Source organism: Mchenga conophoros, linkage group LG3 (assembly GCF_057382185.1).
Source record: "Mchenga conophoros isolate Kocher_MC1m ecotype Shallow Benthic linkage group LG3, M_conophoros_male_GT1.1, whole genome shotgun sequence".
NCBI lineage: Eukaryota > Metazoa > Chordata > Actinopteri > Cichliformes > Cichlidae > Mchenga > Mchenga conophoros.
Window position 1 is genome coordinate 78,526,820 of NC_140528.1, and position 72,089 is coordinate 78,598,908.

Below are 72,089 nucleotides of genomic sequence, written 5' to 3' on the forward strand. Positions count from 1 at the left end.
TGGTGAGGAAACTGAGGTATCTGTCTGCAATCTTCTTACCTTCTTAACTAAGGTTTGTGATGAAATAGTCAGGCTAATTGGACATCTGTTTAGCCACAGTCTCTTCTTCTAAACACATTTGGTGATGATCCAGAAATCATGTGTAAAAGGGTGAGTAGCATTTGAGAAAAACACCTTGCCGATGTGGAGTTAGATCCCTTTTCTCTTCAGAATGGCCTTAAATATTTATGGCATAGTTTCAACACGGTGCTGGAAACATTTCTCAGAGATTTTGGACCATATTGATGTGATAGCATAACACCGTTGCTGAAGATTTGTTGGCTGTACATCCATGATCTGATGTTCATCCGCATCCCAAAGGTGCTCTGTTGGATTCACTACCGTGAACTCATCGTCATAGTCAAGAAAGCAGTTTGAAATGATTTGAGCTCTGCCACAGGGCTGAAGCAGGCATCAGTAGATGGATACACTGTGGTCACAATGGTCAGTAACTATGCTCAGGTAGGCCAAGCAATGGTGTTTCTTTTGTTGTCCAATTTTAGTGAGCCCATGCAAAGTAGGGCCTCAGTTTCCTGTTTTTAATTGACAGCAGTGGTACCTGGGTGTGGTCTTCTGCTGCTGCAGCACATCTGCTTCAAGGTTCAATGTGGTGTCTATTCATCTATTCAGTGATTGACCTGAATTCAACCTAGGATATACAGTAGTTGGGTCTTCGAAGTCATACTTTGAGGATCTCCTCAATCCCACTGACATGCCTCGTATAGAGGAAGTAAATACAAGTATATCTTTTGTTTTTCTCTTATGTGGAAGCAAAGCCGTTTGAGGTAATGGTCAGACAAAATTTTGCCTTTTACACTTTAAATTATATCCTGGATTTGCCAAAGCAGCAGAATGTTTTATAGCCTTTTTTAAACACATCTTTTACAACACAGAAGGCTAATTACTTAAAGAGGTCATGGATAACTGTAATAGATTTCAGCACGCTGTAGCTTTCGACATTGGCCCCGACATCAGTTTCTATTCATCAAAGGAATTAATTGAGGAAACTAAATAGCAAATTGCCTTTCTTGCACTAATCTTAAGACATAGTACCAATCACTGTATACTTATGTCCAGATTGTTAGCCTGAGTCAAAGCTGCAGTTGTAAAAGGAAAAAAAGAAAAACACCAGACACGATTCCAGTGGCTGTATTTGTGTCCTGTCCGCCCTGGCTGCACACATGCCACACAGTGTTTGCACACATGCATGTGTTTGTCCACCTGTCTGTCCCTGTGTACAGCGTGTTAGCAGGGCTACCTCCATTACACTGTGACTGTTCATCAAAGCCCTGCTCCCAGGCAACCTTGTCGCTTGGCAACGCGAGTGAGGTTCACCAAGGGGAGACTTAAACCAGGCGCGAAGGGAGAGAAAACAGAAGGAAAAAGAAAGGGCAGGACACTCCGGTTCCACCTCGAGCTCTTTTACCTTTCGGTTTGTTCTCTGCGCGGCTCTACATTTACTCCCAGAAAAATTTGTCAAGTCCATTTAAAATCTACAGTTTGGCAGCGTCCTGAAAAACTGCTTGTTCTAATACAAGCCAAGCAGCTAAGGTGAGTATAAGTGTGGCTTGCAGCTCAGTATCACTGTGCCAATTATGTCACCCAGCTCCGTGTAGATATAGGACCGCGGTCACACTCTAAGCCTCTATCATCAATCACCAAATGTACATGCATCGATACTGGAGGCAAAGTGATTGAATGTGAAATGCGTCTTCATTTTAGAACTGTTACACCGTAGAGCTGCAATTACCCACTGATGCCTGCTTACCGCCAGGCAATCAACACTCCATTAGCCCCTCCACACTCAGCCCTAAGACACACATATGCACTGACACCCACAGACACACACTTGCGCTGGCAGACACAAGTACGCACAAATGCACACTACCCTCCCAGCAACTGTGATTCTGAAGGCGACACAAATCATTACTGACTGCTAAGGCTGTTTTTCTCTTTTTTGGGGGTTGATCTATCTCTTCCAGCTTTTTTCTTAATCGTTAAAATTGTGCTGCTTCCTTAGCTTCTGCTTCCTTAAGCAAGGAAGACAGAATTTTTTTTTTCATTTTTAGCATATCCTAGCAGAGGAAACTGATCATGTAGTTCTTCGCCTCAGGTACAGTTGATAGTAAATGTGTTATTCATGGCCAAAGGCATTTCTATCATGTTAAGTGGAAAATTCGCCACAGAGAGGTGACTGGGATTCAGGTGGTTCTGAAATAAACACAAGTACACACCGATTTAGTCAATCACACCCTCAGACACACACACACACAGCTGAAGCATGTTTATGAATCACAGATGAATACATTACAAACAGACACAGTCAAAAATAGGGAGGTAAACGCTTAAACCTTCCGTGGTTAAAATAGTAGCTAAGCTTCTGCAGGGAGTTGTGCATCCAAGTCCCCAGCTTTAGCCTGGTATATACTCCTATTTGCTTCTGTTTTCTTTCTCTTAGCCCGACGAGCATGCAGGCACCCTCCAAGTCTATTTTCCACCCGCAGCACACATTACTTTCCTGATCAGACCTGTGCTCTCAGCATGTATGCACTGTCGTCACCGCCGCCCTTCAAACACTCAAGGCAAGGAGCGGGCTGTCCTTCATGTTGCCTTCTTTAAATTGCAGCTCTTTTGGGGATCTGTGAACAAACATTCAGCCCAAAGCGTCATTATTCATACCGATGACTCACAGACAAGAAGATGTTTTCCTGTTGGATCGCTGACTGAGAGAAAACAGTCGACACCCCATATGGTGGTGTATCAGCGTGGTAAATCATACCATGCCTAAACCACACATGCGTGAACAGTCAAGCGTAACACGGCATTGTAACCACCACACAAATGTTTTTCTCCTCCTATATATGCTAGGTGTAAGGACAGAGGTGTAAGGCAAACATTTTATACAAGGAAAAATCTCTGAATCGGTGCTCGAGAGTGTCACACGTTTGGGTTTTTGCCATTGATTTATTGTGTTTAATTGATGCACTCTTTCACCCCTTCAGACCGGCCGCTTTCACCGCCAGCCCGCTGAATCACCTGATCCGATCACCCAACTACTTACCTGTTTCCATTCTCCCAATTAGCCCCATCAGTGTATACACTCCTAGCTTTCCACTGCTCAGTTGCCAGATATCTCTTTCCCCCTGTGCCTGAGCTTTTCAGAGTACATCTAGAATAGTCTCTGCTTGCTTTGTGAAACTTGTCTTTGGATTTTGCCTCAGCAGGGTTTCCTGGTCTTTGATTGCTAACCTGTTTTATTGTAACCTTGAACCCGCTTTTTATTGAAGTGTCACTAAAGTTGGCTTCTTTGTTGCTTTGAACTATATTTCCAATAGCCATTACTATGTGAATCAAAAGAATTAAATAATTACAAGTGCAGCGCTGTCAGGTTTCTAAGCATCAGAAAAGGTATGGCGTAGTCATAGTCGGCGGTTAAACTCTGATGCCTTTGATCTGTGACAGCAGACTGTTCAATATTTGCTCAGATGTTTATTTATAAACCATTTTATCTGAATGGTGACATAATTATGAGACTACAAAGGAATATTACATCATCTGTGAAGCCATAAAATAAGCACAAGAGGCTACAGTAAACTTACTTTGTAAAAACTTTTTTCCCCCAGCTAAGATTAGCTGAAATCCTTCTATACCAGAATAACCTTTGTGGTACAGTAAAGTAAAACAGTCCGCACATTTGCTTTTGAAAACAACCTGCTGAAGCTGAACTGTGGCATCCAGTTTGAACTCACACATTTAAGTCTCTTTTCTGCAATACAAAGTAAAAGCAGGCAAGCAGAAAAATAACCTCTGAAGTGGAACATTTATGAAAAGTCTCTCTAAAGCCCCATTGATTGTTCAGACCTGTCAACCTTACAGTGGGAGAATGTTTCAAATGTGCTTGGAAATGCAACTGCAATTTAATGATCTCCATATAGGCAGAATGCAAATATATTTATTTCCTGTGATAGACATGAATGCAGTTATTTATTTAGATATTCAGTCAACACCCACGGCAGTGCTGGACAGCGAATCCCTGTGATGCCTCCACAGTCAATTAATGCAAATAACTGAAACGTGGCCTTCAGCCTGCAGTGAAGTAATTCAGTTAGGCTATAGACTGGAGATGGAGTAGTTAGTTCATGAAGAAAAGTACACAGGTTAATATGGATTAATGCTGTAACTGCGCTCCGTGATAAATGCAGGTCAAAAGGATTCAGCCAGAGACCAAAGAGATTAACGGGGGTATTTAGAGCGGGTGTTACGCATGTTACCATGTATAACACAAACTCACACATCAAACGCATCACTGATGCTTCACAAAATAAATAAATTAAAAATCACGGCTTACACGCAACACAGCTCGAGAGCTGTGTTTGCAGTGTTTAGGTGCACAAATGAAGTCAGTTCTAACAACTCAGACATTAAGAGCAAGAGCAAATCAAAAGTTAAAAGGGGCAGTTTTCTTCCTCTTTGGCTGCACCATGGGCCTTTTGTTAGAGCTGTACAGTGAAAGTGAGGCGGAATCTAAACACTAATTATGTCACTGTAGCCATTAAATTGTGCAATAAACATTAACTTCGTGATTAAAGCAACAAATGCGCATATTGCCATTTTTTGTAAAAACGCTACATTTCATTTGCAATCTTTGCATACCCCTAAGGACAAAAACACTCTCTTGTGTAGCATTTACTCGGATGACAACTGCAGACACATGCTGGTTGCTGTGATATACAATTTAATTTCAACTAAACAGTGTATTGGCCATAAACACTTTTATGTCTCTATACTAGGGCCATAGTCGTTTTGACTCTGTATGGGGATCACAAATAGCTGCCTATTATTCTGGACTTTTCCATGGGGTTGCAGAGGGAGGTAATGCTGTGGCAGTACTGCTCTTCTTCCAATGTTTATTCTCTTTAAATAAAGTGGCAGCCACCAGAAGTATAGTTCTTGTGCGCAGTATTCAGAGTAAGACCCGGAGAATTTCCCTTTTCACTGTGAGAACAACACAAGTTTTATTTCTCATTTTTCACTTTGATTATTTTGCTATCTTGGCTCATTTGTTCTGTTTGAAAGTACAAACTATTCAGCAACTAAAGTTTTAGTTTTATATTTTATGTTCCATTGTGTGCTTTGTATATTCTTAGGCTGTTTGGGAGCAGTTTTAGAATACCACATTTGTGCATGTTCCCCCTACTGTGTGTGTTCCTACCTGAAACTGTACCTGCAGGACAGAAGAAAGTCATTTTTGTTCTCCTGGTTTCTGTGCATTGAGCTGAGGCTGCAAGACCATTCATTTCAGTTTTGGTCAGTTGCAGTCATTCTGTCATTTTTTGGTCAGGCATCTAGCTATTGCTCTGGTGGCAGTGGCTCAGGAGGTAGAGCACATCGCCTATTGATTGGAAAGTTGGTGGTGTGATCCCCGTCTGTTCAAGTCTGCATGCTAAATATCCTTGGGCAAGATGCTAACCCTGAGATGATGCTCTCTGATGCATCTGTTGGAGTGTGAAAGCACTTGTATCAGGAAAAAAGTGCTTGTCTGAATGAAGCAAGTTGTATGAAGAGTAGAAAAGTGCAAAACTTTAAGAACCAGTCCATCTACCATTCTTTCAGTCTGTGTTATGCACAGTCACCAATATTGCCAAGACTAATGGTTGATGAGCACCAACACCAAAGAACACCTAGTAAACAACAAGAAGATGCAGCAAGTGTCTGAAAAAACTGTTAGATTAGGACGTGCTCCCTTCCATCTACAGCCAAACAGTGTAATCTCTTATTAGAAAAAGCACACATTTCAGTAATAGTGTAGAGTCATGCACAAATGATAGTGTTTTCTTTAATTATGCTGTATATAGCACCTACTTCTACCTCACTAGTGATGTTATGTCACATTTATAGATAAAACACTGTCGCATGGGTAAAAACTGACCGCTCTATTAACCACATTGCATGCAGCGTAAATGCAGTTCACTCTAAGTCAGCAAGAGGAAGCATTGTCTTTTTTTTTTTTTTAAAATCACAAATCACACTCGATCCTTTTCAGTGACACTGCCAATGTACATAACTATGCATAGTACGGAGAAAGCAAAACAAAAACAGGGGGGAAAAAAGAGGGGAAAAAATCTCCTATACAAACATCTTATCAACCACCACCCTGTCAAAAATGAGCCACATTCCAGATTGCAGTTTTCGATCTGTATGTCAGTGTATTGCTGAAAGTAGTAATTAGGTTGTCAAGGAGAGAGCATGCGAGAGAAACATAATAACCACCACACACATACACGCGCACAGAGAGACACACACACAGAGTCTCTGTGGAAGGGACAGCTGGGGGACAGAAGAGCCATTATAAGTAAGCTGATGGCAGTGACAACGGTGTGCTGTATGCCTTTGCTCCACTGCTTTACTTCCAAAAGCATATTGACTATGTATTGATGTAATTCATCTTCTAAATCAAAAACATACACATTAGTGACAAGTCATTTAGAGCTAAATATGCATCTATTGTAGCAGCACTGCTCTCTGAAAGATGTACTGCACTGACATATCCAAACAACCGAAGAGGAACTTTATCATTTCACTCGACTCTTTATGCTGCATTATATGACTCAAACAGAGCATATTAAAGTGACAAGAAGCACTTAAACTAGAAGTTTACTTGTAGACTAGAGGAGTCAAACAGCTATCACTAAATATGCATCATTGTCATAAAGTTTCATTAGAGCGACATATGTTGGCCAATTTGGTAGTAAGCAGTGTTGCCCCCAGTGACTAGGCAATCTGGGGTAAGGCTTCTCTTTGCTAAGGGAAGTACAGATAAAAAGTGCGGGCACACAAGTTTGTGTTTACAGAGGTTAAAATTCCAGTAGTCAGATGGAACAAGGCTAAATGGGAAAATATGAAAAATGGGGATAACTTACAAAAATACCGAGAAACGGAGAAACACATACAGAACCTAATAAGCAAACAAACGTAAAGAGAACCTCCCAACCTTTTGGCAGTTAGTGGAGATCCCTGGCAAGCAGGAACACAAGCAAAATAATTTGAATCCCCATCCTATCCATCTCAATCACCCATGGCTCTTGTTAGGCTCCGGCCATCAGCCACATGCAGAGCGGGTAACTAGCATCCCACTGTTCCATTGCCAATATGAGAGTGGCCTTAACAGCAGCGCCATGGTGGGACAGGGAGTAACAAGTCTAACATGCAAGAAAAATGCAGGCAGGAATGTTCTGATAGCTGAGTTGTTGACTTGTGTAGCAACCTCCATTAAGCCTTGTTTGCTTCTTAAGTGTCCAATGTTGAAAAAAGGCATATAATAAAAGGACCATGAATTTAAAAGTGTCCACACACAAACCAGTATCCGTGTCACCTGATGTGGCAGTAATCCAGTTTATGCAATGAGATCTATCCATCAAAACTAAATCTTGTCCACTAACTGGATCCCTGGAATCATTTTAGAGAAATACTTCTCTCACAACAATAAAATGATCATGATCCAATATGAACATACATAACCCATTTTAGTGCTTTGCTCTTCAATCACAGCCATGACTCAAATATATCATGTAGTCCTGTAGAACTTTTTATTGCCTTTATTCTTTCATACATTATCTTTTTTTCAACAAGTTACAGCCATCTGAGCACAGATAGAAATGTTTTTATGTTTACATACAACAAGTTCCATAGCAATGTTCTCAGTGGATACAAATTGCACCCATGTACGCCACCGCACACAATACTTGACCTCGGTTGCTCCTAAAAATGTATTTGGATTATATGTTCAATATGTCTAGCAATTGCGTTACATGTATTCTTTTATTTTGGGTAACTTAGCAGAAAGAACCCGCAGAAATGTGTGGGCTCTACTGTGTGCGACAGTTGAAGAAATTAGCCGATCAATATTAGGAGTGTTTCACTAAATGTGATTGCCTTCAACAGTCATGAGCAAATTTTGTGTTATCATCATGTAAAAAGGTTAGCATGAGAAACTTGAAATAGAAGTTAAGCAAGAATTATATTTGATTTGTTAAAAACTGCTAATATACACTAACCATTGGCAATATTCTGACACCACCCAGTGAAGCAGGTGTACAAATGTGGAAAACTAAGTGGTTTGGACTTCTGTATTCAGCTCTTTTTCCATTCTTTACATGTGCATTTCTCTCTGAGACTGTGTAAAAGTATGCACGCATTTCAGTAATTATCACATCTTCTGGCTTTTCACCCTATTTAGCTGACAAAAGACTATAAACGTTTCTTTTTTATCTTCTGGTGCGATTACTGTGGTTTGTATTGGCTCTGGTCAAACTGCCTGTTGGCAACAGTAACGCCAAACTTATCACGTTCAGCAAGGCAACACCCTGTAATTTACTGAAAGTTTTGAGCAAACTTCGGACAAACAGGTCAAAGGATTTTCTACATTTGTCCTTTCTATAGATCATAGCAGAAAATAGCACACTTCACTTGAGTTTGCGCTGCTGAAAGTAATGTTTTAGACTCTGCTTAGAAGAATGTAAAAAGGCAGCACATAAGACTCCCGATCACTCGTAGCATATCCACCAGATTACCTGCTCTATTTGTCCATCAGTGCAATCCAGCATCACACCAATTTGCTAAGCGTGAGCTGGCAGGTTAAATGCTAGCTAACGTCCAACTGCATTGGATGTTTCAGTTTTTACAGGCACCTCTTCCTAGAAAAGTCCATGTTTGTATGTTTAAAAACATGTGTAGAGTTGGTTTTCTTGCAAGATTCAGGTTTGGTACACTTTCTTCAGTTTTCCATGTCAAACACACACTTTGAATTTTGAAGATATTTGTATGTTTCAAGTCTGTCCTCTTCCTTTTTATTTTCATTTCCATGAGAGTAAGATCCTCTGCGACCACAAGCTGGCTTTTCTCTCTTGATTAGGATCACAGCAGAAAGAGGTGGGAGGAAAAGAGGAGAACGGCAATGAGGAGGAGGTGGAGGACGGAGAGCTCTCGAAGAACACACACCAGTTGACTCTGCTGCACCCTTCACAGTTGAAGCTGTCAATCCAATTATGCCGACAGTCTGGCCCACGAACACACACAAATACATGCATTTGCACTCTCCGCCACTGCACACCACTGCCTTACATCACCTACCGGAGCTGCTCGTGCACACATGCTAATGCGTAACCCAACTCTGCAGACGTTTATATGCACATCTACACACACACACACACACACTCATGAAGACAGCTCCAGCTGAGTCTCTGACTATCACCACATCCCCTGCTTGGTGAGGGTATCACAGCAACAACATGTACAGCAGGGGGTGTGAAACTCTCTCCAGCTAATCAAGGCATGTAAGCACCGGCATCTCCACACATAGCCAGACACTTCAAAGCCCTGCTGCTGTGTGTTGTTTGCCTTCTTGTTGTAAATTCTCCTTTCAAATGCGAGAACAAACCCTTTGAACGCCCTTCCTGCCCCTTCTTCCTCTTCCTCTCTCTATCTCTCCATCTCGTCTGTCTTTCATTACAACTTGTTTACTGTGGACTTAACCCTTTTTCCTCCAGATGTGAACACCAGCTTTCCTTTGTGTTGATGTTACATTCTATTGCATTACCTGGCTGTTGTAATCATGTCTCAGGGAAAATATTGCATGATCTATTTTCTCAAATCGAACGCAAAACAGAGAATTGTCCCGTTTTCATTGCCACAAACACGGGGAATAAATACATGTAATCTAGCTCCAAACAATTTAATCAAAATGTGCATGCAGAGCTGCGAATCAATGTAGAATTGAGAAGGAATTTTTTGACATAAATTTGTAGCACAACGCAAAGTCTGCCGGAAGCACCAGTGTTCATACACCAATCATATGGTATGTCTGCTGCAGCTAACAATTACGAAGTAATGTACTTTACTAATGTTTACTCTTTGCTAATGATGTGGTTCTATTGGGTTCATCAGGTGGTAGCCTCCAGTTTCGCAGCCAAATGTGAAGCGGCGAGAATGAGCTCAAACCTCCAAGTCTGGTCCCCTGGTCCTGTGCCGGAAAAGGGTGGAGTGCCCACTCCAGGTCAGGGATGGGTTTACTGCCCCAAGTGGAGGAGTTTAAGTATCTCGGGATCTTGTTCACGAATAAGAGAAATAAACTATTCCTCTGCAGATGATCAGTCAGCTGTTAGACCTAGAGTTGTTCTTATTTTCTCAATCAGTGATAAACAGTAAGATGTCCTACCTTTACAGAGGGCTGTGTTTTATAGAGCAACAAACTCCTTTTCCAGGCTAATCTTCTAAATTACTGAGATGCTATTTCGTCTCCAGCTTATGATTTATCTGATTCAAAGTGCACATTTGTTTGCGTTTTTGTGAGCCATAGTATCCATTGTTGCAGTGAGAAGTAGAGTTTAGGCAGCTGCTCTGGCTTGTGTTGGCAAATTGCATTGAAGATAGCACTGGAGAAACTGTATCCTTAAACATACTTGTAGCACTGTTGGCAAGACATCTACTATACTGAAATGTATTGCCCACTGCTGTGTTATCCATTATTGTAAATGTAAGTGTTGTTAAGAAATTCTATGACATATGTCAGAACAGCATCCAGAGTGTGATTAAAGTGGTAGCTGGGCTCATTTACATTTTGAGAGAAGCCAGTTGACTGATGGGCTTAGATCAGTTGTTGTTGATCAATGGTAATGACAATTTGCATATTAATTAATGATCAAGCAACTGACCTCACAGCTCATTGTGAAAATGTGCCGTTTATGAGATTGGGGAAACCTGCAGTGAGTGACGAAACGTTTCTCCCACTGAAAATGTTACATCCAGATGAACAGAATCAACCTTTTGAGATCTACTTACCTGGATGATTGAGCAGGCATCAAGACAATTGACTCTAATAATTGATCAAATGTAGTGTTGAGGCTGTTGGTTTCAGCATCCACAGGAATGTTAAATGAATGACTCGCTCACATATTCAACAACCAGGTCTCTGTAAGAGCAGATAAATCAATATGTTGATTAAATATTAGTTCATTTAATAACAAAAACTTTGAAGAGAGTCATTTTTCTTTCCTTTGGAAGAGAGACAAAACAATTGAGTGTTTTACTCTTTGGCGCAGTTCAGAATGCTGCATTTGTTCTTTCTTTTTGAGGTTTTATGCTTCAAAAGTTTTCAATCATTTTGCTGATTTTAAATTTCTTTTTGAGTGATCTAATTTGACCATAATGGTGCCAAATTTGGTGGAAACAAACAAACAAACAAAAAAAACATATTAGCACGAATGACTCATACCAGCTGTAAACCATAGTGGTGGACGGGTGTTAATTGTTTACCTCCCCTCTGATGTGGACATCGGGTCAGCTGGAGGTGCAGTTGAAGATTGCAGCGGTCCCAGATCAGATGTACACACTGGAACACTTTCACATGTTGCTGTCTGTGTTTATTGTGCTATGGTGTGTTGATATCTGTGCATTCCTGTATTATCCTTCTGTGTTACACATTTCAATGTTTTTTTCCTCGCTACCTAGCCTGACTGGTCTCCCCAATGTGATGTTTGTGTATTGTATGTACGGTTGGCAAGGTCTGTCATCTCGGTTGTGGGCAAAAGACCTGCAACTGACAAATAAAGGCTATCTCATCTCATCTCATCATAATCTAGGCTTGTTTTGCCATGGTTGTGGGCACCAAACTTCAATAAACTGAACCAGTGTTGTGAAGAAGGCCAAAATTCCCCTGCCATAATGTGAAAGACTGAAATCATGCTGAAAGTGATTACATCAAGTTAAAGGTAAAGTTAAAGGTAGCTCTACAAGCTTTTGAAGGGTGTATTTAATTTTACACACATTGCTTTTGCATTTTGGTTTAGTTTTTGTTAAATGTTGACATGGTGTTGTTCATTTGAAATTTTATTTAAATAATCTTAGATCCAGTTAAAGACAGATGATTTGTTTTATTAGGTTGTTAAACAGATATCTTTTAACTGTGCATGATGGTGTCACTTTTAATGCAGTTACAATATAGAATTCTTAAATATAAATATTTTTTTATTTCATTTTCCCTTTCCTCTCTAAAGGTTCTTCCTGGTTCTCTCCTTTTTACCACACATATGAAAATTACAGTCGCGGTTGCAAGATATTTGCTTGAAAATGAGTTTTAAATTTAGCAGTGTGTTTACCAACACTACTAGATTTACTGAGGGGCCAGCCACAGCTTTCCTGAATTGCACAACTGTCACTGCCTTTTGAATAATGTTGTTGTATAGAAAGCAAAAAGGCAGCTGAACTTAGAACACTGGTTAAGAAGAAAGCAATGTTTGAGAAAGTAGCTACTCTGCAGAGATAAATCACAGGCAGCAGACATTTGATTGTATTTCAGGAACATTTTAAAAAACATTTTGCAATTTTTAGTGGTGCTGTTTTAAAAAAAAAAAAATAGCAAAGCTGCTTAAAACCACAGTGCTTTAATTAAGCTGACAGAACAACCTTCATGTAAATGCCTTTGTTTATTTCAGCTGAGTACCAGCCATTTGTTGTTAAGGTTTTACTATTGCCTTTTTTAGCAGAAAAAAATACCTTATAGAGCAAAATGAAATGTAACCCACACTGAAAAAAAGGCCATGTTGGATTTACTTAGTTCAATAGTGGACATTGGTTGCACACAACTGTTTTGCTTTGGCAGAAACTTAAACAACTGAGTTAAATCAACACAACTTATTCATATTCAATAAACCTGTGCATTTTGTGTTGATAAAACGTGATTGAAACATGTTTAGATGAAGTAAGGTGAGCTCTAAGAATATTTTAATCCTTCGTAATGTTGTTATTTTATTTCAACACTATTCAATAACGTTTAGCCCAGTACTACTTGGTCACTTAAATACTACATGTTGTCTTCATATTACATAATGTTCAACAAAGTCTAGAGTCTGGTTAGCATAAAAATGAAATGGATCTATAATAACTACCATCCTCTTATCTTTATCCTGGTTGCAGAAGGGCTGGGGCATAACCCTGAAGTGATAGGTTACAAGAGGCAGGGTACACCCTGGACAGCTCACCAGTCTATCACATAGAGACAAACAACGATTTTCACTTACATTCATGGGTAATTTAGAATCACCAATTAACCTAACCTAACTCTTTTGACTTTTAACTGTGGGAGGAAACTAGAATACCCAGAGAGAAACCACTGCAAACTAGCCAGATTGTGGATTTGAACCCAGGACTTTCTTTACTGTGAGGCAACAGCACTAACCATCATGCTACCAAGCCAGGCTTAACAAAAGTAGGAAAGCTATGATTTCAAGGCTTGATGCAGAATCTTTTGTGTGTTTTTGTCCTTGACAGGTTAAACCACAATAAATAGAGTAAATAGCGATAGCATACACGCGGTGTGGTAGTTGTCTGCCTCTTATAACTCCAGTGATTTTCCTGCAGTTTGAAATCTTGTGCAATCTTGTGAATTTCATGAGTCCAGCAACTAACCACTCATACTAGATTGTATCATGTCATCTTGTTGTTGAATTTCGTACAGATCCTACATGATTTAGTTACGTTCAAGATAGAAACATGAAATTTTTGTGTTCAAATTACAAGGTAGACTTTTTTAATGTAACAACCACCCAATTTACTTTTTTCAGTATACCAAAAAAAGTAGAGGCGGCTGCTCGACTTGACTGAGATGGATGCCTTCCTCAAACCTGATATTCCTTGCGGTGTCGCGAGATTCAACATTGCTACTGACTTACTTCACTCGAACATGATATGAACAATTTAATCTACCCTCTCTGCATATCATGCAGTTTCTACACTATATAGTTACACTTAACTTTAAAGCATAAGGTAATTGTGTTAAATACACGCAAGATGCTTACATAAATCCAAGCGATGACCAATCCCTTTTTTTCAGTGTAGGTGGAAGTTGAATTCTTCCTGCACAGAAATTTAAGGCGGAGGGGAAGGGATGACGTGACATTTGAGGGAAAAGTGAGAAAAGGCAGGCAAGTGCAAAGCATTTAGCTGAAAAGGGTGGTATGAAAGTAAAAGTAGTGAATTGAGTGAAGGGAAAAGGAAAAGATACAGGGTAGTTTATGGTACAAAAGATAAATATGATGTCTTTTTAGAGGCTGAGGCTAATGGAATTCTCTTGTTCCGTTCTGATCCTCTCTGAAACACATTCCCGTCCACCACAGCTTATACTGCAAGCTCCTGACCCTCGTCACAGCTCGCTGCCTTAAAGTAAGGGTGGATTGCTTCTAATATGAAATGACTGTTGATATAAGACCTTTTGTTGTTAGGATTTCCCATTTCTCTATCATTTCAATTGGCTCTGACGTATTGTAAGGCTGTGCACTTCACAAGCAGTGGTCTGCAGTCTCTGACATTTGAAACTGTGTGTTTGAGATCTTGTTGTGAGATTTTTCATTAGATTGAAACTGAGCACTCCATGGCTGATATGACATATGATAATGGCTTTTTTCTGCGCCATTCCCATGCATGACATATATCTCTGTCATATAATGATGAATGCGGGACCTCTCTTAGATTGATTTTTTTTTATTCGGTGATTTCTCAGTTGGAAAAAATAGCTGTAAATATCTCTTGTTCTGTAGTCACTTCACTCGAAGGTACATGCCCTTGTCAGCAATTAAACGGTTTGTGAATAAACACTGCATTGACTAGGAAGCACCACTTGTCCACCAACAGTGTAGCAGTTCATTTTTAACCGTTAACATTTAAATGCCTGCCACGATTGATTGGCCAAGTTTGAATGGTAATTTTAACACACAAGTGATTCCTCTCATCCACTATCAGCAGTGATGTTGTCACAACATAGCATCACGGGTTCTTTAGCAATTATCTCTTCACTGTGCACAGAACTACTGCCAGACTCTCAAATAGCTCCATTTGTAATAGCTTTAAAATCAGTGTGACACAATGGGAAATGCAGTGATGGCTACTTAAAGAAATAGCTGTTGGGGTATATATATAAAAATAATTTTAGTCATGATCTGGTTTGAGTCAGAACCGTTTTTTGCTGCTCGTGAGACCTCAGAGTTAACACTTAACTATGATTTTACCAACATTTCCAGCCAGCCAAATGTCACATGGTTCTAAAAAGTAAATAATGTGTATAAATCAGTGTTTTATGTGCTGAGGATCATTTAGAAATGGGATTGTGTTTAATGCTCCATATATAATATGATTGCCTCCCTCAGCAATTTGGTTGCATTGAGGATCTATGCATTCAGCTTACATTCCATTCATTCACTCATCCACCATTATATCTTTTTTTGTTTTTAATTGCAATCAAATGAAATTTCAGGTTGAGTTGAGCATTTCATAATAATTGCTCCAAGCATACTTTGTTTATTATTGGTGCTAATGGAAAAAACAGTGGCTGCACACTACAAACTGGTGAACAGCAAATATATAGATTTCAACGAACTACACCACAAACAAAAAGAAATAATCGTGCAAAAAGAGAACAGAAATAGTGATTTTTATAACTGCATTTTTATGAAATATCACTTGATATCAAGCAAATAATCTAAACACACAGCAGGAATGGTCTTTGTATACCCTCTCCTATGTCTACTCTCCAGTAAGTTCTAATAAAGTAGAACCTAAATACAACTTACATCCAGTGTTGGAGAGTAGCGGAATACATGTACTGGTGTTACGTATTTAACATATAAAATATGAGTAACTGTATTCCATTAAATAGGTGATAATTAGAATACAGTTACTTTTGTTGAAATAAATGGATTACATGGCAGTCCTTTCCTGTTTCATATGTTAGGCTATGCCCTCTTTAATTTCGGTAACCCAAAGAAAACACACAATAATAGGCTCCGACGGGAAAGCTGACCATGCGACTCTGTTTGCCAGCAACCAAGCTGCTCTCAGCATCAAAACACTCCGCCTCCAACCTAAAGAAACATCTGGAAATAAGTTATTTTTTTAAAACCAAGGTTAGCCTACTGCAACTACAGTGGAACCCCGACTTACGAAATGAATTCGTTCCAGAGGGTCTTTCGTAAGTCAAAATGTTCGTAAATCGAAGCGCCTTTTTCCATCACCATTTTGAGGCGATGCTGGCTGAAGACAAAGTTCTTGGTGGAGGAGGAGGTGGCGGAGGTGGTGGAGGCTGAAGAAAGCATACGTATGCATGCATACATGTACATGTACGTGTACGGCCTCATTATGAATGAACGGCAGGCTAATTGCTAACTGCAACAACAGTACGCCTTTCACTTGGAACAGCGACGCAAGTACAAAAGCCAAGAGCTCATCACATGATTCGGAAGGCATTCTGGGCATTCTGGGCTCAGCCAATCAGAGCCAGCGGATTTTGTTACGTGGGCATTTTGCCGTACCACAAGCAGAAATACTGCCGTTAAGTGCCTTCGTAACTTGAATTTTTCGTTTAAATGGGGTCTTCGTAAGCCGGGGTTCCACTGTACCTTGTTTTAGTATAGCTACCCAGGTTATGTGCCACTTCAGTATCTTTGATGTACTATTGCTGTGTGATTTATTACTGTTACTGAAGGATGTGTTAACAACCTGCTAGCTGCAAATAATAATGTGCAGTTCTGAAGTCAGACAAAAAGAAAACATATTACTGATACAGAAATAGTTTTCTATACAAGATCACTGCAAAAAAGTCTAGCCTTACCTAATGTCCATCCTACTGTTACTCATTTTATATTAACCCTCTCAGGCTCAAATTAAACTTTTTGTTGCTAAGGCACAACCAAGTCCTGCAGTGGTACTTCTGAGTAAAAAAAACTCAAAATATGTATGTGGGGTAATCAGGTTGTTAGTTTTTAACTGTTGCAAATCGGCAACGCCTGCCTTGAGAGGGTTAGGAGTTAAAAATAGTTCGGATTGCTTTCAGAACTGCTCGTGATTTTTTGCAGCTAGCAGGTTGTTAATGCCATCTATAAAGTCTAACAGTCTGCGATCTATGAACTAACCTCAGCTAACGCCAGCTAACAATGTTAGCCTGGTGGCGAGTAGCATTCAGTAATAGTAATAAATCACACAGTAACATTCATGTAGTTGTAAGAAGCATGACAATATAGTAAGTTATCCAAAGTATTCAGAATACTGTACTCTGTAATCTGTAGTGGAATAGCTTCTAAAAGTAACCTTCCCAACACTTCTCATAATACAGCAGAAAGTATAATATTTATAAGTCTTTCGACTGGAACTAACAATCGCTATGACTTAATGTCTCTGAATTGCTTCGGGTAATCCTCAAATGTCAGTTGTGAGCAGAGCCTGACTGATTGACCAACCAGTCCAATATGCCAGCAAATACCGAGTTGTGCAAACATATAGTTTCACAAAAACAGTTTCAGAAAACTGTTGTAGTCTTGCTTTGTGCATCTCCTTCAAAAATCACAAATCATTGACAAGGCAGCTGCAGTAAAGACAATATTTACTTATTTTAGGAGGCAGGTAATCAGGTAACACTCAAAAGTGTCATGTCAAAGAAATGCAAAAAGCGATACAGTTGCTGTAGGTTATATTTAAAGGCTCCAAATAAATGTAAAAGTTCAATTCAATTCAATTCAATTTTATTTATATAGCGCCAAATCACAATAAAAGTCGCCTCAAGGCGCTTCATAATGTTCAAAATGCTTGACTGCTTTATAGCAGTTAGGCACTATTGACAGTATTTGAGTTTATAATAACATAAATCCTACGGGATTATCGAAATGACAATGTGATAAGGTTTACTGTCATGCAGAAATAATCATGCAGGAAGGGTAGATAAATAGCGTTTTCTATAACTGCATTTTTATGGAAAATGGAGCAAATAATATAAACACACAGCATAGCAAGTATGGTCTTTGTTTATCCTCTCCCATTTCTACTCTCCAGATAAGGAACCACATCTGGTACATCACCATTAGCAAGTAATTAGGCTGGCCTTGTGGCCCATCGTCGTGCCAGACAAACAGATCCTAACCGAAGACCCTTACTAAATATGGGACTAACTCCGAAGTTGATGACGGTATATATATCATTACAAGTGGTATATTTCCTCCTTTCTACTTTTCATTTTAGTGGAACCATTTTAAACCTTAAAAGCTGCCTGGTTAAGTTAGTTCCAATAACTAACTATGAAAGAATTCAATGTGAGATTTTCGAGTGTAAAGTTATTAGTCTGCTCCACTGAATAAAGCATTTCAGCACCAACTGCTTAAATCAGCTTGCTCACAGTTTTAAATTAGAGTTAGGCCTGGTTATGCTGGTTTGTTGCACATGTGAAGGACAGCAGAGTTTAAAATCATTTTCTTAATAGTTACAAAAAGATATTGGCTTTTTCAATTGAAATAGGAACATGTCGCACTAATACATTTAGCTTCATAAAATGGTTAAAAAAATGAAGGAAAAATAACAAACACATAAGAGCTGAATTTGACATCATGACATCTTTTTGTGACTTTCAAGGCTGGCTTGGATTCCACAAAAATGTTAAGCCGTGAAGCCTTTAGATTGAATAATACAGTAGGAAGATTTTTTTTTTTTTACAAGATACCGGGAAAGGAAAAATGAGCTGAATGAGTGAAAATGGACCAGATGTGGCTTTCTTTTCTATCTCTGCTGCAAGAGCTATAGTCATGCTTTTGAACATTCACAGCATTCTAGCAATGGAGAAACCATGTTAGAGGTACATCAAATAAATCTCTCCCTTGTGTTTGCCTGAGGGGTTCATCAGTGACAAATGGCTCCCAACCAACTCATGGGAGACATACGTGAGGGGAGCGATATCTAGTCTCAGCACTTTGATGTCTCCTGTAATAGTGTTTATCTGTGTATTTTGTAGAAAGTAGATGTAAGGAGACTCATAAAAAGCATGTGCTGTTGAATCTCCATGGTTGATGTATTTGTCTAATTGCCCAGTTCCATAGTGTTGCCGTTGCTGTGGTTGCTCTCAGATATAAAGGTATATTAAATTGATAGATGTTGAGCATATGCATAGGCACGGTGCTGTAGGAAACAGGCTGTGGAGACTGTACTGTATGTTTGTGATTTTGCATCTGTGCAAAAGGTTATATTGTTTTTCTGTGGCCTTTAAACTAATAACATCTGTCTGACCAGTCTTTGTCTTTTTCTCTTTTTTAAGGGGCTTTTTTTTTGTTTTTAAAAAAGAAAGCACTTCTTTGTGTTCTCTCTCAGGACCAATTCTCTTTACATCATACATGCTTCCCCTAGGCTGCATCATTAGAAGGCAGAGCATACTTTTTCACTGCTACACAGATGATACCCAGCTTTATATATCCATGAAATCAGATCTGTACTCTGTATGCCATTTCCTTGGCCTTGAGTAACACTGTGAGAAATCTTGGAGTCATTTTTGACTAGGATGTCCTTCAATGCTCATATTAAACAAATATGCAGGGCTGCTTTCTTCCATTTAAGCAATATCAGAAACATCCAGCATCACATCTGTCTGTTAGAGTGACGCTGAAAAAGTAATTCATGAATATATTACTTCTACGCTGGACTACTGTTATCAGGATGTCCTAAAAACTCCCTGGAAAGCCTTCAGCTAATCCAAAATGCTACAGCAAGAGTACTGACAGGAAGTAGAAAGAGAGATCATATTTCTCCTGCACTGGCTTCTCTTCATTGGCTCCCTGTTAAATCCAGAATTGAATACAAAATCCTGCTTCTTATCTGCAATGTCTTGAATAATCAGGCCCCATCTTATCTTAAAGACCTCATGTCACCGTGTCACCCCAATAGAGCACTTCACTCTCAGACAGCTGGGTTACTTGTGGCTCCTAGGTTATTTCAAAGTAGAATGGGAGACAGAGCCTCCAACTTCCAGGTCCCTCATCTGTGGAAACAGCTCCCAGTTTGGATTTGGGAGACAGACACCCTATCTGTTTTTAAGATTAGGCTTTATTTATATGCCATTTTGGATTTAATCACTAGTTATTATTATTATTATTATTATTATTATTATTATTATTATTATTATTATTATTATTATTATTATTATTATTATTATCATCATTATTATTATTAATCAAAAAAAATTACAGCTAGGTCCCTTTTTGGACAATGACAAAGACACACCATTAGTTTAAAGGCCCACAATAAACCTATCAGACAAGTAGTGGCTGAATAAATAAATTTGCTACATTTTTAGAAGAATGAATGTACCAGCCAGCTCAACAATACTAAAAGTCCTGAAAGACCACAAAAGACAACTTTCTGATGAATTTTCTTGGTAACAAAAACCCCCAAATTTGCATTGCACACGCTGGAAAACAGTTCTAGGCTTATCAGGAGACATATACAGTCAAAGGGAAGTGCAGAAGAACACTTAAAACATGTAGTTATCCAAACTAGACCTCCATTAAATCAGCAACACACATAAGAAACAACCTGAGACACTGGCCAGGGAGAAACACAAAGACAAATGGAACAACACTGTTATCCCTTATCTGACAGGTTTGTCAGAGAAACTCAATAATTTTTTTTAAAGAATGACAATCCAGTCTACTTCAGAACAAGCAACACCATCAGACAAAAAGCGGTTTATGCCAAGGACAAAAGACACAAGCTAAACAATGCAGTGTATGCTGTGCAGTGCAGTGAGGTGTGCATGGATTTACAACAAGGTACACGCTGCTGGTTACTCTCAAAAACAGAAAAATCGAATTAAAGATCAAATATTTAGTTAAATACAAAGGCTAGATACCGTAATTGTCGGGCTATAAGCCGCTACTTTTTGCACAAGCTTTGAACCCTGCGGCTTTTAGTCAGGTGCGGCTTTTCTATAGATTGTCCATGATTTTTGTCATATCGTAAGACGATTTGTTTTGTTTGTTCCGCTGTTGTACGGCACTACGTTGCCTGGCGGAAGGATCGGGGTTCAAGAGTGGTATGTTGGTCACATGTCCATCCGCCAGGCAACATAGTGCCGTACAAGTAGCGCGAAAAACAAACTTCAAAGTAGCGCTACGCGTTCAGCGGGAGGCGTGGATGATGAGCGGCGATAAACTTGCGAAAAGCAAGTTATGCTCAACTCTACCGGTGGATTCTGACAGCGTGGAAAAGTGTGCAAACATCCACGATCACCAACGGATTTCGAAGGGCTGGACTGCTGCATGATGGAGAGGAGGACACCGCCACGGCCCTTCAGAGGGTGTTCGACTCCGACACTGACAATGACAATGAGGATTTCTTTGGTTTTGAAAGTGACAACGAAGGAAAGAAGCTGAGCGTGGATGACGAAGCCATCCTGAGCCTGTTCGTTTCCGACACTGGAGAATCAAAATATTAATAAAAGGGGTGTGTCTCCAAACAGCCATCTCTTTCCTGACAATTCGCTTTGTGCATATTCTCTTACATATGATAAGTCAATATTGAAACACCTGCGGCTTTTAGTCAGGTGCGGCTAATGTATGTACAAAACAGGATTTTCCCCTGATTTTAGCTTGTGCGGCTAATATTCAGGTGCGCTTTGTAGTCCGGGAAATACGGTAATTAAAGAAAATACACATTCTCCCCCTCAAGCAGGAACTGGTGGTGCAGTCCCCTCTAAGTACTCTAAGCCCTGGCCATCATCTTTTGTCTGGCGACTCCGAGGGATGATTGTAGGTAAGGAACCAGTAAAAGAAACAAGGATTAGTCACAATCACAAACCAAAAAAAGAGAAATGAATTAGGTAAACTAAATGTGCGTGCTTACGAACAGAACAAATGTGTTTAAACCAATCAGTAAACGTACTGCAAACTAACGTAGGTCATTGTTTCTAGATGAAGGAATAAATAAAAGTAAATAAGAGTTAGTGACTTTAGAGCTTGGTCATGGGTTTGGACATCACACTGCTGATAGAAGTGTTGTAAAGTAATGTCGATGTGTTCAGAGCGACACTCCCTGCTCAGATTCAGCCAAATAGTTCTGTGCTGATCAGTGCAAATTAAATAAATAAATAATGTCAACCACCACTATGTCTGGCTGGTTGGGTAGCAGCTGCTTGTCTCTCTGGAACAGTCCCACAGCCCTGGTTTTCTCAGCAATCTTTGGTGGTGTCTCCCATCAGGACTTGGAGTCTTCTAGTTCATATGTTGCACTGATGTTCCTGTATGCTTCCCTGCCACTTGGTTGTGCCTCTCACTGTATGCTGTCCCAGCCTCCTTCTCTATGCTACTACTATGTGTAGGATAGTGTCTGAGGCGCCTTTGCAAAGTTTAGAACTGTAGGCTATGGTAAACTCCTGCCTCTAAGGACCCAGTGCTGTTCTTGTGCTACCATGATCAGGGCCTCTGTGCTGTCCTTCAAGCTGGCCTTTTCCAGCCACTGTAAGGATTTCTTGATGTCAGCTACTTGCTCAGATGGGATATACCATCTGTCGATGATATATCCAATGTAGGGGTTGGATTGTCAGTTCCTCCTCCTTTTCCTCATCACTGTCTGTCTCCAGCTGCCTGAGGCATTCTTAGAGGAGCTTATCTCGGAGCGCTATCTTCCTGTATACACACACACACGCACACACACACACACACGCACGCACGCACGCACGCACGCACGCACGCACGCACACACACACAAGTATATGTATAAAGAGGGGACCACAGCATTGATATAATGGAAAACAATTGGAACATTTCCTTGTCATGTCACTAGAAAGATGCTGTTTTCATATTCTCTTCATTTAAAAACATCCTTATCACTTCTTCTATTCCCTCAAGCTAGAATAATGCAGTGAGGTAGGATCAAAATTAACCTGCGTGTCTGTCAGCTCTGAGAGCACAGATTGAGCATTATCGCAACCGGTTTTTAGTGACTCACACCACATGCTGCTGCCTTCAATAGCACAAAGGCAGTATGACTGAAATAGCAGTCATTTATGTATTTCCACTTTTGATTCTCCTTTTAATTGGGTTTTCTACACATTCAAATGCTCACACTGTATGCTTTGAGATGAACATACAGAGACACTGCATAGTTTCACTCACGTGGCCAATGAGAAATGAACAGAGTAAGTCCTTTCCCATTGATTTCTGCTTTTCATTATGCTGGTGCAGACACTGGGGGGTATTTCACAAAGCACTCTTTATCGCCCGTGTTCTTTTATGAAATGGAAATTATAACCGTGGGAGAAAAACCTTCCATCCGTCATTGTCGAAGCCAATCCAACTACGTCTTGGGATACATTCACTGCTATAGAACTGGCTGGAAGTCACATCAGCATTCGTGGGCAGCTGCTTATCTGTGGTTATTTACCTGTAAACAGTTTCCAAACAGTGTGTGGAGTGCAAGCAGTGTGTGGAGTGCTTCCTAACGATTTACTTCGTTAGGAAGACATCTAATCAAAATGTTGTCTGCATGGTCGGAATTTGTAGCTCTCAGTTGCCTGCCCCTTGAATATTTGCTCCTCTGAGTGACCGCTCATGATAGCGATGACTAAAAGCTTTCAGTTTTAAAAAGAAAAAAGAAAAAGGGCGTGAAAATTTTTTCTCCTCTGAGTGCCTTGGTGCATTTGTCAACATCACTTTACTTCCACCTGTCGCTCACGTTACTCCTTTTTTTTTTACTAGCTTTTCTTGTCTAGATCTAAAAAGCTAACTCAAAGCCCATCTCCTTTCTCATCACAGACACATCCCTCCACCACCCCCACCCACTTATTTTCCTGACAATACTGTTCCACTTTCACCCACTTCTTTACACCAGTTGCTTCATCTCTGCTTCATACACACCATCCCCAGATTCATACTCCAGAGGAAAGTATTTTGACCAACAAAGGAGACAACTCGCCATTCCATATGTCATCTCTACACTCCACTGTGCCCCATCTTATTTTAGTAATTGGATTTTCTCTCTTGCAGCAAGCCAAACATCTGTTGTTTCAAGGATTTCACCAATTGACAGCAACTTTTCACATCTTTTTCATCTTATATATTCTATCTACAGAAATACTCATTCTAATCTTGAACTACAGTGCAGTGAGTATTGTTCCTGATGTATTTGCATGCTCTTGTCTAAGTATTCTAATTTTTAAAATTATTTTTAGAAAACATTTATTTATGCACTCTTTTGACTCAACCCATCTCATAAAATAGTTTAATATTATCTTTCCCAAATCTTCCGTAGTCTTTTGAGTTTCAGATCTCATTTTTCTTAGATGAAAGCAAGTTCAGTTGTTCACTATAAATGGTGGATAGAAAGATTATGGAATATGGATGTAGTTTACGATCAATAACAAAATTGATACCAATATTTGGTGATTTTAAAAATTGATAATCTGATATATTGGCCAATATTTTTTCTATCATACACATGAAAATTTTCTTGCATTTGTTTTGTGTAGTTATTTACCTCTGCTAGGTTCAGCTGGCTGCAGAGTGCCCTCTGGTGGATAAACTATGGAGTGTCAACATTCATCACATGATTGAAGGGTGTTTCTCCCATCTCTTCTTTACAGTTTCACTCGATTGGTTTGGCTCATTTCTTGAAACCGAGATGACATTCTCAAAACCATAAGGTCATTTGGCCAAACAGTCTTACAGTTCTGCCCAACATTATAGCTCACTAGCAAAATCAAATATCTTTCCCCAAACTCTTCGTCCATGCTTCAAAAGCAGATTCCTTTCCCATATAAAAGGTCAGTACAGTCAAAATAGCACAGATCCTTCTCAAGTGCCTTGGCACATGTGCATTCATTTAGTGCTTTTGTCAAAATAACCTGGATGGTTTAGCACAACACCATGGATCCCCTGCAAAAGCTCACACCTCTCCCAAAAGAGTTTATCCATGTGTCAGAACTAAATATCCTTCTCATATAAATAGTCAATGCCCCCAAAATGCATTATACCTTTGGCATTGTTTAAGCACTGCAAGTCAAAATGCTTAGACGTTATGTCACTGAGGCACAGGTCTAGCAACAGAATACCACTATGAATAAAACTAAAAGATTTTACAGTAAAATCAGCCCCCAATAAACCACTCATACTCAAGGAAACTGTAAACATTTTTATTCGTACAAAGAAATGTTAACATTAGAGAACATACTGTGAAAAGAAAACATATACAGGATTCTGTAAATGTGAACAGTTATAAACACAAACAAAAAACAAAAAAAACCTCTAGCCTACCATACTGTAAATAAAGTTTCAGAACTATAGTACAGTAATATTTTCAGTGGTCGCCATTGTCACCCTCTTTCCTGGCCACCATCCTCATCCCCCTGGCCATCGACGCGCTGCTCTCTGTCAGGCCATAAATTCTCATCCACATCGCCACGGATATTTTCTCTTGCGATGCAGCGAGGGAAGAAACGGCGTGAATGTCTCAACCATCCCCTACATTGATCCCCTGTGATGTCCTCACATGCAGCATCCATTGCATGCAGCAGGGCCCTCTGGTCTTGAGCCTGATGCTCATACACCCTCCACCTCCAAGCTGAAAAAAACTCCTCAATTGGATTTAGGAAAGGAGAGTAAGGTGGAAGAAACTCCATTAGCATCCGGGGATGGGTGGTGAACCAGGTTCTGATGCGTGGGCCGCGGTGGAAGTTCACATTATCCCACACAATGACATAATGTGGTAGCTGAGGTCCTTCTTCACCTCTCTCATTTTCTGGGATCAGATCAGTATAAAGGTGGTCCAAAAAATTGAGGAGCTTTTGTGTATTGTAGGGCCCTAAACTGGGAAAATGTGTGTGGCCACACCTCTTTCTGATATAGCGGCACACATTGTTATATTTGCTCCTCGCTGGCCTGGGACATCCACAGTGGCTCGGTGGCCAATGATGTTACGGCCACGCCTTCGACCTTTGGCCAGGTTGAAGCCAGCTTCATCAACGAACACTAGGATGTGAGGGGTTTGCCTTCTAATGCCATTATTCTCTACAATAGAATAGAAATAAATCTAATCAGTCAAGTAGAGACAGATACTGCAGGGAGGATCTAAAGTACTGTAAAAACAGGGAGTGGAAAACTGAAGACAATTTCTAGGCAAAATGCTCTAGTCACACAAAGCTGGATTCTGAAGGTAAAAAGGATAACGCAAAACAAAAAAACAGTGGTAACCATGTCTTACTGTAATAGTGTTACAATGATAGACAACCAGTAGTTGACTTACATGCACATACTGGTACCGCAGCCCTTTCACTCTGTCAGAGTTTCTCTCAAATGGTACCCTGTAAATCTGTTTCATGGTCATCTGATGTTTCTTCAATACCCGGTCTATTGTGGAGATGCTGATAGAGTTTATATTTTGGAACATTACATTGTCTAGCAGGATTGTATTACGAATCTGTCTCAGTGTGATGGCATTATTTGCAATGACCATGTTGCATATTTCTCGTTCTTGTTGTTCATTAAGAAGTTTACTTCTGCCACCCACTTGAGGCTGTCGTCCAATCCTAGACATACAAGTCAAAGGTCAACACTGTAAATTTGTTACAAAATGAGTTACCAATGTAATTGTACTGCTGTTTTATGGTACTAAAAGTGTGATGCACTGCACAGTGACTGGAATACTATTCACAGTATTTTCTCCATTTTTTTTCTTTGTCATTTTTATAGTATCATATAACATCACATGAAGATATTACAGTACTCTAGGCCTACACACACACCAACACTGAATAGTTCAATAGCATAGTTCTGTACCTGTTTTCCCTGCGAAAGGTTTGGATGATGGAGGAGACTGTAGACCGAGGCACATTAGGCTGCACTCGGCGACCTGCCTCTGCCATTGTGAGGCGATGGTTTATAACGTGGTCAATAAGGGTGGCCCGGATTTCATCTGGGACATCATGGTGCCTCCGTGCTCCTCGGCCTCTTCCCCCTATTCCTCCACGCATTCTCACTCCTCCTCTTCCTCTTCTTCTTCCTCCTCTTCCTCGAGCAGGAAGTTGCGGTTGTACTTGGCGAGGTGCTTCCATGTTCACACTGCAAATGAAACTGGCCCCGGGCCAAGCTCTGTCTATATACTTTTGGCAGCAGTCATAATCATAGACAACACCTGTCAGGTATCTAAACAACCTGTTTGATTGGTCATCTGAGATGTGGGAAACTGCTCCTTCGTAAGTTCTAATTTCACCTGATTGATTGTCAAGTACTGTCATAACTTTATCAAATGTTCCAAGATATTCTTTCATGGTATTATATCTTTGACTAATTTTGACAGTTGAACAGACAATTGTGCATATGATGACTTACACAATGAAACCATGCTGATATGTTTTGGAGTGAGTAACCATTTCACTGAAAAATCAACTAATCAGTTTAGATCGCCAAGATCTATTTATTTGGAAAATGTGCTAAATGTGGGCTCATTGTGCTAACTGTAGCTACTTGTACATAATCATTTGAAAAGAAATGCACAGAGTCACTTGAGACATGTACTAAAGCATTTGCAATTTGATAAAACCAATGAAAAATGACATTCTGTTGTGAACAATTGCAAGGTGGTTTGGAGATTTGTCCATGTTATTTTGAGAATGTCATCTCGGTTTCAAGAAATGAGCCAAACCAATTGAGAAAAACTGTAATTGAATTTTCACATCTTTATTTTTAATTTTTGTTCATCGTCTGTTATAAATATTAGCTGATAATACTGGCTCACCAATAAATTACTCTAATGTCACCCACTAGTTCGTGGATCCGCGTTTAGTATCTCACCTTTTGCTGTTTCTTGCATGACATAAACATTATTTGTTCATGTCCTACTTCTTCCATTTAACCCTCTGACACTAAGTAACCCAAATATAGACTGTGTGAAATTTCTGCTGCTGTATCTGCTGTACAGCATCAGTCAATTTAATTTAGTTCGAAAGCACAGAGCTACATGATTTAAATATTGGAAACTGTATCAAGATGTCAATATTGCAAGCAGCAGCAATTGTCATTAGCTTCTTGTGTCGTAATAGTAGAGTAAACACAGCAAGAAAGGTATCCATTCCTTTCTCCATAGGCGCTCATACTAGAATAACTGTGTACTACACACTGTTTTCACTGTAACAGTCAAACAACCAAAATGCTTCCAAGCTGTTAATGACACCTGTGCATTTCTTCCTGCAAAACATCATCCTGTGGAAAGTGAGTATTCTCGTGAAAGCGCTGAAGTATAAAGGCACAAAAAAAATGAAACATGGTTTTGTTATTAAAACAATAATTTAAGACGCTTAAATGGATTTTTGTGGCTTAAGCTGGGCAGCTCCCTAGGGTCCTCTTGTGTCCAGCCACCCCTGTTTAACTGATATATTGTTTGTTATTTAGCCATACTAATAAAAAGATAACACAAAAAGATTTTACTCTTTAATAAGAGGATGGTTGGATAAAAATAAATCTAGTATATATGAAAAAGGAGTGATCCGCACGCAAGCACCTCAATTGTTACCATATAAAGAATACAAGGAATCCTTCATGTATAAGAGCCTGGTGCTCAATTCTTCACACAGCAAATAAAATCCACATAAATGAGCTAAAAGAAAGTGAAGAGAAGAATTTTAAAATATTCATGTAATTGCCACCAGGAGGCTGACGCCTGATAACTCATGCATAAAATCCATGTTATTCGTATCCATTTACTTTGACATTTGTCCACCTTTGTCTTACTTGTGCTAGTACATGCGTGTACTTGTATTTGTAAGTACTTGAACATGTGTAATTAAGAACAACCTGAGCTGAAAACATGTAACTTCCTCAGCCAAATCACAGGGCTGCCAATTTATAGAACACTTCCGTGCTCTCCGGAGACAGTGTCTATATATATGAATACATCAGTAATTCAGAGTCAGAGTCAGGTAAGCTACCAACATGCCCAGTATCAGCAATATGCTGATTTATGTAAGTGCAATTCCCATGTGATTCAGCACAATCACTTACAAACACTTCTTGAAGATCTCTATAATGACAGCTGTTAACATAAAAGGGCAGCTAATGGAAGCGCAGTATGTGGTTTCTGAGTGCCCGTGCAGCCAAGGTGAGGGGGTGCTGTGGCTGAAAGCGATCTATAATTTGCGTCTGCTTGTCTTCATGTGTGTGGGTGGAGACATGTCATTTGCATGTATGTGATTTTCTGTATAAGCACGTGAATATGTGTGTGTTCTAAATGTGTGCTCATGTCTGATGCAGAGGAAAACTGTGTTCTTTGGTGCTCTGTCCCCACAGGCTGTTTATATTTTCTCTTTTTCTTCTGCACTGCACACACACTTCAGAGCAGCCTCCCTGTCCATCCTTCCCCCTCCATCATACTTCTCTCCACGGAGCTGCCAGAAAAATGGCTGTCTTTTAAATGGCCCACTCAGCATGGCAAGATGACTCGCTTATCATCAAGGTCTGCTCTCTGCGTAGACATCACACCGGCACACAAAAAGAGAAGCACACAGCTGTGGATTTATGCAAGAATATAGATTTGCATAGACTGCACACACATACACATTCAGAAACCTTTGGCTCTGCGTGCACGCTTTTTTTTTTCTTTTTGCACACAGACAAATGCATGTACACACTGCACACCTGCCTGTGCTGAGGCTCATTCCTCATGTTCATTTCTAGCTTCTTCAACAACTACTGCACCCTTCCCTTCCCTTCCCTCCCACCCTCCCTGTTTCAGTCTGTCCGCCCCATAGGGGAGATTTCACACAGAGTGAAATACAACGTTGCCAACATATGTCTCTAGCAATCAATTTATGCCATGAGGCTACCCTCACTTGGCTCCCTGTGCTCAATACACTGCCATAGATGGCTGCATGCAGACTGCCTTGGCTCTGCTCACACCATGTAGGCAGGCATGCAGGCAGAAATACTGTAAAAATAAGTATTTCATTACATTGTCTGAGTTTGTGCTTTTCTGTGGGTGTATTAGGAAATGACAATAAACAAGTAGCTTCAACAGTTGTCACTGACATGGTGAGCAGGGTTATGGGAGCAGGTGTCTGTGTGGTGTGAGTAAACAAGTTTGTTTTTCATATATGAGTACGACAGTGACAATCAAAAAGATTTCCTTGACTTGATGTATATGGATAGATAGATAGATAGATAGATAGATAGATAGATAGATAGATAGATAGATAGATAGATAGATAGATAGATAGATAGATAGATAGATAGATAGATAGATAGATAGATAGATAGATAGATAGATAGATAGATAGATAGATAGATAGTTCTTCTCACTGTAAAAATAAATGTTGCCCTGGACCATTGGAGTGAACAGTTCCTTGTGAGGTTTTCCTCTCCTTTGCCTTTGTTCTGCAGCAGTGCATTGTGAAGGCATGATCAAGGGAGAGAAGAAGGACAACAGATAAGATTTTAGAGAAAAAGTGAGTAGACAGTCTAAAACAGGTGGCTTCTTTTTATTCTTTTTTCTAGCTTTTAGGGGGAAATACATTGTAACCCTTATCTGAGCAGTGATGTGGGATCATTAATTTGCCTGCTTCTTCTGTTCCTGCTCCTCCTGAAGCCTGTCGTTTCAGTCGATTGCTTGTGGCCATTAAAACAAGAGGCAAGACAGAGGGAGGGAAAATGGAAAGGAGGAGAGATGAAGCTCAGATTTACGTAGACAGGCATGCATACATATAAAGCAACATACAGAGATTGTGGGCGCACAGATACTGCACACAAAGGAATTGATCCCTTTGATTCTCTAAAACGTACACTATGTACTTGCACCTACAGGTGCCTAATCGCAGCTACTGTATGAAGTGGAGAGGTTAAATAAAAACATGGACTGACGAACCGTCTTCTTTACACTCCAGTTCTTCCTTGAAAACCACTGGGAGGAGACATGTGGGTAGGAGAGGTCTAAATCACCATAATCATTTCCCAGTGTTTTCTCACACATGCTTTTAAGTTCACCCTCTTTTTTTTTAAAATCTTTTCATATTTGTCCAGCTCAAACTACCCATGTGAGGAAAATAGGTGCCCTTCACCACGTAATAACATCAAACTTTGGTGTCAATAAAAAAAGAGGAGTAGCGTAGGGTGTGAGGTGGGGTTCTATGGCCCCGCAGGGCTTCCAAACTCTGAATCAGAATATTCTACTTCGTACATTCATTTATAATTGGCATGGACCCCCGGTGCTACCTCCCCTCCATCAGATTACATTCTGAGCTTTCAACGCTCCTATCAATTAGTGGCAGTCTAAAGATTGCTTAGGGCAACAGAACTCCACCTTAGTGATTCAACTTGTCATCTTTTATAGATGTTGGTGAATCTAAGGCACATCTGCCTTCAGGGACCAGCGTGCTGAGTGGTCAGCTGTAGAATCCATTCTCCAGAAGTGTTCCAATAAAATAAGGGAATAATGAGCAATGGAGTGTGGAAACGTGAGGCTTGGCCGAATAACAAGGTCAGTATTATTGCATGTGCTTCGTTCATATTGATTATGAGACTGCTTTTTCTGAGCACTCAAACACACTGTGGAGTTTTTAACCAAGACCGGTTACACAAACTGACATTGATTCTATTTTCTCCAGAAGTGAAAAGCAGCCAGTGCAGCATTTAATGAGCCTCAGCGCTATTAAAACCTGAACTTTTCATTATAACTCTGGTTTTAAAATACTCCTAATTAGCCCAGCCTTTTTCGTTGGAGTAAAAGCTTTGTGTTAACTGTGGATTCTTCGCGTCTACTCAGTAATTACAGGTGGGACAATCAAAAAGAAACTGTAATTTAAAGAATTGTGAGATCAGCTAAAGGAGGAACAGGAAAATTGCACCTCTGATAATTATTGATTTTTCAAATGAGGACAAATAAATGGGCCCAAACGAAGAACAATTATACACAGCACAGTTGAAACAAAGAAAAAAAAGATATGGGGCACAAAGCAGAGAACAGAGCTTTTGTCCCATTTCAATGCAGGCTGGCAGTGCAAATGACATTCAAGAGGTGTGATCTTGAGGACAAAATAAAATGATGAATAAAATGAATAGGGTAAAACTGGTCATGATTCAAACCTGGGAGGTTTATCAACAGGGCATTTATCTGACCAACCCACTGGGTATTGTTCTCCATGCCCAGCTTGACATCTCCACACAAGCCATTGTCATGAAGGTCATTTCAGAGAAAAGAAATGAAAAGGGTTTCACTGGAGAAAGTTCAGGGTGATCACCTCCACTTCATTCAGCCACTGCTGCATTATGCTCCCATGGATGACTTACACTATTCACTTAGTACAATACAGTGTGGCCTCTGCAGCCCCTACCTAGACAGCATGAATGAGGAGACCTGGAGCCAGGCCATCGGCACTTTGTCAAAAGTTGGATGACAGCCTCCTGGGAGGATACACACTTAGACGAAGGTCAGTTTCGAGTGTGGATGAGGTATGAGATGTGTGCGTTCAGTGGTGTTACTGAATGTATTTTTGTTTTCCAAAATAACAGGAAACTGTTCATGTCACCTGCATTAAATTATTTGTGGTGCTCAAAATGTTTACTTGCATTTTTTGTACGTCTGCATTCAATTAAGTCCTGATGACAAGCAACCGATACAGTAGATGTGCAGCATAAACCATCTATACTATAATATGACTGTTGTATATCTAGCTCTACTTTGCTGCACAACTATATGTGCTTTAGCTGCAGTAACAAGCTTATGGCTTACAATCATTATCAGCAATTTTCAAGTCCCACACATACTCATGGGACACTAATGAGGACACTTCTTCATCCCTCCAACTGTGTGATGCAAAGTAATAACTGTGTAGAAGAGTGCATATGTGTTTGTGTGTAGCAGAAAACCTTGTTCACGTATCATAAAAGTTGTGCAATGGTCAAGGGATTCAACTCTGACTTCCTGCTTTCAGTTAAGCTGGTAATGAGCTGACATTAAGGTCAAGCATGGACAGTGGTGCAGGAGAGCTATGCACATTAATCAAAAGAAACTTCTCCAAGTGGCCAGAGAAAATTATTAAACACCATATTAAATCTTCTCCATGTTTTGCACCTATTGGTACAACCCTGTCATAAAATCCCTCCTCGTGTGCAGAACAGCTGAAGATAATCGAATATTGAATTAAATTGAATTGATATACTTTTATTAGTCCCACAAGAGGAAATTTCATAAGGCTGCCGACCTATTGCACGCAATGGCGGCGCCATCTTACCCACCGACCATACATACATAACACAAAACATCACATGGGGAAGACAGGTCAGAGAGGTATAACAATGGAAAATGCACCACACGAGGAAAGGTAAGGAGAAAAAAATAACTCCCCCCAGACTGAGCTCCAACAGGGAGATCAGTTTGAGAACAGAAAAAAACACCTCTGCACATAACACATGAAAAAACTCTTAATACACCAAAGAAACACATGACAAGCAACAGGGGTGGGTAAAGGGTGAGAGACAGCCGATTTAGACAGTACATCCGGGCCTGCGTGCGCTGGTCTCCTTGATCCACCGTCAACATTGGAAGGGAATAAGCGTCGAAGGCGTTTGGAAAGGGAGGGGGGATGAGTGTGTGCATATCAGTGTATATGTATGTGTGTGCGTGTCCAGAGTTCAGCTGAGACAGTGTCCTTCGCCCTGCTAGGCTTTTTTTCTCCTCCCCTTTGTGAGTGTGGACGCTTCATCTCTTTGCTCTTGAATGCTTTGCTTCTTATATTGATTTTTATTGATTTTTATGCTGATTTTTTCCCTTTTTTCCGTGTGAGCTTACCTGCGATAACTTCTGGACACTTGTAGATCATTAGGACTAAAGTGTTCTTAACAGAAACAGCAACATTTTATGGTTACCTTGTCCTCAGCGCTCCGTGTGTCTGTGGCCTAGACACAGCTGAAGCCTGATTACAGCGTCTGGGCACCGAGCAGCCTCAATAGCCTGGAAAGGTGCTAACCGCTAGGCTAACTAGCAACAAGATGCCTTCCCTCTCCACAGATGACTACCACAGCCTCCTGCAGAAGATTGCAGTACTGGAGACAAAAATTCATCGCTTAGAAGTAAACGTGGAGGTAAATGGACTGTGTGGAAATGAAACAACCTTGCCTTTGATTCAAAACAATGGCGATGAGCAAGCTAGTACACAGCTAAGGAGCACAGATAACATGACCAAGAAAGTAGACTGTGCATTATTATAAATCCTCAAGTGATAATCCCCCCTTAGACTGTCTTGGTGCAAAACCAAGACATAAATCATGTCTCCTGGAAGGGGGAGGACGTATCACAGGCAGGGCACAGCGAGCTGAAATCTCCGAAACCGACTGGCCTTCACTTCCTACGAGACAGAGAAGCTCTTCTACCCCTGTATACGGGAGGAAACAGGACTGGACAACCGTGAATAGGAAGGTTAACAACAAACCTCCAAAACAACTGAATGTGAAACTTCAGAACAGATTTGCTCCACTATCAAAGGACCCTGGATCTATATCGGACAACCATCCATCTAAAAGCAGCGAAATAAGGTCTGAAAATCTGTTGAAAAGTGAAAGGCCACAGGGAAAGCTAAAGGCTAGGCCTGAAACTCTGATTGTGGGTGACTCTGCCGTAAAGGATGTACAAAGGATGTGCGGTAAGAACACTAAAGTCCTCTGCTTTCCTAACGATATGGTCAACAACCTGAAGGAGAGAATTCTTCAAATTGCAGATGAATATCCAACTGTGACAAACATTGTTCTGCATACAGGGTCAAACGATGTGTCCAAACAACAGTTGGAGGTTCTGAAACGGGACTTTACTGGATTATTAAATACTGTAAACTCTCTGAATGCAGCTGTATTCATCAGTGGACCTGTACCGCCGGTCAGAGGAGGAGACGAGAGATTCAGCAGGTTGTTTACACTGAATAAATGGCTTATATCAGCATGTGCTGACCACTCAGTGCACTTTATCGACAACTTTAATATTTTTTGGGAACGCAGGCATCTGTTCAAAGCAAATGGATTTAATTTTAACAAGTCAGGGGTGAAACTGTTCACCTCCAACTTGTTTTATTCCATACGTCATCCATCCGTGCTTGGTGCCAAGGCTGAGATAAATGAGGAGTTATCTCATAAAGAGGAACAAACAGTACTCCAAGAACAGACAAAGCCCAGCAGAAACCTTGAGGAGGAGCTCCATTTGCCCCCACCCGGGAAGAGCCTCAGAAAGGAGAGACATCCATGGCATCTGAGGAAGAGCCTCAGAAAGGAGAGACATCTAAGGCAAGAAGAGGGGTCCCTATTTGCCTCCAACTCTCTCAACAACACCAACGACCAGGACAAGGGACCACGACCTTCCCCAGTCCCCCAAACCCCTGACAGGCCATGACCCTCCTCCCCCTCCCTTTCTCCCTCCTCCCCACACCTGAAATTCACTGAGGAGATGATGGAGCGGGTCAATGCTGGGCTCAGATCTACCCCCCGTCCCAATCCCTTTTTGTCCCCCATAAACCCCCCACCAGAGCGGCCAAAGGTTCGCCATCGAGCCCCACCCTCAACAGAGCAATCGAAGTCACATTGCCCAGCCTCGCCCCCCTTAGTTCCTCTTCATGCCCTGTCTCCGCAGTCTGATGCGTGATGTGTGAAGGGTCCGGGCTGTGAGGATTATGGCAGTGATGACTTTTCCCAGGAGAAGCTGGGACCCTGTTTACTAGAAGGTTTTAAAATTTCTGTACTTTTAGGTGACAGGAGACATGTGGCCTGGTCAAAACACAGAGAGCTGCACTCTAAAAGATCTTTAAACATAGTAAACATACCTTGTGTGCCACAGACTGCTCCCAAACATGAGGGGACAAGTAATACCTCTAAAACACTTAAGTTGGCTTTATTAAACATTAGATCTCTAGCTGGGAAAACATTTTTAATTAATGATTTAATCACTGAGCACAGCCTTGATTTTATGTTTTTAACTGAAACTTGGTTGGACCAAAGTAACAGTGGAGCTGTTCTCATCGAGACGGCCCCTCCTAACTACAGTTTTATCAGTGAGGTCAGGGCGAGCAGGAGAGGAGGAGGGGTTGCTGTCTTATTTAATGAATCATTTCAATGTAAGCAGCTATCTCCTGGAATTTTTCAGTCTTTTGAATATGTGGCTTTACAGCTGAAGGCCCCATCCAAAGTTGTGTTTCTTAATGTTTACAGGCCTCCCAAATACTGCACAGACTTTTTTAATGACCTTAGTGAACTGCTGTCTGTGATCTGTGTTGATTTTGACTGTGTTATTATTGCTGGGGATTTTAACATTCATGTGGACAACCCTCAGGACAAAGGGACTAAAGACCTGAGTAACACTCTGGGCAACTTTGGGCTGACTCAGCATGTAACAGAGGCCACACATAATAGAGGACACACTCTTGACCTACTGATCTCCAAAGGCCTGAGCATTTCAAAGGTTACTGTGTCTGATGTGGGCCTGTCTGATCATTACTGTGTTTTCTTTGAAAGTAAAATCTCAGCCCACACAAATATATCAACAACAGTGATCACAAAACGGTGTATAACTGAAGACAGTAGTGAGATCTTTAACCAGGTCTTCCCATTAACACCTGACCTGCCCAGAGGGTCAGTCAATGAGCTCGTCAATAGCTTCAATGCTAACATGTTAAATGTAATGGACACTATTGCTCCCATTAAGGTGAAGGTTATCTCTGGAAGGAAAAAGTCTCCATGGAGAAACTCCACACTGGTGAAAAATGAAAAAAGAGAGTGTAGGAAAGCTGAGCGCAGATGGAGAAAAACAAACCTCCAGGTTCATTATGACATTTATAAAGAGAAACTTCACAATTATAATTTACAACTGAGGAATGCAAGGAGGTCCTACTTCTCTGACATCATCACTAAAAACAGCCATAATGCTCGGGTCTTATTTTCTACAGTTGACAGGCTAACAAACCCTCCTGTGTCAGTGGCAGCTGAACTTCATTCGACCATGGCCTGCAATGACTTTGCCAAATTGTTCACTGAAAAAATCCAAAAAATTAGACAAGCAATTGGTACATCAACAGCAGATCCAGGATATGTACTGTGTCCACCAAAAAACACCATGAAACAGTTTCAACCTATTAACAGCAAAGACCTGGAGGACATCTTAGGTCAACTGAACTCCTCCTCCTGCTGTTTAGATGTCCTGCCAACAAGTTTTTTCAAAAAGGTCTCAAAGACTTTAGAGTCAGACCTGTTACAGATCGTCAACTTTTCTTTATTATCAGGTGTGTTTCCAGAATCACTAAAAACTGCTGTAATCAAACCTATACTGAAAAAGGACAATCTTGACAAGACACAAATGAACAACTACAGGCCGATCTCAAATCTCCCGTTTTTAAGTAAGATCATTGAAAAAGCAGTTTCTCAACAGCTCAGTTACTTCTTAAAACAGAATAATTGCTACGATGCCTTCCAGTCAGGTTTTAGACAGAACCACAGCACTGAAACCGCTCTGACCAAAGTGTTTAATGACATATGTCTGAATACAGACAGTGGAAAAATGTCAGTCTTAGTTTTACTGGATCTCAGTGCAGCATTTGATACAGTTGACCACAACATATTACTCAAACGACTGGAGAACTGGACAGGTCTTTCAGGAACTGTACTAAACTGGTTCAAAACATACGTAGAAAACAGGAAATACTTTGTATCAATAGGTAACTTCACATCTGAGCAGACAAGTATCACATGTGGAGTTCCCCAAGGTTCCATCTTGGGACCCCTTCTGTTTAACATCTACATGCTCCCACTGGCACAGATTATAAACAACAACAAAATAAACTATCACAGCTATGCAGATGACACACAAATATATATCACAATGTCACCAGGAGACCGAGGCCCTGTACAGGCTCTTGGTAAATGCATTGAGGAAATCAATGACTGGTTGTGCCACAATTTTCTCCAGCTAAACAAAAACAAAACTGAGGTAATAGTCTTTGGCGCCAAAGAAAAACGATTACAGGTCACCAGAGAACTTCAATCTATACATCTAAAAACCACAAACCAGGCGAGAAATTTGGGTGTAGTGATGGATGCAGACCTAAACTTAGAAAAACACATTAAGACAATAACAAAGTCAGCTTACTATCACCTCAAGAATATATCAAGGATAAAAGATCTGATGTCTCAACAGGACCTGGAAAAACTAGTCCATGCATTCATCTTTAGTAGGCTTGATTACTGTAACAGCATCTTTACAGGTCTACCTAAAAAATCAGTCAGACAACTACAGCTCATTCAGAACTCTGCTGCTCGAGTCCTCACTAAGACCAAAAAAGTGGACCACATCAGTCCAGCTCTGAGGTCCTTACACTGGCTGCCTGTCCGTCAGAGGATAGACTTTAAAGTTCTGATGCTGGCCTATAAAGCTCTGAATGGTTTAGGTCCAAAATACATCAGTGACCTCCTGACCCAGTATGAACCATCCAGATCCCTCAGGTCATCTGGATCCGGTCTTTTATCAGTTCCCAGAGTCAGAACCAGACACGGAGAAGCTGCATTCAGCTTTTATGCTCCTTATATCTGGAACAAACTCCCAGAAAGCCTCAGATCAGCTGAAACACTCAGTTTATTTAAATCCAGATTGAAGACTCACCTGTTCTCAGCTGCATTTGAATAAAGCACCAAATCCACACTTTAAGCTTAAATTTCAAAACTTACATTTAACTACTGATTTTATCTACTGTTCTGATTTTATCTGTTTTGATTTTATATACTGTTGTTTGTTGTTTGTTTGTTAATTAGTTAGTTAGTTTATTTGCTTGTTTTAATCAATTTTAAATCATGCTTTTTATTTGTTCTTGTTTCTAATGTCTCTGTAAAGCACTTTGAATCACCTTGTTGTTGAATTTTGCTATACAAATAAACTTGCCTTGCCTTGCCTAAACAGTCTTCCAGCCAACCCAGGTGGCCTTCCATGGAATGGGAAGGAACAGCCTAAAGACAGTCGTTATCAGGGTGTTCTTTGTTCTTTGTAGAGGGTATCCGCATGAAGTGATGGATTGCCACATATTATACATGTGTGTCAACTAAAACTAAAAAGTGTAAACAGGGCTTCATAACAAATGAAAAAGGGCTAGCTTAGGAGAATCAGTCCTCCATCCAACACGATATCATAAACATTTAGTTTAACCAAATCAAACTTTGAATACATTTTCATCAGAGACTGCAACAGAAATGCTAAAACAAATTACCAATTAGAGTAGTAGTTGTACTCAGTTTCTCCCTTATAATTATTATTTATTAGTATTCTTGTCTCTCCTTTTGATTAAGACTTTAGACTTCTGTAAACTCAAGACTAACAACCAGTGATGGGAATAACAGCGTTACACGTAACGGCGTTACTTTTTTCCGTAATGAGTAATCTAACTAATTACTATTCCTATCGTTACAACGCTGTTACCGTTACTAACAAGAAAATGCGGTGGGGTCGCGTTACTATTTTTCAACAAACAGACGGTTGAAGCTGTGTTCATCTTACCGCATCTTATATCAGTTGCACAGAAGTAGCTGTAAGTAATCTGGGCGCTACAGCTTTAAGCAGCTGCGCGCTCCCGCGGACGGCAATCATGATCACTTTTTGGCACAACAGCTGTAGCTAGGGGGGCAAAACAATTGCGTGAGTGCTGCTGTTTGACTGAGGAAAAATAAAGTAGTCGTGGTAAGCCAATCACATGACCACTTCAAGATGACAAAGCAACAAGGTGATATATAAGGGTTAGGCCACGTAAAACCAGAGTCATGATAAACAATATATACACGGTGTTTTTTCCTGAATAGTTTCGGCACGTTTAACGTCTGCTTTTGAGCAAAACAAAAAACAAAAAAAAAACCCAGCCTGTTCCTGTTGGTGGAAAAATGCACCATGTCGACCATATCAAAAAATGATATGGCAACATGACATTTGGTTGTTTAGGAAGAGGGGGAAGTTTTAGGAGTGACTAGACTGGAAAAACACTTGGATCCTATCAAGGAAATTTATTATCACTAATAAGGTAAGAAAAGTTACTCTTAAGCTGATCCATAGATGTTATCCAGTAAAGACATATGTGGTTAAATTTAAGAAAAATATTGATACTCTTTGTACTTTTTGCAGCAATGCAGAGGAAACAATATGTCATCTATTTGGGGAATGCACGTATACACATATTTTTTGGATTGATTTAAATAATTTTATAAACACCAAAATTGATCCCTCATGCAAACTGAAGTTTCAACATATTCTATTCGGCCTCTCACATACCGATAAAATAAATCCAGGGAAAAAATATATTATCAATCTTCTGATTATTTTTGCCAAATTTCACATACATTGTACAAAATTTTAAAGTACTAAAGTACTTTTTTCTTTACGTATTTGTATTTGTATTTGTATTTGTATACATGACTTGTAAAAGATACTGCAAGATGTGAAATTTTTCATACCCTTTCTATAACTACATTACTATGTATATTTGTTGTTCAATTGTTCAAATAAACAAAAAAAAGTTTTAGGAGAGAGAGAGAGAGAGGGAGAGAGAGAGAGAGAAAGAAAGAGCAGAAAAAGAGAGCGAGTTTTGAGATGTGAGAGATTTGTGACGTTTAGTGTGTTTGGAGTGTGTAGTTAATGTGTTGTCTCGTGTAGTTAGTGTGTAGTGTTGTGGATAGTTTTGTGTTGTGTGTTAGAACAATGAGGCAGCTGCTGTCTGCAGGTATCAGGCTGTGATGTTTTCCTTTATGGTGGACAAATAATTCTTTTGGAGTGGCACAAATAATTTGTGTGGCATCTTGTTGAATGTAGAACACCTGATTGTTATGTAAATAGTTTGAAATGGTTATAAAAAAGGGTAAAAGGTAAATGGATGCAAATAACTTTGTTGTTTGCAAAACTTGTGTATATGATTTTGAAATTGACAATTTATGTTTGCATTTAAAGTTATGAAATATGATTCAATAAACATGTTTGTGGTTGTTACAGTAAAAAATATAAATTTTTCTACTCGGATTTTATATTTTTTGTCTGATTTTAGATCAATTGTGTTAATACAGTATGTCAAAATAAAAACATAACTGCAAATTCAGACATTCGAGGTTGTGCTGAAAAGGATGATACCAAACAAGGCAAAGTAAATAGTTTTTAAAGGGAAAATGTGGAGGGAAAATCAAAAGTAGTCAAAAATGGCCAATTATACCCTGGACCCCAGAGGGTTAAACGTTTTTTTTAAAGTAACGGGATAGTTACTTTTCAAGTAATTAATTACTTTTAGAATATTGTAACTCAGTTACTAACTCAGTTACTTTTTTGAAGAAATAACTAGTAACTATAATTAATTACTTTTTCAAAGTAACTTGCCCAACACTGCTAACAACTCTTCAGTTACATCTAAAGTACCTGGCTTTAATTACCATTCTTTGGAAGCGGCAAAGTAATATTGTTATATATGACACAGTGCTACTTACATGCAAATTTGTCATGTTAAAAGGATATTTGATCATCACATGAACCACCGTTCCAGCTCTGTATGGCTGAAAACTGTTGTGGTGATTAAAAAAACCCAAAAAACTACTTGATTTTATTACAACAGTGCCTACTAGTCCCTTCACAGAACAGTGCAATCTGGCTCTAACCAGACTGAAAAAGATAAGCGGGAGGCCCTTGTGCACAACTGAGCAAGAGGATAAGTACATCAGAGTCCCCAGTTTGAGAAACAGATGCCTCACAGGTCCTTAACTGGCAGCTTCATGAAATAATGCCCACAAATAAACAGACTCAACACCAACAGTCGTGGTGTAACTCCAGGATGTTGGCCTTCTGGGCAAAGTTGCAAAGAACACTGACCAGTACAAAGAAAAGACTAAGATGAGCAAAAGAACACAGACACTGGACAAAACAAGAGTGATGTAATGAATCTGATTGGATTATTGTGGGAAGAACTTGAATGAATGGTGAATAAGTCCATAAGTGAAATAGAAAAAGTCAAGGCTGTGCACTTTATGTTGGAAAATATTGGTTATTTGATTAAAGATAATTTGCATGTAAAAATTAAACTTTTTTTTTTAACCCTTTGACTATATTTTGTATTCATTTTGAAACTTATTTGATAAATGGAAGAATGAGTTTTCCTGAAATTGTGACATTTTCTGGAAGACCACAAACTTTTATGCAGTGATGTATTTTGTATACTGACGCATGATCTATCAATCTCCTGCAGAATAACATATATTCATTTGTTTCTGCTCTATTGCACCTCACTAAACTTGGTGCAGTGCATCTAAATCATCTCAGAGGAATCCATTCACAATAAACTAATAGGTTATCCCGATTATCATTTGCTACTGCTAAGTAGCTTAGCTTAAAAAGAGAGAATTTTCTTCACTAAATTCAAATGTGTCTCGGCTGACATAAAGAATCAGGAGATTTTTTGCTTATTTCAATACTCTACCACACACTCACACAGACATCTCTCTATCCACAGCCACTCATACATGTATGTATAGATCTACCATAACTGTTCTGTCATCCATTGTACCAGCACTGGGGTAAAGAAAAGGCTTTGGAGGAGTATTTGGCAGTAGTGCCAGCCACCCAGGCACTCTGACAAGATTACCTCTACACCCAATTCAATTAGAAGCCCACTTTAGTCACCGTTCACCCCTTCAGGGTCTCCATAATCATAACAGATGGCGCTCTGTGAGACACCCACCATCTTTCACCTCCAAGAGGCCTGAAGAGCTAGAGAACTCATCATGGCACAGCACAGAATCATGCTGACTCTTTTTCATTATATGTCAGACTAATACTTCTTTTGTAGCTGATGTGTTTTGTGCATAGAAATACTATTTTAATATGAGTAAAAGCATTGTCAGTATTACAGAAATAGTGAAAATGGGGAGTAATTTTAAATGAATCCAAGCCAGGTTCCCTCATGCAGCTGCCTTGACTGAATGGCACTCCATAAAACTTTCCCATTGTGTTCAGACTGTCCAAACATAAATTCTGTTCTTTTAGCTGTCAAAATAACACAGCAGAGCCATCTATTTGTGAAACAGCTGAAGATGAGAACAGATGAGTTTCAATACCTTAAGTCGGTTGTGTCTTGCAGTATCAGGTCTTTGCCTTATGGGAACAAGTGTATTTTTCCAGAGCAAGTCGTATGAAATAAATTGTTTTAAATTACAGCCTATTTTAAATGCACATTGCAGCAGTGTGCAATTTATATGGAATAATTGCTTTTCCTAATTTGAGATATAATTTTTCTAAGCACAATTCATTATTTGCACTGCGTATCTTTTGCACAAAGTATAGCTTTGTGTTTAGGATGTTTGTTTGGAGTTCTGAATTCTTTGTTAAGAATACAAGAGTTTGCAGTAGTTTTGTCCTTTCTATAACACAAGGTCGTAGCAAACAAAGGCACTGAACTGGCTAAAAATGATAAACCTAACCCTGCTGGCACTGTCAGCAAACTCTGACATCACGACAAGTCTAAACAGTATCTAGTAGCTGTAAATTGTATCCTCAGTTTTCACTTCCACTGAGTTTTTCTTTTCTTTGCTTTCTTGCCCTCGGCAAGATCTGATTCCATCCAATTGTTCCTACTAAGTTTGTTTTGGTTATTTTGTTAAAGTTTATTGTATTGAACATTTTATTGTTGTTTGCTTCCTCTCAGCACCCACTAAATTCAATTCTAATTCTTCTAGGTGATGTCTGAAGGTCGAATATGGTGTCTGCATTTCTCGTGTATGATTTTGCTTTTCCGTTTTGCAAAAAAATTCCATCATGTTTTAAGGACTTGAGATACCTTCACAGGTGATTTCATCCTTTTCCCCTTCCAACACAAGTCACTCTGTTTTTCATGTAAACTAAAATTCTTCCCCATGGATCTGTAATCCTCAGTGAAAAAGTCCCACATGTGTCATTTCATGATACATGTTTAAAATCCTCACATCCTGACTGCATATGATGCTGCAAATAATGCCCCCTGCCACCTGCTCCTGGATCAGAGATTTCCTCAAGTGGCCTCAATCAGTTCGACTGCCCACTGTCACTGTGTGAGGGGAGTGCCTGTTCTCTTACTGCCTGGGTGTTTGGTACGCAGGGGCCAGTACTGAGAACAGAGGGGCTTAATAGAGAGATTTATAACAAGTGTGATTCAACAGAGAGTAATTAACACTGCCCAAAAAATCACTGGCTGACATCTGCCACCCCTGGAGGCACCACCAGCTTCTTCTGTCTGAGGAAAACCAGGGCAACCACAGGTGACCCTTTGCACCCTGCCCACCTCAAACAAGTGACCTCCCCCCACAACACACACACACACACACACACACACACACACACACACACACACACACACACACACACACACGACTCTGCCCTCCCACCTCACTAATCTGAGCCATGGTCTGTGTAACCTGCATCACTCAGGCCACTCACACACAGAGTCTATTCAGACCAAGTCTCTTCTTGCAACAATTTTGTTCTCTCATTTTTATATATATTCTTTGGGTTTGTACATATCCCTATTGATTCTATATATTTCCCCTGTTTGCTATTTATTCCTGCTGTCTACTATTCATATTTTATTCTGGGACAGTTGCTGTGGAGCACCCACAGTCTCTCCACAGTCGCCCACATGTCTATATGCTTGTCTTCTTAAACCCAAATATAGCATTCTGTACTCCTGACACAAGATTTGAATACACTGTTGATATTAAAGACAATGCAAAGCAGTGGTTTGAATCTTATCTATCTGATAGATTTCGATTTATGCAGGTCAACGGGGAGTCTTCCTCACACATGAAAGTCAGGCATGCAGTTCCTCTGGGCTCCGTACTGGGACCGATGTTTTTGATATAATATTCCTTGAGGCAAATATTTTTTTAGAAAACACTGCATTTTCATTACAATACAGATAGTACACAGCTATATATCTACAAATTGATACAGTTAAACTAAAGGCATCTCTTAAAGACATAAAGGTCTGAATGTCTCCAAACTGGTCTTATTTTGTTTTTATTATTTTATTATTCACCTATCAGACTCTTTTACTGTGGAATTGGAATTGATTGTGTTTTTCTCCAGAATATTTTCCAGTCTTCCACTCTTTGCTTTGTTGACAGCGCTGCAAAGTCTTGGCCGTCTCTCAATGAGCTGAAAAGGTTTCATTTGCCCTTGTCAGGGTTCATTTGTGGAATTTCTTGCCTTCTTAATGGGAAATGCCTTCTTAGTGCAGAAGTCAGGTTGGTACACAGCTGACAGCCCTATTTGACACCTTTTAGAATTTATATTATGGCAAGGACCAATCAGCTGAGTAAAAGAATGTAAAAAAAAAATGACAGTGCATCAATACTACATCAATAAAAATTGATAAAACTTTCAATGTCTCCCTAAGTGCAGTCGCAAAAAAAAAAAAATCAATGCTACAACCAAACTGGCTCACATGAGGACCGCACCAGGAAATGAAAACCAAGAGTCACCTCTGCTTCTGAGGATAAACTCATCAGAGTCACCAGCCTCAGAAATTGCAAGTTAACAGCACCTGAGATTAGAACCCAGATAAATGCCACACAGAATTCCAGTAGATTCAGAGGAGACTGCGTGAATCAGGCCCTTATGGTCAAAGAGCTGCTAAAAAACCACTGCAAAGGAAAAGCAATGAGTGGAAGAGATTTGTTTGGGCCAAGAAACAAAAGGAATGGACATTAGACCAGTGGAAATCTGTGCTTTGGTCTAATGACTTCAAATTTGAGATCTTTGGTTCCACCTGCTGTGTCTTTGTGTGATGCAGAAAAGGTGAACGGATGGTCTCTAAATGCATAGTTCCCACCGTGAAGCATGGAGGAGGAGGTGTGATGGTGTGGGGGTGCTTTGCTGGTGACACTTTTGGGGATTTATTCACAATTGAACGCAAACTGAACCAACATGGCTACCACAGCATCCTGCAGTGACACACCATCCCTTTCGAGTTGCTTTTAGTTGGACCATCATTCTTTTTTCAACAGGACCCCAAACACACCTCCAGGCTGTGGCTATTTGCCCAAGAAGGAGAGTGATGGAGTGCTGCGCCAGATACCTGACTTAATCCCAATGGAGATGGTTTGGGATGAGATGGACCCAAGATTGAAGGTAAAAGGACCTTCAATCGGAAAAACATTTCAGGTGACTCATCATGACACTCACAAAGAGAATGCCAAGAGTGTGCAAAGCAGTAATCAAAGCAAAGGGTGGCTGTTTTGAATATAAAACAAAAATATAAAACAGGTTTTGAGTTATTTCACACTTTTTTGTTCACTACATAATTCCATATGTGTTCATTCATGGTTTGATGCCTTCAGTGAGAATCTACAATGCAAATAGTCATGAAAATGAAGAAAAACCATTAAATGAGGTGTGTATAAAGTGTATAAACTCCAAATGAACTGAAATTGAACCTCAAGCTAAGGCACATACCATGTCCTCCTGTCATTATGAGTGTGAGTCGAGCTCCAGACCCCTGTCTAATCTTATCCCTTATTTCTTTTTCACCTTCTCGCCTCATTTTGCTCTGGATAACACAACGATCACCAGAAGAGACTTGGAACTTTATCAAAAACAAAAAGGAGTGTTCTGCTGATTGGGTGTGCACAGTATGAACACAATATTGTGACTTTTTCAGCGTAAGATAGGAGTCGAGTTTCCCCCGCTGAGAGAGAACTTGGCACCAAAGTGCCTTTCAGTGTACACAAAACAGTGGATCAAAGACAAAAACAAGCGTTTTTGTTTTGGTAAGATGAGAATGTTCAGAGAATAAAAAGCAAACATCTAAACAACAGACAATGCGGTGATATTGCTCAGGCCTCTTTTGTTTGTCTTCCCTTTATTTTTGCTTGAATATAGATGATATGTCATTGTTCCCATGTCAGGGCTGTTAACTGCAGTCCAAAATAACATGTCAAATCAAATCACAAATCAAATCACTTTTTATTGTCACATCACATGTGCAGGCACACTGGCACAGCACATGCGAGTGAAATTCTTGTGTGCGAGCCCCACAAGCAACAGAGATGTGCAAACACAACAACACAAACGAGCAAAATACAAGAATGGCCAACCTGAAACTAATAAATATATGTACAATATATAATAGTGTATGCATTTCTGGATGTGTATACTAAATATTTTCCTACGTGTGTGTGTGTGTGTGGTGTGTGTGTGTATGCACATTTTTACAAATTAAATAGTTAAAAAAAAAAAAATTAAAAAAATAAATAAATAAATAAATAATAATAATAATAATAATAATAATAATAATAATAATAATAATAATAAAATATATAAAATATACAGAGTTGAATATGTGCAAAACAAGTGGCATTTATATACAGTGTGGAGTGCATAATGTTAAAGTTCCAGTAGTGAAGCTGAGGTGTCTATGACGTGTTCAGCAGTCTGATGGCCTGATGGAAAAAGCTGTCTCTCAGTCTGCTGGTACGGGACCGGATGCTGCAGAACCTCCTTCCTGATGGAAGCAGTCTGAACAGTTTATGGCTGGGGTGACTGGAGTCCTTGATGATCCTCCCCGCTTTCCTCAGGCACCGCTTCCTGTAGATGTCTTGGAGGGAGGGAAGCTCACCTCCAATTATCCATTCAGAGCACCGCACTACTCGCTGGAGAGCTTTGCAGTTGTAGGCGGTGCTGTTGCCATACCAGGTGGTGATGCATCCAGTGAGGATGCTCTCAATGGCACAGTGATAGAAGGTCCTGAGGATGCGGGGGCTCATGCCGAATCTTTTCAGTCTCCTGAGAAAGAAGAGGCGCTGCTGCGCCTTCTTCACTGTTTTGTTTGTGTGTACTGACCACGTAAGATCCTCAGCCAGGTGTACGCCAAGGAACCGGAAGCTGCTCACTCTCTCCACAGCAGCGCCGTTGATGGTGATGGGGGTGTGTACTTCTCTGCACCTCCGGAAGTCCACTATCAACTCCTTTGTCTTTGCGACGTTGAGGGTGAGATGGTTGTCTTGACACCAGTGGGTCAGGGCGCTGACCTCCTCCCTGTAAGCCGTATCATCACCGTTGGTGATAAGACCCACCACTGTAGTGTCGTCCGCAAACTTCACGATGATGTTGGAGTTATTAGTGGCTGTGCAGTCGTAGGTGTAGAGTGAGTACAGGAGAGGGCTCAGTACACACCCCTGTGGAGCACCAGTGTTCAGTGTGATGGGGGATGAGGTGATGCTGCCCAGTCTGACCACCTGGCGTCTGTCAGACAGGAAGCTAAGGATCCAGCTGCAGAGGGAGCTGCTCAGTCCTAGATCCTGCAGTTTCCTGTCCAGCTTCGAGGGAACGATGTTAAAACATGTTAAAACATAAGAAATCAGGAAGGGGCATGTATAGGAATTTCTTTTACTTATGCATTAATCACATTATTTTATTGTATGATACCTTGGTGCCACTGGATTTTAACATGTCTCACACTCATACAGTAAGACAAATGCTGGGGGTCTAGTAAGGAAGTTGGGGGAAGCAGACAACTCCACAGGAAGAGTCTTTTGTGTCTTTGAGGACTCTGGTAGGAAGCAAGGGAGTGTGAACCTTAAGGTGTGAAACAGCTGTGTACTGCCTTTTGTTCCTGGAGAAGGTATTTAACTGAGAGCCATGCTAGACTCAGGGAGACTCTGCTGACCGTCTGTCCCGCGGTCATGCAGGGACTTCATCAAGCTTGCTTGTCTGTTCTTTGTGTGTTTTGATTAAAGAATGTTAGCTACCACTCACCGCTCGTCTGCAGGCTTTATTTAAATGGAAAACTTCCACAACAGGCAAAAAAAAAAGCTTTTTGCTAAAAAAAAAGAAAGATTTAGAGCAGAAGTTTTTTGCACTGCATTTTAAAATGAAAACATATTGCATTTATTTGCAATTAAAAACACACAGAGCAGAAAGTGTGTTACTGTTTTACATCCACAGACACACAAGAAAAGAAGCAGGCAACATGAGGTCAAGTTATGGCAATTTTATTTTTGTATGTCAGTACATGCATTCAGAATAGAGTTTTTAAAAAACAAACAAACGTCCCAAGTAAAGTTTGGGGGGATTTTTGTGAAAGAAAGGTTGAGAGAGGGGGAAGGAGGAAGATGCTGCTGGGTCAGTTCTTTCTCAGCAGTCTGCTCCAGAATCCCCTCCTGTCCTCGGCTTGCTTTTCTTTTGCCTTCAGCTCTTTTAAGGTTTTGTTGAGCTGCTCCTCGGCATCTTTAAATGTTTCTTTCAGCTGCTGTTTGGCCAGTTTCCCTTTGTGTTTGAGGAGCTCTTTAGCTTCCTTTTTGTGCTTTTGTATTTCTTTAAGTTCATCTTTGCAGCCTTTCTTGGTCACCGTCGTTTCTTTCTTGAATACCTTCAACTCAATTTTCCCTTCTGCAAGTTCCTCTTGCACTTTCATCAGTTCCTCCTTCATGTTTTGAGTGTAACTCTTTGTATCTTCCATTTCTTTCTTTGCTTCCTGTATTTTAATTTTCTCTTCCTCCAACACTTTTTGAGCTTCCAACAATTCTTTCTTCATATTTTCAATCTCATTTTCTGTCTCGTGTTTACATTTTTTCTCCTCTTCAAGTTGTTGCTTCACATGCAGTAATTCCTTCCTTAGTGTTTCAGCTTCAGCCATTACATTTGCAGCGTCTTGTGTTGCCAACTGCATTTTGCTTTTTTCCTCTTCAAAAGCTTCCTGCACCTCCTGTAATTCCTGCATCACATTTCCTGCCTCCTTCTTTGCAGTTTGATATTTATTTTTGGCTTCTTGTGCTGTGCTTTTCTCTTCCTCCAATGCTTTTTGAGCTTGCAACAGTTCTTTCTTCATGTTTTCATTCTCGTTTTCTGCCTGTTGTTTTCTTATCTTCTCTCCTTTAAGTTTGAGACCCACATCCAGTAATTCCTGCAATACTACTTCAGTTTCAAACTTTGAATTTTTAGCTTCTCCTCTTGATTTTTCTGCCTCTTCTTTTAATTTGACATTTTCAGCCTGTATCATTTGAAATTTAAAATGAATCAGCTGTACTGTATTGTGAGGTGAAGCACTCGCCGATCCTCTTCTCGATCTCCCTTGATTCATTTTGGCCTTTTAAACAAAGGAACCAACGTTTTGTAGAGGAGTGAAGTGAAGTTTTCGATGTTTCTTCGTCAACTGTCGTTTGTCCTGCACAGAGATGCTGCTGTAGATGTGTCTCTAGCTGTGTCTGGATACAATGAAACATGCTGGAACTAAGTGCTTGTGTTGCACAGTTCTACTAAACATTCCATTTCATGCATGCTCCGCCCACATGGTCAGGAATGTCAGGTGCTGCATCTCCAAATGCTGCTCCCGTTGCCTAGCAATAACAGCTGTTTACTTTTTGGGGTCTGGTTCATTGTTTAATAAAGAAAACATGTCCAAGTATTGGGTGCTGAGGCTCAGCGCATATTCTAGCCTGCTGTGTGGGTGGGCAGCTAGAAATCACTGGTGGGCAACATGAGTGAGGAGAAAACTGGAGCAGCCAAGCAGGGAGCTGCAGGTTGCTGGTTTGAGTCTCTGTTCAGATGCTGGTGTCTCCTCTCTCTGAGATGTCTGCAAACTGTCCCAGATAAAACAATAAGGATAATAAACAAACACGTGACTAAAATAACAATTATGACTCTGATGTGTTTCATGTGTAGCAGGATGGCCTCTATACAGCAGTCGCTGCAAGCATCCACATCGCCACACTTACTATTCTTTAAGCAGGCGTGCTGGGCTCCTCCTAAGGAAAGTTTGAAACTTCATTTCCTTCATGCTGGTGAACTTTTTACCAAATATTTTCATCAAAGCTTCTCCATCACTGACAGGGATTGTTTGGATCTTCACACTCATCTCCACCAACCCTAAAAGATGAGTCTCACTTTGCTCATATAATGCCAGGAGTGTCTCCATATTCCACAAAAGTCTATGCAAACATGTAACAGTATCCCATATTCATAGAAATATTATTGATATTATAACAAAAGCTGTCACCAACACAATTGTCCCAAGTGCTTTTTTTTTTATTAGTTATTGCAAATGCTTGACTGCAGTTCTTGCTAGATGACAAAACCACTTATTAGGTTTAGAAGGAAATGACTTTTTCTACATGAGGTAAAGTTGGAGAGCTGTTTCCCCAAACTAAATGAAATCATCATTTGAAAAACTACAATATGTATTTACTCTGAACATCTGTGTTAACATTTGAAATTGGAAACATGTAAGTGTAACAAACAAATCAAATCAAATCACTTTTATTGTCACATCACATGTGCAGGCACACTGGCACAGCACATGCGAGTGAAATTCTTGTGTGCGAGCCCCACAAGCAACAGAGATGTGCAAACACAACAACACAAACGAGCAAAATACAAGAATGGCCAACCTGAAACTAATAAATATATGTACAATATATAATAGTGTATGCATTTCTGGATGTGTATACTAAATATTTTCCTACGTGTGTGTGTGTGTGTGTGTGTGTGTGTGTGTGTGTGTGTGTGTGTGTGTGTGTGTGTATACACATTTTTACAAATTAAATAGTAAAAAAATAAAATAAAATAATAATAATAATAATAATAATAATAACAAAATATATAAAATATACAGAGTTGAATATGTGCAAAACAAGTGGCATTTATATACAGTGTGGAGTGCATAATGTTGAAGTTCCAGTAGTGAAGCTGAGGTGTCTATGACGTGTTCAGCAGTCTGATGGCCTGATGGAAAAAGCTGTCTCTCAGTCTGCTGGTACGGGACCGGATGCTGCAGAACCTCCTTCCTGATGGAAGTAGTCTGAACAGTTTATGGCTGGGGTGACTGGAGTCCTTGATGATCCTCCCCGCTTTCCTCAGGCACCGCTTCCTGTAGATGTCTTGGAGGGAGGGAAGCTCACCTCCAATTATCCGTTCAGAGCACCGCACTACTCGCTGGAGAGCTTTGCAGTTGTAGGCGGTGCTGTTGCCATACCAGGTGGTGATGCATCCAGTGAGGATGCTCTCAATGGCACAGCGATAGAAGGTCCTGAGGATGCGGGGGCTCATGCCGAATCTTTTCAGTCTCCTGAGAAAGAAGAGGCGCTGCTGGGCCTTCTTCACTGTTTTGTTTGTGTGTACTGACCACGTAAGATCCTCAGCCAGGTGTACGCCAAGGAACCGGAAGCTGCTCACTCTCTCCACAGCAGCGCCGTTGATGGTGATGGGGGTGTGTACTTCTCTGCACCTCCGGAAGTCCACTATCAGCTCCTTTGTCTTTGCGACGTTGAGGGTGAGATGGTTGTCTTGACACCAGTGGGTCAGGGCGCTGACCTCCTCCCTGTAAGCCGTCTCATCACCGTTGGTGATAAGACCCACCACTGTAGTGTCGTCCGCAAACTTCACAATGATGTTGGAGCTGTTAGTGGCTGTGCAGTCGTAGGTGTAGAGTGAGTACAGGAGAGGGCTCAGTACACACCCCTGTGGAGCACCAGTGTTCAGTGTGATGGGGGATGAGGTGATGCTGCCCAGTCTGACCACCTGGCGTCTGTCAGACAGGAAGCTAAGGATCCAGCTGCAGAGGGAGCTGCTCAGTCCTAGATCCTGCAGTTTCCTGTCCAGCTTCGAGGGAACGATGGTATTGAATGCTGAGCTGTAATCTACAAACAGCATCCTCACATACGTGTCTCTCTTCTCCAGGTGTGACAGGGCAGTGTGTAGTGTCAGGGCTATGGCATCATCAGTGGACCTGTTGTGGCGGTATGCAAACTGTAGAGGGTCCAGTGAGTCGGGTAGTGCAGAGCAGATGAAGTCCCTGACCAGCTTCTCGAAGCATTTGCTTACGATGGGGGTCAGGGCTACAGGTCGCCAGTCGTTCAATGAGGAGATGGTGGAGGATTTGGGTACAGGGACGATGGTGGCCATTTTGAAGCAGGCTGGGACTACAGACAGAGAGAGGGAAAGGTTGAAGATGTGCGTGAACACTCCAGCCAGCTGAGCCGCGCATGACCTGAGGACGCGGCCGGGAATCCCGTCCGGACCAGTAGCTTTGCGTGCGTTCACCTTCCTGAAGCACTTCCGCACATCCTCCTCAGACACAGTGTGCGCACTGACGTCATCCGCGGTGCGCACACTGTCCGGTCTCATGGTGTTCGCTGTGTCGAATCTAGCGTAGAATACGTTTAGATCCTCACACAGAGAGGCCGTGGTCTGCGGTGTGCTGGTTTTCCCTCTAAAGTCTGTGATCGTGTTTAGTCCCTGCCACATACTCCGAGGGTTGTCAAACTGTTGTTCCACCCTGTCCCTGTACTCACGTTTGGCTGCTTTGATCGTCTTCCGGAGTTGGTAATGTGCGTGTTTGTAGTCCGATGTGTTCGCGGAGGCAAAGGCGGTGTTCCGTGCCGCCAGTGCCACGTGAACATCTCCGTTAATCCAGGGTTTTTGATTTGGGAAGGATTTGACTGTTCTGGATGGGACGACATCTTCCACGCATTTCCTGATAAATCCACAGACTGAGTCTGTGTATTCATCAATGTCTCTGGCGGCCACGTGAAACATTTCCCAGTCCGCGTGATCAAAACAGTCCCGCAGCGCAGACTCCGATTGGTCCGTCCAACAGTGCACCGCCCTCCGGGTTGGAGCTTCCTGTTTCAGCTTCTGCCTGTAGGCGGGCAGGAGCAGGATGGAGCAGTGATCTGATTGGCCGAATGGGGCGCGGGGGAGGGCTTTGTACGCATCCCGGAAAGAGGTGTAACAGTGGTCGAGTTGCCGGTTTCCACGTGTGTTGAAAAGGATGTGTTGATGGAGTTTTGGTGAGACTTTCTTCAGGTTTCCCTTATTAAAGTCTCCGGCTGTGATAAACGCTGCCTCTGGGTGTGCGGTTTCCTCGCTGCTGATCGCGCTGTACAGTTCCCTGAGTGCACGGTCAGTGTCGGCTTGTGGGGGAATGTAAACAGCCGTAATAATCACTGCTGTAAATTCCCTCGGTAGCCAGAATGGCCGGCACTTAATCATCAGGTACTCCAGGTCCGGTGAGCAGAAGGATTTGACCGGGTGCACGTTCGCATAATCACACCAGCTGTTGTTGATCATGAAACACACACCACCGCCTCTGCTTTTCCCAGTAAGATCCTGTGACCTGTCCGCGCGGTGCACAGAGAACCCCGGCAGTTGTATTGCGGAGTCCGGTACTTTGTCCGATAGCCAGGTTTCTGTGAGGCAGATCACGCAGCAGTCCCGCATCTCTCGCTGGAATGAGATCCGTGCCCGAAGCTCGCACAGCTTGTTCTCCAGAGACTGCATATTAGCCAGTAATAAACTGGGTAACGGTGGTCTGTAAGTGCGCCGTCTCAGTCGAACCAGAACGCCAGATCTTCTCCCTCTGCGTCGGCGTTTGCGGCCTCCAGGGCCAGAGAACAAAGGCGTCTCAGGTGAGATGAATGGGGGGTCTGCAAACGGAGCGTCCGTGTTGCAAAACTTGTTATAAGAAAGACCGTCTTTTATGTCCAGTAAGGTTTGTCGGTCGTACACAGGGAGACAAGTGCTGCTCGTGAAAAAATAAAGGAAAAGTAAAATTAAACACAGAAGAAAGCCGTTGCTTGGGGGAGCTCGCGACGAGGCTGCCATACTCGGCGCCATCTTGATCACATGTAAATCACAAATGCCTCTCCACATGTGCTTCTTCACTTGCTTTCAAAACATTCAAGAGTAGGGAGGCAACATTCATGCTGGGTTTTTTACCTAGTATTTCATGTGTGTATGTGTATGTGTGTGTGTCTGTATGTGTCTGCGCGAGCGTGTATGATCAAAGCATCCCTACACCACCATGTGCTGATCTAGCTTAGACCTGATAGAGCTATTTAGTCCCCATAATGTCCTGGGGTCCCTTCTCATCGCTGCCTTTGAATCCTGTCACAGATAACACTGCAGATTATATGCCTCTCCTGAGTCACTTTCAAGTTGACTGTACTCCAAAATTGCAAATCTTTCAATCTGACTGCATACACGTTTTCAGTGTAGGGTGGCGCTATCAAGTCTCCCATCTGACTTTGTTGTTTCTGTTGGTGAACAACTGAAGGGAGCTTTTGTACGTAATGTTGTTAAGGAGAGAGAGGCAACATGCAGCATGATCGCTCTAGTACAGCATTCTCAAATTCAGGTTATATTGACCCCAAATACTCAGGCAAGAGTTTCTTATATGTCAAAAAAATGCAAGTCACTAAAATATAGTGACTTGCATTTTTTTAGTTTTAGTTTTAGTTGTCATCGTAGAAACTCAGCAAAGATGCTGCAACAGTAGTTTCTGCCTTTTTGTTTATTGAGAGGACAATGGCACTTGCAAATATGATATCTTTTCACTAATGTGTGGATAGCCCTTTGTCACTCATAGTCAGTGTTGGTCAAGTTACTTGAAAAAAGTAATCAGTAACTAATTACTGATTACTTCCCCAAAAAAGTAATCCCGTTACTTTACTGATTACTTATTTTCAAAAGTAATTAATTACTTAGTTACTTAGTTACTTTTTAAAAACACGATTTACGACCTGAATAGGTGATAAATCGATAGATCTTTCAGCCCAATTCTACTTTTTCTACATAATCCATCATACAAAATGTAATCAAATGGAAAAAGTCTCTTTTTAAAACTTGTTTTGTTAGTTTTAATCTTTTAACTTTATGCATCAAGCAAAAATGTAATTATATGCAACATTCTCTGACTGGAAGAAACTTGTTTAACATTTAAACCGATTTTCTGCACATTCCAGCACATAAAATATTTTTTTTGTGTGTGTTTACACTCACTCTTTCAAATAGATGCAAGTAAAACACAGCAGAAAATAAATAAAGTCACAGACTAGCGGTCCTGTTGCTCTATTTTCACCTGTAAAGCAGGAGTAGGGTAGGCGGAGGTTTACCCTGGTGCAGGTGTGCTGCAGCGGTCAGTGGAAGAATCCGCGAGTTTCTCTGCGAGTTTCCCATCACGTCGTAGCGCACTCGGTGCTAGCTTGGAAGTTTAGGGGTTTTTTCACTGTAAAAAGAAGTTTTCTTCCCACGCACAACGGACACTAATGTTTTTGTCACTTTTTATGGAATCAAACTCAAAATAAGGTCAGTACTTCCACGCTTTAAACGCTGCACGCTCACACTCTCTCCTGCACTTGATATATGATCCATTGTTGATCTGCACACAGCTGTTGCCACAAACGTCGCACTCGCTTACGTCACTGTCATGAGACATTCTCGCAAAAAAATCAAGGTTTTAGTAACTCAGTAACGCAGCGTTCCTACGGGAAAGTAACGGTAATCTAATTACCGTTTTTGCAATAGTAATCCCTTACTTTACTCGTTACTTGAAAAAAGTAATTGGATTACAGTAACGAGTCACAAGTAACTCTGCTCATAGTATTTGATAGCCAGAAGTTTAAGCAATATTTGTAGAGCACCTGATTTGTTTGTTTGTTATTTTTTCCCTCAACCCTTCTGAATTTTTATTATATATTACCACACTGTTGTGGTGAAAGTTTTTCTTCTCAAAACCTAATTGTAGATGCAATTTAATAACACCCACCAAGAGCAATTCTGTAAACTACACACAAATAATGTTTCCAAAGTTTTATAAGACTTAGTGCTCCCTCCCTTCAGATGATTCATGCTGTTGTATTCAGGCTAATACCTCACAGCTGAATCTCATGAGTCAGCACTGAATGCATGACTATTAAGGCTAATAAAATATACTGGTTAGCATCTTCTTGCAATTCAATAAACTGATGCCAAAAGTCCATATTTTCTTTTTCAATTTCTCTAAATTGATATCCGCACCACTGTGACTTAACAAAACAAAATCAAAGGGTTACTGTGACTACTCATAAGAAGAAACTCAGGGGGAAGGCAAATTAGAGAGCAAGTTATTTAACCAAACTGACACATTATCTATGCAAAGATTTATTATTTGTCAGTTCTGCTATTAATAGATAGTGACAGCTGAAGAGAAGACAGGAAGACAGGGAGAGAGAGGGAAAGGAAAACAGTGATACATCATTAAAACTGAATGATAGCGAGAATACACAGACATGCTAACACCACAATGTAGTGATTTAGAGCATAATTAGCATGCTTGACCTTCTTAAGTTTTAAGTCTTTTAATGTATTTACCCATGCTTTCTCTAATACCTCCAGTTAGAGTATTTTAAGTGTACTTATTGAAGTTGTTGCATCCATCTCAGAGGCTCCCCTAAAAATGTAATGAGAAGGACTAGCCCATCGGTCTAAGATATTAACAAATGACAATGCATGAATAAAGGTTACACATCAAGTTTAATGGGCACATTTTTGTTGTTGGCACTACAGTGGATTTCTTTGTTCTAGACAGCTACCTGTGCCCTGATTTGTTGCTAAACATGCTTCATAATACCAGTGGAGGGGCAGTGCACAACAAATATGTGCTGTTATTCTCTTCTGCAACACTTTTCTCTATTTGTCATTATTTTATGTGTGTTTTTACTGTCATAGGCACTTTATTCATTTTTAAGTTCCAGTTATTTTTTTCAGTGCTAAATCAACCACTAGAGGTGGTTTTAAAATAAAAGAAACAATTCTGGGGTGTCTCAGACAGTTTAAAAGGTGTATTAGATATCGATGCATTTTTGATTGTATATGGTTTTAGCGAGCAAATTACACCCTTGACACTACACATCACAAAGATAAGGACATAACTACGTGTCAGGTCACCATCTCTTGCCAAACCAAAACCTCCCTCTTCTCAGTTCTATCTCATCTGTCTAAAGGAGAAGATTAGCACTCCATGCAGTTTTTCCCTATGCTAATGCTCTTGCTGTCTGGCCCGGGAGGGAACAAGCATGAACTCTGTCAAATTCAATTTTTTAATAAAACTGAATACTAAAGACAGACCCACTGCTTCCACCGTTCCACCCCTTTACCAGTTTCTCATTTGGACTGCTCCCTCGTGAAAGTACGCTGCGGCAGAGCACTTAGCTTTACCCAAGACATGTCAGCCCTCAGTGGATGTGACGACTGAGAGGAAAGGAAGATGAGGAGGAGGGAACTGGAGGTTGGGGTGGAGTGGCTGGCAGCGGGGGGTGTATGCACACACAGCCTTGTTAATGGGTACACAATGTGCCGAGAGACAAGAAGCAGCACACTCCAGCAGACAGCACTGTCATCACAGGGGCTGAGACAAAGTGGGAGGGTGAGAGAGAGGAGAAGAGAAGGAGGAAGGGTCATTATTCTCCCACTTTGTTTATCTTTTATCCTTGGCAAGCACATAGACACAATAACAAAAGCATTAAACTCACGCGGGCACTGATTGACACACATGCAAGAGCACACTCAGTGATATGCAGGCAGACAAAGATGCATGTAGAAAGAGGAAAGTGAGCAAGACACAGATTCACACACGCAGCATGGTTAAGTGAATCTCCTGAATCACAAGCCAGTATTCAATTTATTAGGGAGCGCTAAGCAGCTGTTCTTGTCTAACCACATCAAGGCGAAGATTTAAAACATAAATCTCACACTCAGATAAGTCTGCTTTTCTAAGAGATGGTGGGAGTTTTCTAAATAATAGTCTGCCCTGAATTGATTTAAAACCTTAAGTCATAAGTAGCATAAAGGCTTCAGTATACCACAAATGAAATCAAAACCTGTGTATTCTCATAGGCAATTAAGGGAATTTGTGCCCTAAAACAAAACTTTCATTTCGCTCTAATAGCTGCAGTGTCCACGAGCCTGTAATACACAAAGCTACACAATGTTTAAAGTGACATTTATTTTAATTTGTTACATTTTATCATAACGTAAAAATACACACAGCTTTCTTTGGTCATAAACTTTAAACATTTTTTGCAGTGTAAATCCATTACACTTTTAAATAGCTGTCATGTCTGTATCCTCTTGGAATCGTGGCTGTTTGCTGAAAACAAATTTCCTCTGTGTCATCTGCTTGTTATTGACATATTTCCCTAGACAAGTAAAGTTTTGGCCAGCTGGTGGCACCAGGCAGCAAGTCAGGGGACTTTCACAGTCATTTGGATTCATGTGGGACATGAATATCTATTCCAAATTTCATGGTAAATTAACATATAGTTGGAACTCAAACCCTCTTAAATCTCTTGGTTGTGCCAGAGGAATACGCATCTAAGCTAAGAAGAAAAAGAAAAAAGAAAAAGAGAAGGACTATATAGGGAACATAAATATTTGCAGGACATTTCGCTGTCATTCAAAATGTGATGTTATTACATAGATAAATATAGATATTTTAGCTTGAATACAGTGCAAGTAGCTAGTTGATCGACTTAAAGTTCAAAGCCGGGAAAATCAATGCTCTAGTAGAGGTACCACGTGTTTTGTTATCTACTGAAAAAAGATAGCTTGCTTTAAGCCCAGAGCAAAAATAGCCAAAATACAAAATTAATAAAACTGGGATTCAGTCCGTAGTTGTAAAGATCAAGATGCTGCACATAATACTTTAAATGATGAAATAACTGACTCCACAAACCTGAAATTATTATGAAATGAAAATGGTTTAAAAGGGGTATTTTAGAATCAATTTAAAAATAACATACTTTAAAAATACCATATTAAAGCTCCAAGTCAAACACCTATATATTAAAAAATATAAATATGCTGACACACATTTTTTGAATTAATACACTTAAACATTAAACTAAGCCCAATGACGTCATTGTTCTGTGATCCCTCACACCAAAGTTGAGGAAAATACCCAAAATTAACTGAATGAAAATCTTGCCAACAGTTTTAATGACAATTTTAGAAAAAAATCTTTCTAAAACTATTAGTATTTACTCTCATATATAAACAATATCTTCAAGCTAATTATTTAAAGGATTTTTCCTTGACACCAACTGATTAATGAAATCGTGACAACGAAGAGCTCCCATTAAACAGATCTGGGTGGCTTTTGTAGTGACATTATATAAGCCATCTCTTATTCTATCAGTCTGTATGACTGTCCTATATCTACACTACTCATTCTTTCCAAACAACTGAAGAAAATTGTTTATTATAGGCATATTGAATGTTGTTATTTTTGTTGTTGTTTGTTTGTTGTTATAATTTTCAGAGGCGTCCTGGCAAAGTAAATGAATGAATTAACAAATGAATGCCATATCACGGCCTTAGGTAGATGCTCCCTGTCATCCTCTTTCATCGCTACTAATGTCTGAAGTTAACTGAGTGCAACATGTTTTCATAATGCCTGTGCAATGTGTAATATAGTATGTAGGCTTAACTACAGCTTATCCCAATATACTCTTCCTGTCACATGGATACATGGGAAAACGTTTGAGGGGAACGGAATGCAAATAGCTTTCAATTTAAAGTTCATACTTTAAATAATTCATACTAAAATGTTCATGTGCCACTGTCTAGGTGAACTGAATTAGTGTTATTTAAATGTTAGCATCCTTAGGGTAGTTTTAAGATATTTTTAGTGATTTAGGTTACTATGGTAATGTATCTTGGGAATTATAGCTTTTGGGAAGTTCATTTCACAAACAACTATGTTATAATATGTCATCATGTTTGGATTTTGCATTTCATTTGTGAATATATTAAACTGAATAAACATCATTCTGTCTCACAGAATGACAGAAAGTTCACGGGGAGAACAAACTCCACCTGGAAAGGCTCCAGCGGGTTGGTAGATTTCAACCCAGGACCCTGTAGAGTAAAAGGATGTGTGGGGCTCACCAGCACACTACCATGTCACCCACCTTGTTTGAAATGAAATGTACCAAATTGTGAATCTGACTTGCCAATCATATGGTAAACTTCACTGCATATTGATGCTGTTTTTCTCAGCCCATAAACTTTGTGGACAGTTGTTTGTTATGGTTTCTATGCCCTCTCTGTGCTCTCCTGTTTGTCTGTGTGGGCTTCATCTTTGTTACACTTTCATTTAGTTCCTGTTTTATTTTGAAGGTTATTTTACTTCTGTGGCTTCCCTCATTCTTTACTTTATTCACCTGTGCAGTTGCTGTGCTGTCTGTTTTTATTTTTCTTGTTTTCCTTCTATGTTCTGAACTTATTTTCCTGAACCTCCCTGCAGAACTATTTTTTATGTTCTCTAAAAGTGATTAAATTCTTGCTTTTCTTTTTGTTTGGCCTCTTTTCTTCTTTTCTGTCTGTCTGCTAAAGAAAAACACAACACTGTCCCATCAGCAAGCATATTCTATCATTACAACTAATATTGTATGCCAATGATTACCTTTTTCAAATTGTTTCGTTTAAATTTCACTACATTTCCAAGATTTTTAATAATGTTAATAATGCTATTTCCTCAACAGTGCATGGCACATTTATTAAAAGGCTATTTAGCTTTTTTCAGATGATCGTGTGTATTTGTCACATTTAGTCAGTAGCAGTAGTTGGCATTTAGTAGCTTGTCAATATAGTAAAAGAAAATCTGCCTTAACATTTGCTAAATAAACACCAGAAAGAATCATTTGAGTTTTAGCACCATTTAATGTTTTAGGCATTAATAATAAAGGTAAGAAGTGTAAACAATAATGCGTCTAATAGCAGCAGCATGGTGGTCAGCACTTCCTCACAGCAATATGTGTTTATTTTGCTGGGTGCCTTGGATAATTTGTCCAGATTCTTACACATATCTGTGCTGTTTTCAAATGCATCTTTATCATCATCAAAGCCCAAATTTACTTTGAGGATGCTCGTATCATTTTGTGGGGTCATACAGACTCTGGTGGTAATGTTAAGGGTCATTGTCATGCTTGAGAATAAATTTGGGAGAGCCAATACTTTTACCCTGCATTTAAAACCTTTAAAATATTTGAAGCAGTTTAATCGTTTGGTTTTGTCGAGTTTTATCGCTTTTAAACATGATTTTTAATGAATTCTGGGGAACAGTTAAATAAGCTGCATGTGTTTACCTCACATCTTTTTCATCTAATGCTGAAACACTGATCCCTCAATTCAGCACCCTCGTTTGATTCACAAGCACATCATTTATTTTACTGATTTTTTTATATCATTAATAAAAACATGTTTTCCCACCTAACAAAAGACCTACATTTCCTTTAGACACTTTTATTCCACTGGTATCTCCTCCACAGAGACGAACTCAAATTAACCAAACACCAGCTTGAAATCATTTTTCAACATAAATGTTGGCCCTGAACTAGCAGCGGACATCCCGTGTCATAAAAATGAAAATATCAGTAATATAAAATCAAATCCCTTTTCACTGTTCCTCTCAGCTACAAATGAGCAAGAAGTAATAAATATCACATTAAAATGTAAAAGTAAGTCTTCAATGGATTATCATGACATAAATATGTCTGTAGTTAAACAGGTTATTCTGAATATTGCTAGTCCCTTAACATATATCTGTAATTTATCATTTCAGTCCGGTTGTTTTCCAAAAAAAATGAAAATTGCGAAAGTAATACCGCTATATAAAAGTAATGACAAACACAGTTTTACCAATTATAGGCCTATTTCTCTACTGCCTCAATTCTCAAAAATTCTAGAAAAACTTTTTAATTCAAGATTAGAAAAATTCCTTGAAAAACATCAAATAATAAATGTTGGTCAGTATGGTTTCAGAACGCAAAGAACCACTTCAATGGCGATAATTGAGGCAGTAGAAGAAATTACTGATACACTGGATAAAAATAAATATGCAGTTGGTATTTTTGTTGACCTCAAAAAGGCCTTCGACACAATCAATCACTCAATTTTACTGGATAAATTGGAAAGATATGGTATTCGAGGGAAAGCTGGTAACTGGTTAAAAAGTTACCTAACAGGTCGGGAACAATATGTTAGCATAGGGCATTACCATTCAGAGAAACTTGGTATTACATGTGGTGTTCCCCAAGGGTCAGTGTTGGGACCAAAACTTTTCAATGTATACATAAATTATATTTTTGATGTTTCTCAAGTACTTAAACTCATACTGTTCGCAGATGACACCAACATATTTTTCAGTAGCGATGATTATACTGATCTTGTAATGACTGTAAACAGGGAGCTAAAATTAATAAAAAAAATGGATGGACATAAATAAATTATCATTAAATATAAATAAAACTAAAGCAATGTTTTTTGGTAATTTAAAATATAATATAGAATTACCAATTATCATTGAAGGTGTACCAATTGATAATGTGAGTGAAAACAAATTTTTGGGAGTTATAATTGATAACAAAATTTCATGGAAACCCCACGTCAGACACATAAAAACCAAAATTTCCAGAAGCCTCGCAGTTTTGAACAAAGTGAAACAATTCCTTGATAAAGATGCACTTCGTACTCTGTACTGTACCCTGGTTCTTCCATATCTTACATATTGTGTGGAAGTGTGGGGAAATACATATAAAAATACAACTAATCCATTAGTCACAGTACAGAAACGAGCACTGCGTATTATTCACAAGGCTGGTTATCTAGATCATACTCACAAATTCTTTCTTCAGGCAAAGTTACTTAAATTCCAGGATCTGGTTAATTACAATACATCCATAATTTTGTATAAAGCTTTTACTAAACTTTTACCGGCAAATTTACAAACTAGATTTGAAATTCGAGAAAAGGTTTATAATGTGAGAGGCTTTGGAGAATTCAAATTACCCAGAACTCGAACAACCCGTAAAGGCTTTTGTGTGTCTGTATGTGGTGTGAAAATCTGGAACAGTCTGAGTTTACAATTGAAACAATGCAAAAATATTCATAGATTTAAATTTCTCTACAAACAGTTGGTCTGGTCACAGTATACTCGATGGGTTTTAGTGTGCTCTGTAATGTCTGTCCTCTTACCATTGCTGGTATGGATTCCAAAATAAAAAATAAAAAATAAAGTGTGCGTATGTATGTACATATATGTACTTGTGTGTGTAGATATATATGTATGTATATGTATGTGTGTCTGTTACTTGTAGTTATTACTGCCTGTTACCTGTGGTAATGCAATTTATAATTTATATATTCTGTATTCAATTATGAAGGCTCTAATTGTTGGTTGCGAGCTGCCGCTTAGATGCTTGTATCTGCCCGGGGCTGTTGATGGGTCTGTATGCAATGATGGGCGTAGCTGCGGGAAGTTTATTGTTTTTTTTTTGTTGATGAGTGAGTATAGGGGTGGGATTTAATAAGTTTTCTTCGTCCCACTCCTTTTTCAGGCAAGTTTTGTTTTTTGTTTTGTGTATTTTATGTTCAATATAGGTATTTGTTGTGCCTGAAAATGAATAAATAAATGAAAATGAATGAATTTTCAGCTGGGTGTATTATTTATGTGGATGTAACTTTTAGCACAACCAGAGCATTTGGTGTCATTTCTTTGCTTCCCCATTGGGGTTTATTTACTGAATCACCACCCTCCACAGGAAACAGACACACCTGAAGTTGCAACATCCAACAGCTGTTAAGGGATCTTGCTAATTAAAAGCTATGAGTAAGTGCCACGATTCGGGTAAGGTACATTTTTGCTATTCTAATGGTAAAAATATTGTATATCCGTAATTCTAAGTAGCTAATGAAAAGGAACAAATAGTAGAGCTATAAAAATATAAACTCAGATGTCATTCAGAGTTCTCCATGTCAGAATAACGACTTTGAACTGCAGTCCTTTCACAGTACGCACTCTGAATTACTTAAGCAAAGCTTCTGTGTTTATACTTGCTGTCAGGAACAATAAGCTCATGGGCAACATGGTGGGCAGTCATGGTGGCAGTGGGGATGGTGTAGAGGTCACAGAGACATAAACAGAGTAAGGCACAGGAGGGAAGGAAATGCAACAGAGGATCTGGAAGGGATAACCTGAGAACAAAAAAAATCAGTGGCTGCTTTTGTGTGTGTGTGTGACAGTGCATGACTGTGCATGAGCAAACCAGTGAGTAAGCAAGTCTGTATGTTAGTGTGAGAGACAGAGTGAGAAACATGTCTCCACCAGTGCTGAGGGCAGCAGGTTTTTGGCAGAAGCAGCGCTTTCGTGGGCGGAGGTAATGAAGAGGGGAAGGGAGAGTCGGAGGAGAAAGAGAGAATTTGGCCGTGGTACCGATGCCCAGCCATGTGGCGATGGAGGGGTCATGTCAAGCCTGATTGGCTTTAGTTTCCTGATGGAGGTTGACCTTGAGATGCGTCTGCCTTTAACCGACTCTGCTCGGTGAACACCAGGCGGACACATTCACATACTCTGTCCCTAAGGCCACAGTTAGCAGGAGACAACCATGCATGAGAGTGCACAGATGTGCACTTCACATCCTAACACACACTTCATTATCTATTTTCTCATTTACCTCTTGTATTTTCTAACTGGAGTTCTCTTAAATTGTTTGTACATACGATTTAAGCACAAATAAGTTCTGATGAGTGACTTTGTAGCCTAATGTTCTTTCTTGTTACTTGTTACTACCATATTTTCAGTTTTCCCTCCTTTTTTTTAAAGGTGGTAATATTTTCAAGTGTAAGTGATCAAACATTACTCTTGACCTGCATTTACATGGTCTCTATGATGTTAAATTACAATGTGTTTAAAGTTATAAGACCCAAAGGCGCATGAGGATCTTCCAAATTACATTTGTTCTGGGCTGAATATTGTAACCGTACACAGACACATATTTCATCCTCGCTAACAGTGAATGAATCTGAAAGGTTAGCCGGCACCCAAGGCACCTACGGTGGTGAAGGTCACACGTCTGAGTGGTTCGTGGAGGACATGGGTAAGTGATCCCACCTTGAAAAACCCTGATGACAACACATTAGCTGGCATCCAGGGAGCAACTGTCAAGACACACTTATACACATGGTTCCACATAGTGCCACACAGGGGATCCTGTTTCACCATTAAACATGTGATCTGATTTGTGGGAAATCCTATCAAATTGCACACATGATCCATGTACCCCCTTTGGGGAATAAATATCGAATCAACACTTTCAGCAGGTAAAGCTTGCAGCCAGAAGACCAAGCTTTTAGGTCTTAGTAATCATTGGTACCCTAACACAAGCCCAACTTGCATATAGTTTGTTACATGCCAGTGAGGTTTTACTGTCCAGTGATTTACTGTCCAGACTTTAAGACATTTGCATGACAATAACACTGGCATGCTGGTATTAAAACATGTTTATACAAATGTAGCTGATTGATATTTTCATTATATATCAATAACATAACCCTGTACAGGGTCAAAATTCAAATTGTACCTTCATCTCCTTGTTTCAGACCTTGCTTCTTTTAGGAAACAAGACAACAAAATGTGGCTTTGATGGATTGTAAAACTCAATTATTCAAATGAATGTGTGTGTGTGTTGCAAACACCATTTCTAATGCATTTTCCTATTCAGCTTTATAAAAGCCAGTCTGCTTGATGACTGCTGCTTGTTTTTAAAGCCTACACTTTGAGATAAGTGCTGAGCAATTTTGCGAACGAGTTGCATGGTCCCTGTGTTCAAAGATAACAGAAGACATGAAGACACACACACACACACACACACACACACACACACACACACACACACACACACACACACACACACCCTTGCCTGAGAGTCTTATCTTTGACAAGGGGAAAAAATAGTCATAACAGTGAATGATTTGACTGGACTAACTGATCAGTTGGGTAAATTGCAGACATTGTTGCATTTGTATCATAGAGTATGTTATTCTGAAAGGATAACTGGGTAAGTTCACACATACTTTTACATGGGGTTGCATATAACAAGTACATCAGAATGTTCCTGTACACTGTCGACAAAAGTTACTTTAACATAACAGTTTTAACACCACCTTTTGTGGAAATAATCGAAATTTAAGGTATTCACTAAAATATAGGTTACGCACCAGTCTAGGGGTACAGGAACGTAGCATAAGAGTTACAAAAAAAGGAAGTCACCCCGCCCTGGTCCCCAAAACCATACACAGAAAAAACAATTTCTTAGTGAATGGTGGTTTATTTGTCTACACTGAAAATGAAGCTCTGGGGTGAACAAAGGCCAAAATAACAAACAAAACAAGCTAAGTCAGGAGATGAGGTGAGTGGCTATTTACAATGTGCTATTTACAACTAATGTACACACTATATACAAAGCTCAGTAAGTCACGAGAATCACAAACACAAATGTCACAGGCTTTGGAAGCCAGGGTCAGGTCTGCTGCTGCTGTCAGTGTTTGGTAAGGAAGTTGGGGGGAAGCAGACACTCCACAGGAAGAGTCTTTTGTCTCTTCGAGGACTCTGGGGTAGCAAGGGAGTGTGAACCTTAAGGTGTGAAACAGCTGTGTACTGCCTTTTGTTCCTGGAGAAGGTATTTAACTGAGAGCCATGCTAGGCTCAGGTGAGACTCTGCTGACCGTCTGCCCCGCGATCATACAGGCTCTCCACCAAGCTTGGTTTTCTGTTCTTTGTTTGTGATTAAAGAATGTTAGCTACCGCTCACCGCTTGTCTGCAGGCTTTATTTAAATGGAAAACTTCCACAACACCCTCATCTCATCTGTCCTTGATTGTAGAACATATTACAGCTTTATGATTATTTTCATATCGAGTTTAGTGATCACGACGCACACCCCTTTGGTTGCTTTTAACTAACTGCTTCTGCTTGTGCAGGGCTGTGACGGTCTCCTCGCATTTACTAGATAGTACAAATATCAATATTTAGTGGAAATACCAGAAAACACTATTCTGCATTCATAGTTTTGTTTCTATGGGTTCTATGCTGTAAAAGTAATCTGTACTTACGCAACAGAACGATAGAACAACACTTGATGTTAAAAGGCAGTGACATTTTACCATGAACTATATAGCTCCGAAACTTCGTAGAGGTTTCAAGCTCTCATGCACTATTCATGCTATATATATTTTTCCTCACATAATCTCTGCTGGATCAGGCAGCAGCTTGGATTTTCACAGTATGTGCTACACTATGTGCACATAGTAAACATGGCTTGCAATTTGCAGACAAAGCCCTTAAAGGGCCCCCATGGTAACAGGAAGGATTGAAGTGGGGGAAAAGACCTAAAAATGTTTCTCTTGCTGTGTATATTCAGCCAAGCTGAGAGTTCCATGTTTTTTCAAATGTTTTTCTAGCAAGTTTCCTACTGCAAACCTTTTTCTTGTTCATCTCCTGTGTCTAAATATAGAGATAGAGGAAAAGAGTGAGTGAGAAAGAGAAACATCTCACACTGGCATTTTGTCAGATCATCCTTTTTGTGCTGATTTTTCCAATTATGGCTGAGTGACATGTAATGTAGCAAATGGTGAAGTTGTTGGCACCCGTTTTCACTGCAGACATCAGTTAATGAGCTTTTTATCATCTATTTATGTGATTTCTGTGAGAGAGCAGATGAAAGCGACGATATCTCTGAGAAAGTGCTTTCCAGACACGTCTAATTGTGATGAAATAAAATACCATTTTTCAAAACAACTGCTCAGCTTTGATCACACTGTTTTTAGACTTTGTTTTTTTGTAATTTTTAGGACCACTAAATATCTACATTCTGTCACTTTAAACTTTCTCTTGTAAAATACGGTGATATGATTTGTGCTGCCACAGCTGCAAACAGTGATATACTGCATCTGCTTCTTTCAAATGAATCAAAAGAGTAGTGACCCATCAACCTAATTTCTGTTTAAACATTCGACTGATGTTACTCCACTTCATATACTTATGACCAATACTATTAAAAAAGTAGCTAAAAAAAAAAGCTAAAAAGTAGTTCAGACCCTATTGTATTAGTTTTATGAAGATTAAACATTCAGAGCCCTTAATTATATTTTTATTATTCTTAAAAAATCATATTTGGACCGTAGAGGTTCTGTACTCTTTGTATAAATTTCACTGAATTAAAATCGTAGTCATACCAAGTCATAGCGAAGTCTATGGTGATTATTGACTGTGTTTGCATTGATCTGACTAAAGGTCATATTACCTGAAAATATTCCCGCTGAAAGAATACTGAGTAAAAAAGCCAAACAACATGATTTTTGATTATATTATGGCACATATTCTTATATTTCCAGAAATTGTAGATCCTAACCAATTTACCCACCTAATTCATTCATTTGAGCAGGCGTATATCAGTATGATTCAGAATGAAGCAGAACATCGAGCAGTTGGACAGCCTTAGTTTTGTTTGTATATATTCATAGTAGAAAATTACTTTTCCTGGGGGTAAAAGCACAGATAGAGACTGCTTGCAAAAAAAAAAGAAAAGAAAAAGAAAGAATTTTCAGCTTTAAACATAATTTTTCTATCTGACTATTTTGCCTGGGAATATAGTTAATGATTCACTCCCCAGTTAAAAACAACAACAACAAATAGCCTTGTAGCACTCGTTTCAAGTGCAAGCACAGGCATAAACCAATTGGATCACATTATGAAGATATCTCGAGATTGAAGTCGTTGCTTTTGTAGTAATGAGTTATTATTCATCCCTGGCTCTCTTCCACAGCGTGTCATTGTCTTATCTTCCTCCCCTCAACCCCAACTGGCTCCTCCCTCACTTGCCTCGCTGGTTCTGCCAGAGGTTTTTTCCTGTTAAAAGGGAGTTTCACCAAAGGGCTTGCTCATAGAGGGGGTCATACAATTGTTGGGGCTTTTTCTGTTTAATCTGTATAATTGAAGGTTCTTTAATTTACAGTATAAAGAGCAATTGAATTAAAAAGTCTGGCATCAAACTGACGGAGTTTATCAGTTTAACGGTGCTGCTCATTTGCTAGCTTTGCGAATAATTGGTTGTTGTTGCTATGACAAATGCACATCAAAGAAACAAACGAAAAAACTAAAAAAACAAACAGACAAAAACAACATAGGCTCCCCCACCATCACACACTGAAGCAACACCTACTTGTAAAGCGTGTATTAATGCATATGCATTATTCATGCCTCAATCTGGTGTTTTTCCATGTGGTCAAAGCCATTAAAAGAGGGAAAGAGTAAGTCTGGAAACCTGGCAACCATCTTAAAACACCTTCAAACACTTACGTTCATTTCAGTGTCAGTGGTCACTTATAACACCACTTGCAAGAGTCTCCATGCTTTGAGGGTGGCTGTATCTCAGGAGGTAGAACAGCTAATCTATTAGGCGGAATGTTGGTGGGTTGATCATTGGCTGCTCTTGTCTGCATGCCAAAGTATTCTTGACCATGATAAACCTCCAGTTTCTCTCCTGGCATTCATTGTCATTGCTAGATAGAAAGCATTTAAATGTGCTTTGAGTTACTAATTAGAAAATTGCTTTATAAGGAACTAAACCATTTACTTTCTGGAATATGTTTGGTGCCAAGATTGAAATATCTAAAAATAGCATTTAAATTCAAGATAATTCTGTTTACGTATATGGAATCAGTGTATTCTAGAATTAGTGTGTAATAAATTAATTGATTTTTATGAAGCAATGCAAGACATAGACAGTATCACTCACTGCATTGGTGAATGCCACACACAGATCCCTCAGATGAACAGTTCTGCATGTCCTCCACCCTCTGTCCACCTCCTTTTTCCATCCTCATCCTGTGGGGATGTGGGGGAAATGCTGTAGTGGCTGGAGCGGGAGGGGTGAGACAGACACATCAGGCCTCAATGATTAAGAGTCCGGGTCCAATGACCATGAGTGTCCTCTTCTACTACACAAACACCTTACAGCGGCTCTGGTCTGGTAGAGTGTGAACCCTCCCCACCTTGCTTGGTCAGAGGCATGGATGGTGTGTGTGTGTCTGTTTGGGGGGGGGGGGGGGGGGGGGGGCATATGGCCCGTCATCTACTTCTGATGGATGGGGGACATTACGGCTCTTGGGGACAGGTGCCACTGACGATTAAAGGCTCCAGCCAGTGGCTTGGAAAGAATGGAAGTGGAAAGAGGAGAGAGGAAGGAAAGGGAAACTGTTGCCGCAGAACGAGTAAACACAAACACTGCAGGGAGAGCAGATGTGAAGCGAGTGGCTAGGTGGAGGGGAAGGAGCAGGCACTGCAGGTAGAGGAGAAACAGATGGCAAGGGCAGGGTTTTTTTCTCTGGATTTGGATTTTAAGTGTGATACAATACGACTGCCTATGTATCAAGACAGTGATCACATGAGCTAACATACCTGCGAACAGGTGCACAAACACTTTGCTCTGTCTCTTTAACCCCCTTTTACTGACACAGCCTGCCAGTGTCCAACAGCTGATTGGCTGCTCTGTGCTGTGATGATGACATTTGTTTCCTAACCCAGTCAGTAAGCTATGGGGACAAGTATCCCCCAGGTCCAGGTTCAGGAGTAATTCACCTGTCTGTCACTGGCACTAGCCCTCCTCCCTGTCTTGTCACAGCATTTTGTCACAATTGCTCTTCCAGCTTGCCTCCACTGCCTCAGCTACGCACTGAAAAGCATTTGCGAGTTGAACGAGTCCACGTAAATGTTTAATTTCTATCTTCCTCATCAGTGCAAATACAAGAACCTGTGTTTTATCTGATATAAAGCAAGTGAGTGTCAAATTAAGCACTCGCTGTCATGTTGTGTCGCCCATAGGACCTTCCATTCCTAGATAATGATCGCAGCTCTAAAATTGAACCCCCTGTGGAGGTAAAATGTGACAAAAATAATCAGCGTGCTGCAGCTCATTTCCATTATCGCTTCCGATCATGGAGAGAAGGAAAGGGGCTCCGTTAAGAGGAAAGCCACGAGTGAAAGACAGAAGATAGGTAGGAGAAAGCAGCATTCCACTGGGATTGGGCCTCTCTTTGTTGATGCCAAGTTCAGGAGACTGATGGTGGAATTGAACCTCTACAAAACCGAAGGAAGGAATAATAGGCCCCAGCTGAGAGAATGGAGCTATACTTTGAGTTTCTACTGGAGTGAAATGTACTGCCATCAGCAGGAAAAAAGAAGGACCCGAGTGGGAACCAATGTCTATCTCTGCAATACCAGTGATTATCTGGAAATTGCCTTGACATTCAGCTATAATTTGCTTTGTAATGACTGGAAATAGTTGGGGATGAGTCTTACCAGATTGCTGTAGTATCCAAAATTGCAACTGTGAAAAACAGCGTTTTCACATTTGCAAACAGCAGGAGGAACCACTTCATCAACACCCCTCCTTTTCCAGTTTCAGTTGAGGCCCTTATTCTGATCCCCTAGTCGTTGTTTTTTTTTTCCTTTTCAAGAAAGAAGGAATACATCAGTGTTTACTGTTGTAATGTCTAATGTTTGCTCATCTGCTTATCCATAATCCCTCAGCACACATTCCCTCTCCTCCTTGGCCTCCATAT